The 72,089-nt window shown below is 43.7% G+C and overlaps 1 protein-coding gene across 2 annotated transcripts; it reads right to left on the bottom strand.

The window, feature by feature from the left end:
- Positions 1-36,435: 36,435 nt before the first annotated feature.
- Positions 36,436-56,009, bottom strand: LOC139378722 (transcription factor EC-like). Of its 2 annotated transcripts, XM_071121163.1 has the most exons (9): positions 55,839-56,009; positions 51,863-51,941; positions 48,868-49,119; positions 48,184-48,285; positions 45,895-45,937; positions 44,413-44,469; positions 44,234-44,309; positions 43,170-43,317; positions 36,436-37,628 (listed from the first exon to the last, which is right to left on the bottom strand). In XM_071121163.1, exons 2-9 carry the CDS (start codon positions 51,929-51,931, stop codon positions 37,176-37,178), a joined length of 1,200 nt encoding a protein of 399 aa, XP_070977264.1. In that variant the 5' UTR covers positions 51,932-51,941; positions 55,839-56,009; the 3' UTR covers positions 36,436-37,175. The 2 variants fall into 2 exon arrangements, with proteins under 2 accessions (XP_070977264.1, XP_070977263.1); XM_071121162.1 differs by lacking the exons at positions 51,863-51,941; positions 55,839-56,009 and adding an exon at positions 49,642-49,905 and having other exon boundaries at positions 36,622-37,628; positions 48,868-49,134.
- Positions 56,010-72,089: the final 16,080 nt, after the last annotated feature.

Below are 72,089 nucleotides of genomic sequence, written 5' to 3'. Positions count from 1 at the left end.
TTTGGGATTTTGTTATCGAGTGTGTGGAATTGGTCGATAATTAAACAGATCACGTTATAGGATCCTTCCCTTCTCTCTCCAAAAGTTTTTTTTTTTTTATCTCATTAAGAGACTACTCCACTCTACTTGACCTAGCCTTGTGAGTCTCTGGGATCACCCAGTAGATTACTGCACGGTAAAATAGAGAGCAGCCCGGGTTTATTATGCCAAGAAAACTTCTCCGGCCTCTTCTCTTCCACCCAAATATGTCATAAATAATTATCAGTGTGCATGTTCAGCGCTCTGGGGCATGGATATGCTTGTTTAGTTTCAAACGCACCCAATCAATAGGAGGTTGTCATCAAAAATGGATGAGAACACTAGCTTGTGTTTTTTATTTATTTATTTGTCTATTTATTTATTTCATTTGGACTCGTCTCTTTTCTATTTCTTAGGCCACCTTTACCATATGTGTGGATGGATCATGGATGTGGGCCTGTGTGTGTTGTCCGTCGAGGGAATGTGAGATTATGGATCGAGGACAGCGGTCACGATTGAAAATTATTGACAGTTTTTAGAGGTGATTTGCTGCTCCTGTCCAAAGAAAACAGACAGACACGATGATGGACATTTTCAACATTCCTGCTCCAGCAAATTTCTACTACACATGATAATGATGATACACGATGATTAGCAACACAGTCCACCGTAGTCACCTTCACAGTTTGTTTATTCAACAGGCAAATAGTTATTTCTTACAATTAATCTCTATGGTTAAGAGAATAAAATCATCAGGTTTTCCTATATGTTATGTGAGAATCTACCATTTTCCATGCCCACTTGGTATGAGTGTTAATGTCTCCCTCTGAGTGTGTTTCTCATATTGTGACAATCATTTGTTGAGGTTGTGTGTGACGAGGACGGTTCAAATGGAATCCAATTATGCCTTCAGAGGAAAGTGTGTGAAATAACACTAATATCTAATTATATCTGTTTCCTATGTGATAGAATTACAAGACTTCCTGGAACATGATAGTGTAGTAAACAAACTCACATAAAGCTTCACACAGCCCTTAGATGTATAGGCTACAGTCACTATCATGAGAATCATTCAATGAAATAAACAAACGAATCAAATCAACTTTTAGAAGATAAAACCATTTGATATAACAATCTCTCTCCCTCTTCCTTCTCTCTCTCTCTCGCTCTCTTTCTCTCTGTCTCTCTCTCTCTCTCTCTCTCTCTCTATTTCCATCCCTCCCTAAAAAAAAAGACGCGCAAAGGGAGATTGAAAGTTAAGCTGGCTTCACATGTCACCTGTAAGCTGCCCCGTCCTTTTCCCCTGCCCATCGCAACAGTCGTGGCTCTTCTACTTCTCCTCACCACACTGTGTACTTCTACAGTGCACTACTCCTGCCTCTCTCCCTTCCCTATCTGACAAAAGATGCACGTCCTCTCCCTCCTCTCCATGTCAGGTGCGTTTACCATGGCTTTGAACGCCATGCCTCCATGTTTTATTGATTGCTTTGTTGGTTGATGCTGGATTCTTCCACAATGCCTTACCATGGGCCTCATGCATTAGAAATGTACATTCGATGGAGCGAGAGAGCAGGATGAAAGGAGGACGAGGGACGCTTGTTTCTTTCTATTTTGGTGGGAGAGTGGAGGAGAAGGCTCGTTGCTTAGCATTTCAGTATTAATTCATGTTTCCTCTGTTTTTCTTTTTTTGGGGGGGGGGGATAAAAGAACACGTGGCATTCATAGTGAGTGTAACTTTAGGTTGAAATTGTTTGAAGATAGACGGCTTGACCAGGAATAGGTTGACTTGATTCCCCTTGTGTGGACACAGTTCAGTAGCAAGAGTACTGGTCATATTTAAAGGAGGATAGGACTATGGACAATGGACAACTGTCAAATATATGCCAAACGAAAAAAACATGATTTCAAAGTTGAACAAATCACACAGCTCTATGCACAATGACTACTTTGAACAATTTACACAGTAAAAAAATAAACATTTACTGGAAAAACTGTGCAGATGCAAAGTTTGGTAACAGAATTAAGGTAAAATCTCCCTCAGTTTTAGTCTGTCACTAAACTCTGCATCTCCACAGTTCTTCCTGGAAATGTGTTTTTGTCAAATGTTCAGTGGAATTGTTAAAGTAGTCATTGTGCATAGAGTTAAATGGCTGGTTAAACTTTGAAATCAATGATTTTTGTTTGGTATACATTTTAAAGTGAGTCTCAGCGTAATTCTGTTACCATGGAATTGCCCCCTCTGTGCAGTAGAGGCGACTGAGGGGATTGGTTGAATCTGTCTGCTTCCTACAGCCCTTTAGTGTAAACTGAATGTCCTAGATTTGAAAGTCCGAATGGAATGCTTCTGATTTGTTCGAGTCAATAGATACTGTTAGATACGGCTCTGAATCAATTCGTACTTTCATGGCTAGAAAACATAGCAGTAGGTCTACTGTTGTTTTTGCGAGATAGAGTATAGCCCAGTTGCCTGCGCCCATCATAGGTGAAATACCATTGATTAAAACATACGTCTGTTACCTTCAACCTGTGATATGTTGCAAAGATACGTGAAGTAGCAGAAGAAGGAAAAAAACACGAAGACGTGTCGGGACCGGAATTAACGCTCCATATTTTAGACCCATCGTCAACGGCGTAGTGTCGTACGGCGTCCACAGACGGAAGGATCTCACTTGTTGTCAGACACCCTCGACACTTCCAACCGGTTATTAACACTTCTTTCTCACAAGTGTTGTTCTCTGTCGCTTCGTTTCAAGGAGCAATCATGTCTATTGTTACAACAAGAGATGTTAATCCTACTCCCCCTGGTCCTAGATCATTTTGTGAAGACAATAATCAAATGGATGTCAGATTTTAATCCCGCTCCCTCTGGTCCTAGATCATTTTGTGAAGACACTTATTAAATGAAAGATTGCAGTCCAAAAAAACATATATGAAGAAAAGATACTCAATGGAAGTAAAAAATATATGTATTATTATCTAAAATATGTTTTGGCATTATGTTCCTAATCAGGGGGCTTCCAAAGAATTCCTCCCAAACCTCCATTGGACTTTTAGTTCAATTTTTTTTGTTGCCTTGTTCCCTCCTGTCTATTTGTCTAAGGGGTGTTGGAATTGTTGGGGTCGTTTGTAACCGGGGCGTCAGAGCCAAACAGATGTTAACGGTTATAACTGACAATTACAAACAGAGGAATCTCAGGAAAAACTGCACATTTTGTTTATTTAAACAAAATCATTACATGACTTGCCCTCTCATTGGCTCAGAGCAGATTTATTTTAAACGAACAGTTCTGCTGATACTTGAATTACTTTCTCAACCCAGTCCAGGGAGTGCAACAATCGGGGTTCCCGTAGACTAAACATAAAATTAAAAAGCAATCTGTGCGATACAGTATGTTTTATAGAAATCTCAAAACTGCAAATCAGCGACTTTGCAGAGATAAAAGTGGGCACCGAACGATCCTTCCTCCACCAGGTGAAGAAAGGGGGGATAAGAGGAATACTTTTAATTTTTGGCATAAAACTACTTGATTAACGAGCATGCAGACCAGGAGGTAATTATTTTATTGAGTCAGGAGTGAGACAGAAACCCACCCAGGGGATTTAGATTTAGCTTTTAGAATAAGAAAAGGATCCTGTGATTTCTCCCCTTCTCCCCCTCCTATCCTCCGTCTTGTACAGTACAGGGGGATGAGCCCCAGGTATGGGTGGTCTCATCACATGTGTATCAATAAGGAGCTTACCGGCACTACTGGAAATGGGAGGGGATACAATACCGTCGCAATTTGATTTGAAGCCCCGCGGGTCAATCCTCTGAACCCTTTCTCAGGCATTTTCTTTTATCGTTCTTTCATTTTCCCCCCAATTCTCCATACTGTAACTTTGACTTGACTTGAATATTGACAGGGGTTTTTTTTATGGTGAAGAACTGTCTTTCGGGACAGTTTCTGGTTTAATCGCTGTATATATATGCAGAGGCCACTGGTTAAAGCTTGGGATGCTGAAAGTGTCTTTCTGGACTGTAGCTGTGGCTGCATCTGGAAGTGCACTTTATTCCCCTATATAGTGCACTACATTGGACCAGAGCCCTATGTGGAACGCCTATGTGGCTTTAGTAGTGAAAAGAAGTGCACTGTGGAGGAAATGACTCTGTGTCAGTTGATGCAGCTTGTTAATAGACTATTTCCAGGGTGACCTGCATACCAACCCACAGCGTGTTGTCTCTGTGTTCATGTTGCCTGATTTATCCCATGTCCCTGTCAACAAGATGGCCCCTCAGAGAGGCTTCCTTTGACAAGACACCCCACAGCGTTTATCTGGCTCTTCTGTGTTGAAGGTGAGGTGCAGCGGACAACAAATTGGCTCCTGCAGGTCACCCTCTCCAAATGCTAAGGTTAGCATTTAATTGTGGCGCAAGGTGAGGAAAGGCAGCAGAGTTATAGACAAAATAGTGATGCACATGTCACCGTACGTGTTGTGAATAGTTCACTTAATACCACTGTATACACAGCGGGACAGAGACCGGGCCACCTTTGCTCCACATCCCGGAAATCTCTGAATAAGATTCTGACATAAATTCTGCACATATAAAATTAGTAAATGCCACTGTAGCCGTAGTTAAATATCACATAAACCCCAGGGGGAAACCCTTGGAAGTTACTTTGGCCTATTTTGCAACAAAAAAAATAAGTGAGAGGGAGAGAGCGAGCGAGCGAGGAGAGAAAGAAAGAGGGAGGGGTGGGAAACAGCTGTGTCTAGTCAAAAGGAGGTGGGTACGAGTTGTGCCGGTCGGAGACAGAAGGTTGCTTTTATATATGAAGCCATCAAGAGCTCTAGACCTCGCCTCCCCACCCCGTGGCTCATATTGAAACCATCAAATAAAAGTGCAGTTAAGAAACCTTTTATTCTGTCCCTCATATGGCTCGTTAGGGGTTAAGTGTAGTCTAATCTCTCCCCTGATAAAGTTGCTTTGAAGTGAGGAAAGGGGGCGGGGTGAGGCCAGGGGTTGATCACACAATCCATTTGGTAAATTAGCTGCAGCTAAAAGCCCTCTCTGGCACAGGCAGGGCAACCCTGCTCAATGTGAACTGTCACTTTGAACTCACTGAGAGCGCAGCCAGCTCCAGACTAGGCAGTGGATACTGGATATAATATGGTGGTGGGAGACTGGGAGTTATTTTTAGGGGGAAACCTTGAATCCATCTTGATCCTCTCACATTAAACCCCCATCTCCTCTCCTCCGCTGGATCCCGAGGGCTCCTCTCCCACCCCTCCCGTTCCCTCCACTCCTCTCCTCCACCTTCCTCTCCCCCATCCTTCTCTCCTCCTCTCCCTGCCAGCCTGTTGAAACTTCAGGCCTGGCATTGTGCCAACGGGGGAGCAGGAGGAGTAGAAAAGCCCCTCCTCATTAATTTACCAACAGATTGCTGTTAGCTCTTCTCTCACAGTTCCGCCCACGCTGACGAGGAGTGTTTACAACAGTTTAGCGGTGAACTGTCACCGATTAAAGCCTTAATGTAACACAACGTCACGGAGCGGAGACGAGCCTTGTTTGTCTCTCGGCGTTGGCTGGCGTTCCCCTTAATAGGCTATGCTGGGCCCCTGCCAACACTGTATGTCTGTGAGCCAAGCGGCAACAGGTCCGACAGCCACCAGTACACATCAGCAAGCCGAGCAGCACAGCACAGTGTGTGGATTGGTTTGGCTGGAGCTGCTTACCTGACACAACACAAGCCCAATGTGGTTGTGATTTCCAGTGTAAATGTTATTGTACTTGCATGCCTTCCACGCCATGTGTTTTTGTGTCTTTGTGGAAGAACATTTGCTGGAAAGGGGAGAGCGATTCTTTCTCCAAACGGATCATGTTAAATTACTCAAAACCGTTTAACGTCAAACACACAAATGGCATATGGAACTCTTTATTTAATGTTTTCCTTGTTGATATACAGAATATATAACAAATGGTAATGGCTAGCAGCTGCCGAATGGATGAAGCTCAGCAGTGTTATATGTTTTGGTCGCTTGGCCTGAGTGAGCACGGAGATGTTTAAGAAGTACCTCATGTACCAGTGCCAACGGTTTTCATGTTGAGTCCTTTGATTGGATTTTGTGACCGGCTTGTTCCATTCCTCTTGGAGTCATGAACGCTCCGGCGAAGAAGAAGAAGAAGCATATTAAGTGTGTAGTCTTTAGTGAGTAGGACGCAGGTAGTGTATCATTGGCAAGCATCAGACTTGGCTGACGATTCAGCATTAACTCTCAAGTTGGCTTCTGGTGGAGCTATTCAAAAAAGTTCAACTGTTTTATTGGTTAAACTGTTGTTTTTTCTTCTTCTCCCAGATGGAGATAAGAGTTTTGGGAGGAAATCAAACCTTTGATTGAATAAATAAAAGGAAGAAATTTAAAAAAGTATATAATAAAACCAGCCAGTCTGTCCCTAGAGAGACCTAGACTTTTTAAAATGTATTTATCTGTGTACGCTGCAGTATTTGGCCCCTATTCACTTTTACCATGATCACACTGGCTACGTGAACTATCGAGCTCCCTATAGCTAACTCACCGTAGCATGTTTATGCTTGCCATCAAATTGACTTGATATAGCATAGCCAAGAGAATGGTGATTTTTAAAAGCCCCAGGCCTTAAGTATACATACCCGAGTGTGACGGAAACAAATCCAAACAATAATCGCATACGTATGAATCCCCTACTGGGATATAACATAAATGTACAGACAGAGTCAGTAACCTGATAACTGATTTATACAGTAAAAGTCGGTTTCCAACAACAAATCCATGTTGATTGATACAGATGTTCTTGATCCTCTGACAGCTCCCTTCCATCTCGCTCACATCACCTCTGAAAGGGTGGGAAGTCGGAGAGACTGACGTGAGAGTGAGAAAGATGCGTCCCTCAATCACGTTTTGACAAATCACTTTTGAAAGGAACACAAGCTGTGCTGAGAGGCACTTTGATACAGAAGACAGAACTGAAAACAGGAGACAAGAAGAACTGAGATGGGTGTAAATCTTATACACTTCGGCGGGAGAGAAATATGGCAGTCAGTACACCATACATCACATTCAACCTCAAAGTGGTATACTGCTGGTATTACTGCCAAAATCTAGGCAAACAATGACAAAGTGCATTATAAGGCCAAATAACTTGCTTTCTAAGAGTCATTCAATTTGTCAGGCCCAATAAAGCCATTGGTGCTCACAGTCTGGGCTCGCCGCCCAATCCCTGCCTAGAGGAAAGATGATTGGACTTTGGATTTCTGACAGATGTTGGAGTTCCACACGAATCAGAGTTCACTTCAGCCAGTCATGCTACGTTTTAGCAACATCTATATGTATAGGACCTGGCTTTGAAGGCATATGTCATTTTTTAATGTAGAAAATGTGGTTCTATGCTTAAAACGGCATGTGACTGGTGTCGGCGTGGGGTAATGAGAACCCATCTGGGGGTGTTTTGGGGTCCCAGGGCCCCACATGTATCAAGGGGAAGGGGCGGCAGGGGGTGTAGGGGGAAGGTGGGTGGTTGTTTGGTAAGGGAAGGGACACCCAACACCTCTGGTGAGTGTGTGGGGGGGGTGAGAGAGTGTCTGGGGGTTGGGGTGAGTTGGGGCAGCAGGGTGTGCGATGGGGGGGGTATGGTAATAGGGTTTTATAATCTCTGAAGGGGGGCTAGGGGATGGGGGTGTTGGAAACAAAACGCTCCTCCTCTAGCCACCACTAAGCCTACCATCCAGCCCAGAGTGGTTACGAGGAGCCCTGTCCTTGTCAGTGATTATCAAACCATTAGTGCTCTCTGTTTGTTTGATTTCCTCCATCGATAAAGATCATCTCTGACCAAACAAGGTTATTGATGAAACACTACAACTGACTGAAGCTTGGATAAACAGACTAGCACACAGGACAGGCTTGTTGTGTTGAGATAGGCCCATGTCCTAGCAATCCATTACAGCAATGTCTTAGAGTCTCTCAGCTGGTTCCTCACACAGCCTGACATGCAGTACTTTTTCATATGACAGACTTCTAGAGGAATTAACATTGACGGACGCATGCAAAGTCTGTGATGGCGTTCGCTATTGTGAGTTGCCATTGTCTTTCGAGATGAAATATTTATCCTATTGATTTCTTTTGATTAAAACCTCCAACCACACAACAGTCCCGTTGCGGGGGAGACAGTCACGCTCTTTCTCTTTGAGAGAAGTATATGTCAGATTCGTGTTATTAATATTTAAAAGCTGGATAATACATTTATAACAGGGGTTGGTTATGCAAAAGGAAGTGTTTTCACAGGGCTGTGTTCTGTGACAGAACAACAACGGCGTGCCGAGGCCTCTCTTGATGTTCTCGTTGTTTGTGTTTGTTTGTCGTTGAGCAGCGGGGGAAGCGACGGCGAGGGGAACGTGTTAAATAATACAGGAAATTACACAACTTTCTTCTTTTCTCCATCTGGCGAGAGAGAAAGACAGAGAGCAGATTTGAATATCTATTATTTACAGCAACATCTTGTTAGCTAAAGAGTAAGCTGTTTGTTTACGTACAAACACTTGTATGTGTTGGATGAAAGCGTCCCGATTTGCATAATGCATGAACCCAGTGATTGTTCACGTAAGTCAAGCATTGTAAAATGTTGTGGTGTTAGGTTTATCCCTACACATTAAAAATACACCAGTGTAACACAGCAAAGCTCCCTGCATTGTTATCATTTATTCAGCCCAACCCACATTAATATTGCAGATTGCACATCGGCATGCCAACCAAACTCTGTGTGTCTGTTCCTCATGCCAGACAGTTTGCAAACACCAATCCCTCCTTTCTCTCTCTCTATCCCCCCCTAAAAATATATCCTAATTTTAATCACTCGGTTTGCAGTCTCTCTGCACCCCGATCAGCTCAGGTGAGAGATTCTCTCTCTGACACCCTTCAGGGCATCTTAGGCACCATTTAATCCAAATGCCAATTTGGAAAGGCACGCAAATACTGACGGGCGGGTTAGTGCTTGTTTGGGCTGGAAACTGGCAGCTGTGTGTAGATGTACTGTAGATGTGTGTGTGTGTGTGTGTGTGTGGAGCTTGTGTAGTAGTGGTATGGTCATAGATGTGTGTGTGGAGTGTGTGGTAGCACAGCGTGACGCGTCTCTAATTGGAGAGCGGGGAGCGGCCGGAGTGTGCCGTGTGTCAGTCAGTGTTTAGGATGCCCCGGGGCTCGCCAGGCACTCCTGTGGGTATCAAAGTGTTCTAATTAAATGTGGGGTTCACCACGTGGCCCTCCACATCACAGGCCCAGAGAGGGGAGAGGAGGGAGAGGGTCCGGTGTCCTCTGGTGTCTTTGAGAATCCATGCTAGTCCACACTAACTACCTATTGTCCAATTGACTTCCCTTATTCACATACTGCAATGAATGCCTCCCCACCGCCTCCCGCCCACCCCCTCTATCCAACCTCCTCCCATCGCATTAAAAAAAATATAAAAAATATTGTCCCTTCCGCCCGGCTCTGTCTTTGGCTGGCGAGCCTAATTCATCTTATGGAAATCTCCTCCAGCCAGAATCCCAGCAAGGTTGGTCTGCGATGTTTATAATTTGATTTGTGATGATAAAAGTGAAAGAGCCCTGGTGAAGGAACAGTGTCATTTTCCCAACACTCGGGAGACACAGTGGCCGGGGCTATCAATCTTTCCCACGTGCCCGGCAAACTGATATCCCAGAAAATTAACTTCAATTAATAACAGAAATTCCCCCGACACGGCCATGGTGTCGAGCCGGGCTTTGAAGGAGGACCTTCAAACACATCTGTCTGCTTTCTTTTATAAGCCGGCTGGGGAGTTATTTTATTCTTTTCATTATCATCAGCAGCATTTTAAGACTTTTTTGCTCTAGCCATTTAAATAAACCGGCGTCAACACAAAAATCTATTATATTCCCTCTGGCAAAAATGCAAAAAACAAAATGGCAGTTCATAACGATGCTTAAAATTCTGTATGCATTCTTAAACTACCCTCGCCACCGAGACCTTGTTGATTTCCAGAACTTGCATCATAGATTCTTCTTTACATTGTACACAATATGTGTCTGTATATACTAGGCCTTTGTCATAACCCTTCAGCCCTTGGAACTGACAATAACCCCCTCAATGTGTCCTTAGAAACCCTTGAGACACTGTTCATATCACCCGTTCGCCAGCGTCTGTGTGGCACAGACACACAGCGCTTTGCCTGTCACACAGACAGCACCATCCCACAATAAAAACAATCCTTTTTCTCTCCAGCCCTTCCAGCCCTGAGATGGCAGCAGCAGTCACGTCTGGCCAAGATGATGATTTATTTGTGGATGTTCCGCCGCTCGCTGTCAGAATAAAGAGGACAACATGGAGTCTGTTTGAGAACATCATTTCAGTGTGAGTGTCTTTGCCTCAAGCACTACTGGCTGTCTGCTGTGTCTGAGGATACGTCCTAAATGGCACCCTATTCCCTGTATAGTGCACTACTTTTGACCAGGGCCCGCAGGGTACCCTATAGGGCTCTGGCCAACAGTAGTGCACCATATAGGGAATAGGGATCCATTTGGGATTCAGCCTTATTCCTGACCTGCTCAATAATAACGCTCTCTGTCTGTTGCCCTGGCAGAGCAGTGCAGTGCACTATGGGTAGTGTGGTAGCAGGTGGCGGGCGTCTGGTTAGCAGCAGAAGATCCCCCCCTGCTGCCTCCTGTTGAGGGCTAAAGGGATCCATGTCAACAACAAGCAATAAAGAAGCCAAGGCTGGCAAAGGAAGGAGGAGGAGGGAAGAAAACATACACACACACTACACACACTACACACACTACACACACACACTGCACAGACGCAAATAAAATATAGATAGAGGTGAGCTTTGAAGGGTCTATTACACGGGGGTGTGTGTGTGTGCTGTGAGGGAGCGATAGGGCTGGGATCAGTGTCACAACTCCACGGCACTGGAGGGGGGTCTGGAGGACTGCCAGCTGCTGTTTACAAGGCTACAAGCCCCACAGCACAGTGTTCACATGCGTTTGATACTGGTCTGCTGACGCTTGATAGGGACGAAATCCCCTCTAAATGAAAACTAAACCACCAGGATTTCTCTGAGAGAGAATGGATGAACACGGTTCGACAGAGTTCAGTAGAGAGAGAGAGACAGAGATGCTGAGTCAGGTTGTTTATTAGAGAGGTACAGTAGAGAGGTTGATGTCAGTACACATGTACTGTGCTCTGTGTAGCACACCAGGGCCCGTATCCACAAAGCCTCTCAGAGTAGGTGCCGTTCTTGTATCCACAAAGTGTCTGAGTAGGAGTGCTTATTTAGGATCTGTCCATATCATATTATTCATTATGATCTAAAAGGCAAAACTGATCCTAGATCAGCACTCCTGCTCTGAAACGCTTCGTGGATACAGGCCTTGCTGCGTATCGTCAACAGCCGTTCTGCGCTCTTAGATTGACCATGGCTCTTCAATGTGTCGTTTTTCACTGTAAATATGACTTCAATGAGTAGTTGAATTGATCAGCTTTCCACTTCCTGGTTTTAGAAAAGCCTATTGGTTGGATTTATACCTTCAGAGAATCTGTTATGGGGAATGTGGTTGTACAGTAGGTAGAGAATCCACCACGGCCTGTCTACTGTAGCAGCCACTTCACTTTAGTCTGTCTCTCCTCCTACTGAGTAAAATCTGTTCAATAAAACAACACAATCACGTCTTAATTAAAGTTAGCGGTGTGTGTGTGGGTGTAAATGTCAAAACCAATTGCTCACCTGCTGCTCAGAGAGGATGTGGTAGGCTATTTCTTTCTTCATTTCCCTCTCTCTCCCCTTTCTCTCTCCCTCTTCCCCTCTTCTCCCTCCTTTTCAACCCCTTCCCTCTTTCTCTCCCCGTCCCTCCCCACTCTGTCCTTGCCTTTCTCTGAGGCGTTTCCTTCCTCCCTTCCTCTCGCTGCCCTGCCTGAGGCTGTTGTCCTCCGTTGGGATGGTTTATATGCAATAGTGGGGCCTCCTATTATTGATCAGTGCTAATGTTTCAATGATCTCTCACTCATGTTATTGGTAGACGGGGGCTCGCCGGGCGGGCTGCATACTGAGTAGTGGGCTGGTGCTGGCCTCAACAAAGCGTGCAATTACTGTGGTGGTGGCGGCCCACCATGTGTGCGTGTGTGTGTGTGTGTGTGTCCCGATTTACAACTGCTTGTTAATTAGCAGCCCTGTTAATTAAGGCCCCACATCCTGGCCTTTACGTTCATCGAGACAACGAACGAAACGGGGTTCATTCACTCAAAATCGATGTGGGTTGCAATCTTTCAATGTCTCTCTCTATCATAGACAGAAGTCTCTCTATCATAGAAGTCTCTCTATCATAGACAGAAGTCTATGGTTGAAATCGCATTCTTAATCACTGTAATTCTATCATAGACAGAAGTCTCTCTATCATAGAAGTCTCTCTGTCATAGACAGAAGTCTCTCTATCATAGACAGAAGTCTCTCTATCATAGACAGAAGTCTCTCTATCATAGACAGAAGTCTCTCTATCATAGACAGAAGACTCTCTATCATAGAAGTCTCTCTATCATAGACAGAAGTCTCACTATCATAGACAGAAGTCTCTCTATCATAGACAGAAGTCTCTCTATCATAGAAGTCTCTATCATAGACAGAAGTCTCTCTATCATAGACAGAAGTCTATCTATCATAGACAGAAGTCTCTCTATCATAGACAGAAGTCTCTCTATCATAGACAGAAGTCTCTCTATCATAGACAGAAGACTCTCTCTCATGTTTTAGGCTTTTGATATGAAAATTGAACTGTGCCGTTGAAATCCCATTCTTAATCACTGTAATTCTAATCAGTTCTGATGAATAAAGAAAATGATTGTTTAACATGCCATTAAGATTAAGAAAGAGGCATATGTGCAGGTAATTGTCAAAATAAAGGAAACGCTTGAGTAAATGAGCGATACAAAGTCAATTGAAAACAGGTGTTTCCACATAGGTGTGGTTCCTGAGTTAATTAAACAATTAACATCCCATCATGCTTAGGGTCATGTATAGAAATGTCCAGTTGCCCATTATTTTGTCCACCATGGCTCGAAGAAGAGGTCTCACTGACTTTGAAAGAGGGGTCTTGGTCACCAGATCTCAACTCAATAGAACACTTATGGGAAAATTCTTGAGCGGGTCTTGAGACAGTGTTTTCCACCAAAATCAACAAAACACCAAATGATGTAATTTCACATCCCTCCAATAGAGTTCCAGACAGTTGTAGAATGGATGCAGTAAAGCTGTTCTGGCAGCTCGTGGTGGCCTAATCCCCTATTAAGACACTTTATTTGGCAGTTAAAGGTCCAATGCAGCCATTTTTTATCTCAATATTAAATCATTTCTGGGTAACAATTTTGTACCTTACTGCGATTTGTTTTCAATTAAAATGGTTCAAAAAAATGAACAAAAATGGTTTCTTAGCAAAGAGCAATTTCTCAAGCAACACTTTTGCTAGGACTGTCTGGGAGTGGTCTGAGTGAGGAGGAGAGGTTTGAAACGCTCTTCCTTATTGGTATATTAACTAATTTACCACCTGGTGATGTCACCAGGCAGGACAAAAATCCCACACTAAAAGTGCATTGTCATAATTTTCACGATTTCACAGTATTATTCCAACCTCATAGTGTGGAAATACTGCATATATAAAACACAGGAAAATAATGTTTTTGACTGCACTTTTTGACTGTCAAAGATACCGGCATTTTAGTTTGTACGATTCGATGCGATTTGGTTTGATTAGAGGGAACGAATCGACGCAATTCGGTTAGATACCATTTGATGCACTAACATTTGTTGCATAAACATACATTTTCCGTTGTAGATTAAAATCTGCTAATGATGGACCTCTCTGAGCTGACTGTGTGTGTGTGTGTGCGTGCGTGTGTGTGTGTGAGAGAGAGAGAGCGAAGGATGTATGGCGTATTTGTAGTCACCTGAGCTGAGCCATAAGGGAGACTAGTGGGCATCTAACACCCCACTATCAGATGGGGGGGGTCGTGCAATGTATGCTTCCCCCCCCCCCCCACCACTTTTGATCTGAAATCACCATCACCCACTTAAGTGTTTGAGCTAGTAATGTATCAATCAATATCTATCTTTAAATGTTCCATAATATACCCAATTAATATAGAGCACAACTTTGTATTTCACCCCATCTCAAAATGGAATTGTTTTCACCGTTTGTACGTCTTTATGGAGTAAGCTTCTCCTCCCGTTTGCTCACGACAGCCTAGCTAACCAGCTCTGTTAGGGCGAGTAAAAAGGTCAGAGTGAGGTTCTCATTTGTGTCTGTAAGTAGCTAGCTAGCAAGCTAGGCAACTTTAGCCAGCTGCTGAAGGAAGTAGGCTACATTTCCCCATCATTAATCAGTGCAATTTTGACCGCTAGCTGAAGGAAAAAGGAAACCACACTCTGCTCTTGATAGTATCACTGATCTTTAATAAGCTTACGTATATGGCCTCACGGCCTTCGTCAGAGCGGTTTACTTTTTCCTTCATCTTGTTCAACTGTTACCATGCACCTGCAAAAAAGATTGCTCAAATGTGCGAGTGCCTTTTGAAATGTTGATGGCCAACTAGCTGGAAAGGTGTGACAGGGTTTATCTAATGTTCCTTCGTTATATTTTAGCTCATCATCATCTGCTCTGGCTAGCATTAGTTATTTGTCTTGTTGTTGATGTGCATAACTGAGAGAGAGCCTACCTTTTCATGGTTTTTTGATCAATAGGACTGTAAAGTTCACAAATGTAAGAGGTATTGACATATTTGTAGAAATCCATTCAGGTGTATTTTGTGGCATTTGGTGAATGTGTTCTAATGATCTAATGTCGCGCTGTTGCAACTGCCTGTAAACACACAGTCCAATTCAAAGTAAATGATGGCAGGCCTGTGTGGCAATGGCTTGTTTGCATAAAGGCCTACTGTAGCTCTGATTGGCTATGGTGCACCGGTCTGTGTCGACTCCGGTCCTGGACGAGACAGATGTTTTTATTTGGTTTTATTGGCTGCAGTGTCTGTTAATTCTCCAAATGCAGGCCACTTTCCCACTCTATATTGCTATAGAAGTTTCACAAGTGCCTTCGTATACGCAATTCCCAAACATTCTAAGAATTTATGAAAGCGTGTAAATGACCATATCTAAGTGATCACTTGTTAGAAAATGTTTAAAACGTGTCATATTCTTCCTGGGGTTATACTGTATATGAACAGATGTTAATAAGGTTTCATGTTGCGAAAAAAAACATTTTTTTTTTACTACAAAACATAGAAACAGGACGCCGACCAGAGGGATGATCCCGGGGACCAGGAGCGGGCTAGTTGCTTCTGCTGAGGCATGGGAACGTGACGACCCGACTGAGGCGCGGGAGCCTGACGACCCGACTGAGGCGCGGGAGCCTGACAACCCGGCAGAGGCATGGGGAGATTGACGACCCGGCAGAGGCATGGGGAGCCTGACGACCCGACTGAGGCGCGGGAGCCTGACAACCCGGCAGAGGCATGGGGAGATTGACGACTCGGCAGAGGCATGGGGAGCCTGACGACCCGACTGAGGCGCGGGAGCCTGACGACCCGACTGAGGCGCGGGAGCCTGACAACCCGGCAGAGGCATGGGGGAGCCTGACGAGCCGGCCGAGGCATGTGGAGCCTGACGAGCCAGCTGAGGCATCCCCGGTTGCTCCGGTAGAGGCACCCGGACCCGACGTCACCTACACTCACCCTTTGGTGAGGCATTATTCTGCAGTGTGTACGCTGGGAGTCGGAAAGCAAGTTTAGAGAGTGATTTTAATAATAAATAACACAGGGAAACAAACCAAGAAACATGAGTAACGTACAGACATGAAACAATGGAACAGAAACAATAACACCTAGGGAAAGAACCAAAGGGAGTGACATATATAGGGAAGCTAATCAGGCAGGTAATTGAGTCCAGGTGAGTCTGATGAGGGGCTAATGCGAGTAACCATGTTGACAGGTGTACGTAATAATGAGAAGCCTGACGACCTCGAGCGCCGGAGAGGGAGTATACAGGACAGTGGGTGTATCTGTAATGAGTTTAATGGATTTATTTTGGTGAGGAGATTTTCCTCTCTGGGCAGTACTGTAGAGATTTCCTGATTTCCTGTTTTTAGAGACACGCTGTTCCATGACTGGAAAGTTCCCCAGGTGTCTGCGAAAAGGGATCTATTCACTCTTTTATGGCCAGTTCGAGAGCAACTGATTTCCCTCACACAATTCTAAAAAATTCTACTCAACACCATGTGTAACACCATAGAAACACACAAGTTTCACATTATGTTGATGTTGGGGTGGTGCTGGAGAAATTTTGAAATTTCCCTTTAAACATTTGAAACGTTACATCCCTATTTTATATGTCTCCACACTATGAGATTGGAATAATACTGTGAAATTGTGAAAATGATTATAATGCGGACTCCTGAAATTTAGGCCTCCTGAAATTTAGGCCTGAAATTTCAGCCTGTTGTGGTGCGAATACGTTTTGGCCTGCCTGGTGACATCACTAAATGGTAGATAATAGACCAATAGCTAAATTCTTTCTCGATAAATTGCTCTTTGCTAATTTTTGTTTCTTTTTGACCATTTGAATTTATAACTATCACAGTAACGTACTTAATTGTTCCCAACAAAAATGATTTGATATTGAGATAAAAACAGCTGCATCGCACCTTTAAGACTCAGTGTAAGACTGTTCAGTGTATAGGTATTGTATGTAAATATGTAAGTGAGCATGTAAATATTTCCATGCTATATGATGATACATACCGCACTGTGCCATTAATCATTTTCTTTAGGCTGAATGTCACAGTCGGGTGCAGTGCCTCCTGCTTCTAGCTCGCCTTGTATATACATCCCTCCAGGATCAACCTTCTCGTATTTCTTTGTCTTTTCATGTGGTAAGTGTCATTAGTGGCTGGTGAGGCCTCAAAAGGCTAGATGAGCATGTACAGTAAATAAAATAACAATGCGGTGTGTGTGAGACTGAGTGTGTGCCACAGGGCCGTGTGCGCGTGTGTGAATATACTGAGGCATAGCAGAGCCCCTCTCTTTCCCTCGTTTGTTTTCATTAGGGTGATTGCCTCAATGTCTCAGTGACCTTCAGACACCATCCTCTGCTCTAGTCCACACACACACACACACACACACACACACACACACACACACACAGATGATTACTTCTGTTTTTACAGCTCATGAATTCTCTATCTCTTGCTTTCTCTCTTTCTCTCTCTCTCTCTCTCTCTTTCTCTATCTATCTGTCTGTCTGTCTGTCTGTCTGTCTGTCTGTCTGTCTGTCTGTCTGTCTGTCTGTCTGTGTCTGTGTAATTGCAGAAATGTGGATATTTTTATAGCAACGTACAGTTGAAGTCAGAAGTTTTCATACACTTAGGTTGGAGTCATTAAAACACGTTTTTCAACCACTCCACAAATGTCTTGTTCACAAACTATAGTTTTGGCAAGTCGGTTAGGACATCTACATCTAGTCATTTTTCCAACAATTGTTTACAGATTATTTCACTTATAATTCACTCTATCACATTTCCAGTGGGTCAGAAGTTTACATACACTGTGGTTTAAACAACTTGGAAAATTAGTCTATCAGGCTCTATCTATCTAAAATTTGTCTAAATGGCTTTAGAAGCCTCTGATAGACTAATTGACATAATTTGAGTGTGTACCTGTGGTTGTATTTCAAGGCCTAACTTCAAACTCAGAAATCGCCCAAGACCTCAGAAAAAACATTGTAGACCTCCACAAGTATAGTTCATCCTTGGGAGCAATTTCCAAATGCCTGAAGGTACCACGTTCATCTGTAAAAACAATCATTCTCAAGTATAAACACCATGGGACCACGGAGCCGTCATACCGCCCAGGAAGGAGACGCGTTCTGTCTCCTAGAGATGAACGTACTTTGGTGCGAAAAGTGCAAATCAATCCCAGTACAACAGCAAAGGAACTTGTGAAGATGCTGGAGGAAACCGGAACAAAAGTATCTATATGCACAGTAAAACGAGTCCTATATCGACATAACCTGAAAGGCCGCTCAGCAAGGAAGAAGCCACTGCTCCAAAACCGCCATACAAATGCCAGACTACGGTTACTACAGCCAGGAAGTTAAAGCTTGGTCGCAAATGGGTCGTCCAAATGGACAATGACCCCAAACATACTTCTAAAGTTGTGACAAAATGCGAGTAAGGAGGCCTACAAACCTGACTCAGTTACACCAGCTCTGTCAGGAGGAATGGGCCCAAATTCACCCTACTTATTGTGGAAGGCTACCCGACACGTTTGACCCAAGTTAAACAATTTAAAGGCAATGCTAACACATTCTAATTGATTGTATGTAAGCCTCTGACCCACTGGGAATGTGATGAAAGAAATAAAAGCTTAAATAAATCATTCTCTCTACTATTATTCTGACATTTCACATTCTTAAAATAAATTGGTGATCCTAACTGACCTAAGACAGGGAATTTTTACTAGGATTAAATGTCAGGAATTGTGAAAAACTGAGTTGAAATGTAGTTGGCTAAGGTGTATGTAAACTTCCGACTTCAACTTTATGTTTTCACTGTTAATTTTCAGCTTCCTCTCTGATGAATTCCTATGAGACTACTTGGACCTTAAAGGGCCCTAATTACAGTTTAACTCTGTTTCTGTATATCCAAAATAACCTATTCATAAAGGACTGTAGTACAGTACAGTGCTGTGTAGCTAGCCTAGGTGGTTGCTGGGGCAACGCATGGCTGCCCAATCGCTGATTCCCAGTTGGCAGTGACAGTTGGAAGTTTCCTGTGTGTGTGTGAGTGTGCATGTGTGTGCTGAGACTGAGGCACTGTTTCACTGAGTGGCTTTGACCTTCAACAGTGATTAGGGACAATTAAATTGTGAAAGGCGGTTTAAAAAGGCGGTTTAAACAGGCCCTCAGGAGAGAGAAACAGTCCACACGGGGGGCGGGGGGGGCGGGGGGGGGGGGGGGGGGGGGGGGTAGAGGGCAGTTGGGTGACAATGTGTCACTTCCTTTTGAACCAGGAGCCAGCCATGACTGGCCCGGGCCTACTGTGGGTGTGGTCATCACAGGGTCGTGACCTCACCGTCAGTGTACAGGCCAACCGTATCATCTGAAAATGATAGTGTGTGGTGGGGGGGGTCATGTGTGTGTAGGTGCATGTGCTTGCTCGTATTCAATTTCTCACATTTTCACGACCTCGCCTAATGTTAGCAGTACATCATTTTTTGTTGTTGTTTATCGTCACCGCAGCACCATATCAATATTTATCAGCAGCAGCAGGACTGCGATGGAGGAACGATGATTAATATTAATTACAGGCGACAATGTGATTGAAGGCAGCAAGGTTTCTCATGGTGGAGTGGCTGAGGATGTCTCCAGAGTCACTCCCTCCCACGCAGAGTGAGCAGCCCCAGCCAACCAGGGGAGGGTTGCCTGAGTAGCAGCCCAGCCGGGACTGACATAGTGGGGAGGGAGGATTCTCTCAGTGCTCCATGCTGTCTGTTTCTCCTCCACAATGTTTTCTCAGACTGCAACGTGGTTGAGCACATTTCCCCTTCCTTCAGATACGCCTTATTGGAACAAATTACGCCGTCGCCATTCCTCCACAAAATACCCCTCAGCACCAAGTGATTAATTACGTCTACTCAACCATTTAACATACATACAGCTATGTCAGTCTCTCCTCCCAAACAGTGAGACAATCATGGGTGGTGAAGGGTGGTGTGCTATGGAATTGATTTCTATGGTAACAAGTCAGCCGACATGCATGAGCCACTCATCTGAGATGAATAGTGTCAATGTTAGCATTCTGAACTCTCTCTCTCTCCTACCAATAAAGTTTGTTTGAGTCTTCCAGACCTTTAGACCCCACAGTCCAGCCATTGTCTGTTATTGTAGATTGATTGAAACTACTTCAGTATCTATCTCTATATCTGACCAGGCCTGACCCGGGTGGTGCTATAGTAGGTTATGCATGGTGTGGTCCACTCTGTGTTGAGTGTTAATGTGTGTGGAGGCTGGAGGACCAGGCTCTGGTGAGGGGGTTGTGTTGGGGCCCCGGTAGGGGATAGCTGGGGTAGTGGGGGCACTGAGGGGCCTCTGAAATTAAGAATGATTAGCACCAGGAGCGGTGCTGTGGAGCGGGGCAGGGGAACAAGATTCAGCTAATGAACAGAGCCAGGGGAAGAAAGGAAAGCCCAGTGGAGATAAATGCGCGCACACACACACGCACACACGCGCACACATACATACATACATACATACATACACACATGCATACATACACACAGTAGGCTCTGATCAAATACAGTAGTTCAGGAGGGGTAACTAGGTTAGCACAAAGACTGGAAGTCTTTGGGTACAGCTAGTATGCTAATGATAGTTAGCATTGGCTCGCAAAACTACCTTTAACTTCCTTCATACTGGATGCAGAGACATAAAAATAGTATCCACAAGTTCATCTGACTCAAGGAAAATCCTGAACTATCCCTTTAACTTCACCATAACTAGGAAGTCAAATGTTCATTATATTTCATTTTGTGTATTTAGAAGAGAAATGGGTGTGACAGTGTAAATGTTGAAAAAGCACAGGCAGCCAGTGTGGCATTATTGCAGCATTCACTGCTCAATAATTTGATAAGTTTATAAGTGTCAGCATAATTCAAATCGCTGTCAAATTACATCAATGAGAAACATTTTTGTTGGCTTCGCCGGTGATGTAATTTACTTTTAGACCTTCCTGTTACCGGGAGTTTTTCAACGGCAGGTGTGCCAATGAAAACAGCTCCACCGCTACCCCACTCTCCATTTCCCTCCTCTGACCTTTTCTGTCATTCTCTCTCTCTATCTGACATTTTCTCTCATTTCCCTCTCTCTCTCTCGCTATCTCTCTCTCTCTCTCTCTCTCTTGCTCTCTCTCTCTCTCTCCCCCTCTCTCTCTCTCTCTCTCTCCTTTCTCTTAGTAACACTACCCCTGGCACTGGAGATGTTTTCAAGCATAAAAGCTATCCATACACACCGAAACCAATGTGAGTGGTTTTCACTTCTCTGCCATCAACACAAAAGCTTTTCCTTGCTTTGTAACAATTTACTATTCCCAAGAGAAGTGCGTGTTTACGAGTACGCTTCAATCGTTCTGACACTCTGGAATTGCTTAGCGGAGCAAATGTTTCATCAGTTTCATGCATTGTGTTGGAATGACTGAAAATATAATCCGATACATGTTTGCAGGAAATGTGTTCTTGGCGCACCCCAGGAATTCTACATGAAAACAATGCTGGATTTCACTTCACCTACTTACTCATATTGCGCTGTTGAATTGTACTTTTAGAATGATGAAGAATGAATAAATGGTATAAATTCACTTTGAATAACCCCCATCGTAGCACTTCACATTGCATGGAGGTAACTCACCACTCCTGTAAGAATTAGGTGGTATCTCCCATGGGGGTTGAAGTATGCAGACGTCTGGCCAGCCCACTCCTCTCAGAGGACCAGTGCATGGGCGAGTCAGTCAGTGAGTGGGCATGCAGCCCTCCCACACAGAGCAGGTGTGCTTTTAAAACCTCCCTGGCCATATCATCTCTAATGAATAATGATGCTGGGGCTGTTGTTTATTTGCTGGCTCTGAAACAGGATCAGGCTTATTTAGCAGAACCTATCACTCTTCCTCCATCTCTCTCTCTCTTTCACTCTCTCTCTTTCTCTCGCCATCCCTCTCTCTTTCGCTCTCTCTCTTTCGCTCTCTCTCTTTCACTCTCTCTCTCTCTCTCTCTCTCTCTCTCTCTCTCTCTTTCGTTCTCTCTCTCTCTTTCGTTCTCTCTCTCTCTTTCGCTCTCTCTCTCTCTCCTCTTTCTCTCTCCCTCGCTCTCTCTCCCTCCCGCACTCCCATTCTCTGTCTCTCTCTCTCGCTCTAAATCCCTCTCGCCCACACACAATCTCTCTCTCTCCCGCTCTCCTTTTCTCTCTCTCTCACACACCATCCCTCTCTCTGTTTCTCTGTTTCTCTCCCTCCCTCCCTGCCGATACATAGCTAATGGTTGGCAGATGCAGCGGGGATCCGTGTGTTTGTTTGCACAGGCTGATTCCTCAGACTAAACTGGTATCGGCCTCTACCAGCTGGTTTGTATCAAAACAGTGCGACTGTGGCGGCTCCACCTGGCAAAACAAGATGGGAACCAACGTGACCGGAGTATAACATCTCTCTTTAACAAACGGGCAGTTTACTGAGCGAACGCATCTGAGCCCCCACTGTTGTTTTAGCTGTAAATCCTATCGCGTCGCGCAGACGAAGAAGTGAGATATTAAATGTGTTGAGAAAAGGAGAGGAAGGGGGAAAAAAAGAAAACATTGAGTGCTTTCTTTGTTTGTTGAAACGGGGTCAGACTGAAATATGTGATCCAACGGTACAAAAGCCAGACTCTATATTTAGCCTTTTTACGGGTTGTGAAGAGATGGAAAAGTATTTCCTCTCCTGTCTGACTTGTATGATACAGTACACACTCTCAGTGATACTGATGATAACAACCTAAGTTCCTCTCAAGTGCCTTGCCGGCAGATGCTCCTCTGTAGCATGTGTTGGCATTTGGTTTACATTTAACCATGTTAGTCATGCTGTTAAAAGTCTATCTGAGAGTGTGTAGTTATAACTTGGGCATAGGCCAGCCCCATCCAGTATCGTGTCAGAGCTCAAGAACTTCCACTGTCCTAGCTACGTTTGTTAACTTTGTTGTAAAAGGAATTCACCCTAGTTACTCAGTAAACACCACTGGGACTGCATGTGGCCCTCGGTAAAAGGGGGATTGCAGCTAGGTGGTCACAGAATGAAGTGAAGAAACAATGGGGTACAGTGCCTTGCGAAAGTATTCGGCCCCCTTGAACTTTGCGACCTTTTGCCACATTTCAGGCTTCAAACATAAAGATATAAAACTGTATTTTTTTGTGAAAAATCAACAACAAGTGGGACACAATCATGAAGTGGAACGACATTTACTGGATATTTCAAACTTTTTTAACAAATCAAAAAATGAAAAATTGGGCGTGCAAAATTATTCAGCCCCTTTACTTTCAGTGCAGCAAACTCTCTCCAGAAGTTCAGTGAGGATTTCTGAATGATCCAATGTTGACCTAAATGACTAATGATGATAAATACAATCCACCTGTGTGTAATCAAGTCTCCGTATAAATGCACCTGCACTGTGATAGTCTCAGAGGTCCGTCAAAAGCGCAGAGAGCATCATGAAGAACAAGGAACACACCAGGCAGGTCCGAGATACTGTTGTGAAGAAGTTTAAAGCCGGATTTGGATACAAAAAGATTTCCCAAGCTTTAAACATCCCAAGGAGCACTGTGCAAGCGATAATATTGAAATGGAAGGAGTATCAGACCACTGCAAATCTACCAAGACCTGGCCGTCCCTCTAAACTTTCAGCTCATACAAGGAGAAGACTGATCAGAGATGCAGCCAAGAGGCCCATGATCACTCTGGATGAACCGCAGAGATCTACAGCTGAGGTGGGAGACTCTGTCCATAGGACAACAATCAGTCGTATATTGCACAAATCTGGCCTTTATGGAAGAGTGGCAAGAAGAAAGCCATTTCTTAAAGATATCCATAAAAAGTGTTGTTTAAAGTTTGCCTCAAGCCACCTGGGAGACACACCAAACATGTGGAAGAAGGTGCTCTGGTCAGATGAAACCAAAATTGAACTTTTTGGCAACAATGCAAAACGTTATGTTTGGCGTAAAAGCAACACAGCTGAACACACCATCCCCACTGTCAAACATGGTGGTGGCAGCATCATGGTTTGGGCCTGCTTTTCTTCAGCAGGGACAGGGAAGATGGTTAAAATTGATGGGAAGATGGATGGAGCCAAATACAGGACCATTCGGGAAGTAAACCTGATGGAGTCTGCAAAAGACCTGAGACTGGGACGGAGATTTGTCTTCCAACAAGACAATGATCCAAAACATAAAGCAAAATCTACAATGGAATGGTTCAAAAATAAACATATCCAGGTGTTAGAATGGCCAAGTCAAAGTCCAGACCTGAATCCAATCGAGAATCTGTGGAAAGAACTGAAAACTGCTGTTCACAAATGCTCTCCATCCAACCTCACTGAGCTCGAGCTGTTTTGCAAGGAGGAATGGGAAAACATTTCAGTCTCTCAATGTGCAAAACTGATAGAGACATACCCCAAGCGACTTACAGCTGTAATCGCAGCAAAAGGTGGCGCTACAAAGTATTAACTTAAGGGGGCTGAATAATTTTGCACGCCCAATTTTTCAGTTTTTGATTTGTTAAAAAAGTTTGAAATATCCACTAAATGTCGTTCCACTTCATGATTGTGTCCCACTTGTTGTTGATTCTTCACAAAAAAATACAGTTTTATATCTTTATGTTTGAAGCCTGAAATGTGGCAAAAGGTCGCAAAGTTCAAGGGGGCCGAATACTTTCGCAAGGCACTGTATGTGTTCCTGATGCTTCACTACTCCACAGGTGTGTCAGGTTTAAGCCGAGTTAAAATAGCCCCCCCCCCCCCCCCTCCCCCGCGTACACCCCTTACGCGGGAACCTGACGAGCTGGCTGAGGCGCGGGAGCCTGACGAGTCAGCCAAGGCACGGGGAGCCTGACGACCCGGCAGAGGCATGGGGAGCCTGACAGGCCGGCCGAGGCATCCTCGGTAGACTCGGCATCGGACGCTTGACGGGGCAACCGGGTCTATAAACCTAACGAACCGACTGAGGCATGGAAGCCTGACGAGCCAGCTGAGGCATCCCCGGTTGCCCCGGTAGCGACACCCGGACCAGACGTCACCTACACTAACAAAAAACAAAAAAATGCTCCCCTTTGGTGAGGCATTATTCTGTAACGTGTACGCTGGGAGTCGGAAAGCAAGTTCAGAGAGTGATTTTAATAATAAATAACACGAGGCAACAAACCAAGAAACATGAGTAACATATAGACATGAAACAATGGAACAGAAACAATAACGCCTAGGGAAAGAACCAAAGGGAGTGACATATATAGGGAAGCTAATCAGGCAGGTAATTGAGTCCAGGTGAGTCCAGGTGAGTCTGATGAGGCGCTGATGCGAGTAACAATGGTGACAGATGTACGCAATAATGAGCAGCCTGACGAATTCGAGCGCCGGAGAGGGAGTATACGGGAGTGGGTGTATCTGTAATGAGTTTAATGGATTTATTTTGGTGAGGAGTTGTTCCTCTCTGGGCAGTACTGTAGAGATTTCCTGATTTTAGAGACACACTTTTCCATGACTAGAAAGTTCCTCAGGTGTCTGCGAAAAGGGATCTATTCACTCTTTTATGGCCAGTTAGGGAGCAACTGGTTTTACCTCACACAATTCAAACAATTATACTCAACACCATGCTTCGAAAAGAGTCAGTGAATACTGCACTGGAGCTACTGATGCTGCTGATTAGAATGTAATGACCGTGTCACGTGGGTGTAATTTTAATTGCCCGTCAGTCCGACTTGATGATCAAGCAAACCGATAGAGGGAGAAGATCATCTCAAGGGCATTTTTCATTTCTCCGGCCTATTCAAATCCTCTGGTGCGTAACTCACATGTGACTGCCTCCAGTTAACGACATTCAAATCAGATAAATGTAACAACATAAAGTCATATCTTTGAAATATTTTCAACACCAACAATTTCTTGGAGAAGAAATATCTGTCTTCTTTTTTTATTTATTCCAGCACCATTTAATGTAGGTGCTGGTCCTCAGTCCCCTGACTGCCGTTCACATGAGGGACCATTCTTCACACAAAACAGCATCAATCTTTAAAATGTGTGAAGATTGCATGGCTACTGGCCGTAGCGTGTGGCTGACTGCATCATCTCGCTGCCTGCCTGCCTGCTTGCCTGCCTGCCTGCCTGCCTACCTGCCTGCCTGCCTGCCTGCCTGCCTGCCTGCCTGCCTGCCTGCCTGCCAGCCTGCCAGCCTGCCTGTACTACTTCATAAATAAAGCCATTCCACACCACTGAATGCACTGAGGATCAGTGGCTCGGTACTCATTCTTCTGTCACGGGACGATTCAAGCCCCCTCTCTCTCTCTCACTCAACCCTGATGGATTGACTTCTAGGGGTAGAACTAAGGGATGTAGTGAAGTAAATTGAATATATTGACCATAAACAAACAGTGAAAGTATCTGATATGATCTTTTCCTTCATTGCCACGTCATTGTCAATGTCAATTGACTCTTTTCCTCTTGCTTTTTTAACTGTCGATTCTGAGGGGATAAGTAGGTGGCGGCCATTTTCTTTCCTCCACCTTCACTCTCCCCCAAATTTTCCCATTGATTGACAATATAAGGCTTGAATTTGTTTAGGTACTTCTAGTAACTTCAATACAGCCGTCTACGGTGCTTTGCGCTACAGGGTCTGTGAGTGATTTCCAGGCGGATCAGTCAGGGTTTGTGCTGATGCTGGGGGAATCGAGTGAAGGCCTGACTGAAGTGTTGGGTCTGACAGAAACCTCCATCTGATCCATGTAGCTCCCAATGGGCCTCAGGGGCTAAAGCCCTCCAGAGCCCGTTGGTGTGTTTGTAATCAGCCCCCCCCCCACCATCACCAGCCTCTCAAGGCCCTTTCTCCGTCTCCACACCAAATACGAGCGTGAAAAATGGAGGGGGATACGACGAGGATCTGAGCCAAGCAAAACGGGAGGGCCTTGTTTTAAACATGTTTATTTTTGAAGACGCCCTCACGGTGATGTGGCTGTGCGCTGACGTTCCAGCAGTCTCAGGTGTGGAAGTTTGAACAAACAGGCCTTTGTTGAAGGAGAGAGAGGGAACAGGGAGACGGGCCGGGTGTTTTAAGCCCTGCTGTTATCTTACGCCCGCTGCAGGGTTGAGCAGCGAATTAGGACTGTGGCTCTGCTCCTCTTTCCCTGAGGCCCCAGCCCCAGAGAGTGAGAGGATAGAGAGGGAGTGGGGGAGAAGTGGGGAGAGGGAGAGAAAGAGAGTGGGATGGAGAGAGGAAGCGGGAGAGAAGGTGGAAAGCTGGCAAAGCTTCTCACTTTTTTTCTTTCAACCTGCTTCCTACTTAAGGGGGAAGCCACAGCTGGCATACATGCACTCTGTGGCATGCTTGGGTGAGACAGTGAAAGATTGGGTGGGAGAATTTGTAAAATATGTATTTGTTTTCCAGATTGCGGTTTTGATTGAATTCTTGCCTAAAGCATTTTTGTATGCACTCGGCTTGATCCTTGCTCCTTGGCAAACACACACACACACACACACAAACACACTCTCTCACCAGCCAGCATCATAATAGAACAGCAGCCAGCCTCCGCCAAAGTGGATCATTATTTACTAAACAGGTTGCTTGCCTAACAAGAGAAGACTGATTACCGTAAAGGCTGCTATCAAAACCCTGGCGCTGGAGGAATATCCATCATAATTGATGTGTTGCAAAGCAGATTACACACATTAACGCACACACTCCTAGATATGACAGCTCCAACTGAACATGACAAATTCCATAATGCGAAAAAAGGTATTTTACTCTCTGGGTATTAGGATGCATAACGGCAAGTAACAAAGGAGCATGTTGTATGTTGTGTGTATGTGTGTGTGTGTGTGTACGCCCCTTCCCCCCACCTCTCTCTGCTCTTCTCTCCCCACTCCTTAATTACAATTTATGTGTTGCAGAAGATTCCTTCTGTACTGTAAACTGTTGTTGGCCTGGCAGGACTCCTCAGTTCATGATATATTCACTCATCTGTGTTAGCTAATCCTAACATGGCATTAGCTACGTAGCTGCTCCGTACGATGTGTTTGAGCTGGGGGGTGACAGCTGCCGATTATTTACAGAACTCCACGTGTGTTACGCGCAGCACAACAGAGAAGCTCATTTAAATTGCCTTGCTCATTCATTTGGACGGCATTAGCCTGCTCTACCCCTGTATAATCACCGGCAGGCGTTGCTGGTCTAAATAGGCTTTTGGGATAGATGGGCGTTTCACTCCTCACTCCTCTCTCTCTCTAGTTCAGTTAATCAACTCGATAGTGTTGAGAGGGTCTGCCACTGGAACTTCTGTTTCCTTACTGTTCAGTAGTGTACATCGAGGTGGAGGGGGGGAGGAGATTTGTATCCGTGGCCGACGTGAGTAAGACATTTAAGCGCGTTAACCCTCGCAAGGCTGCCGGCCCAGACAGCATCCCTTGCCGCGTCCTCAGAGCATAGCAGACCAGCTGGCTGGAGTGTTTACGGACATATTCAGTCTCTCCCTATCACAGTCTGTTGTCCCCACATGCTTCAAGATGTCCACCATTGTTCCCGTACCCAAGAAAGCAAAGGTAACTGAACTAAATTACTATTGTTCCGTTGCACTCACTTCTGTCATCATGAATTGCTTTGAGACATAAGTCAAGGATCATATCACCTCTATCTTACCTGACACCGTAGACCCACTTCAATTTGCATACCGTCCCAATAGATCCACAGACGATGCAATTGCCATCACACTGCACACTGCCCTATCCCATCTGGAGAAGAAGAATGCCTATATGAGAATGCTGTTCATTTACTATAGCTTAGCATTCAACACCATAGTACCCTCCAAGCTTGAGGCCCTGGGTCTGAACCCCACCGTGTGCAACTGGGTCTTGGACTTCCTGATGAGCCACCCCCAGGTGGTGAAGGTAGGAAACAACACCTCCACTTCGCTGATCCTCAACACTTATGGCCCCACAAGGATGCGTGCTCAGCCCCCTCCTGTACTCCCTGTTCACCCATGACTGGGTGGCCACACACGCCTCCAACTCAATCATCAAGTTTTCAGACAACACAACAATAGTAGGCCTGATTACCAACAATGACGAGACAGCCTAAAGGGAGGAGGAAAGGGCCCTGGGAGTGTGAAGTGAGCTTCCAGTTCCTCGGCGTACACATCACTGACAAACTGAAATGGTCAACCCACACAACAGAGCCTCATCAACCTCAGGAGGCTGAAGAAATTTGACTTAAAACCCTCAACTTTTACAAATACACAATTGAGAGCATCCTGTTGGGCTGTATCCCCGCCTGGTACAGCAACTGCACCGCCCGCAACCGCAGGGCTCTCCAGAGGGTGGTGCATCCCTGCCCAACACATCACCGGGTGCAAACTACCTGCTCTCCAGGACACCTACAGCACCCGATATCACAGGAAGGCCAAAAAGATCATCAAGGACAACAACCACCCGAGCCACTGCCTGTTCACACCGCTATCATCCAGAAGGTGACGTCAGTACAGATACATCAAAGCTGAGACTGAGAGACTGAAAAACAGCTTCTATCTCAATGTCATCAGACTGTTAAATAGTCATCACTAGCACATTAGAGGCTGCTGCCCTATTTACATAGACTTGAAATCACTGGCCAATGGATCATAATGGATCACTAGTCACTATGATTATGTTGACTTATTTTGCATCACTCATCTCATATGTATATACTGTATTCTATCCTATTCTACTGTATCTTAGTCTATGCTGCTCTGACATTGCTCATCCTAATATTTATATATTCTTAATTCCATTCCTTTACTTTAGATTGTGTGTATTGTTAGATATTACTTGTTAGATACTACTGCACTGATGGAGCTAGAAACACAAGCATTTTGCTACACCCGCAATAACATCTGCTAAACACGTGTATGTGACCAATAACATTTGATTTGATGATCTTTAGATCGGTTAATGGCTATTTGATGTAGGCCTACACCTGATGTTCTTAAAGAGAGAGATTTAAATGTTTTAATGGTTTCTAATCATTGTTAATTTGAACCATTTTCATAGTTATTAGTTTTGTAATGTATTTAATTTCCAAAATATTTTGCTTCAGAATAGTATGTTCCGTTGTTCACGTGTATCTGTAGTTGATTTCACTAGTAGCCATTTTTATTTAAATCCAGGCTGCGTTCATTGATTATGAGTTGAGACTGAGTGCACTTTCCCACAAAGGTTTCTGTAACACTAGGTGAGCCTGAAGTGCAGTGTCTATGGTTAAAATGCACTGTATTACACAACATTGTATGTGTAATATAAAATGTTTCAGTTACATTTTGTCTTATGTACAAACACAAGTATTATTAGTAAGTATTTACCATGTTGTAAATGGTGCTATTTTATCACAGCATACAGTGACTTTGATTAACTCAATATGCTACATTTTTCATTCCGAGTCTATTTTCGACTGTTATTGTGAACCGTGTTATTGTTTTAATCCATTTTGTTTAAAAGAAGCCAGCAGTTGCTGATCTCTACTGTGTGTTTATGTGTAGAGAGGAGCGAACTCTTCAGAACTGTGTCGTTAGATTAGCAACGCACCCACTCCTCAGGCTCCAAGCTCTTAATTAACACTCCGTGTTAATCACTTTGAACCCAGCCAAGGTAATGACATTCCATCATACAGATCGCTACACTCACTATACCTCACACAATATGTCCTCCTTTCATTTCATCTCTCTGCCTGTGTGTGTGTGTGTGTGTGGAAATATACTATGGTATTCCAATGAGCGCTTTCATTAAATAAATGTCTGTCAAAATTATTTTTTTTCTATTTTCGGGAGGGAATTGTATTGAACAAAACTGTCAATCACTTTGTGGCATCACATTGACTACACAAACACTTAGTATGAAATGACACCAAGTACGATAGGAAAAAAACACCCCAACTTCTCCTTCTACACTCAGCCATCTGTGGATATGAATTTTTTTTGTGTGTTTTACTGTTTTCCCCAAGACTTAATATAACTTAATGGCACATTAATATGTGTTAGGATACATGGGGCACACAGTATGCTATCTAATCCATTAACCGAGTTCCTACTTTATATACACTGATATAGGCTGTTTTAAGTACATGTTGGCTAAATATCTTCCCGGAATCTGCCTGCCTGACTACGCTTTAGCTGAAGTAATGATTTTCGATATAAGTTAAGCTGATTTGCCTAAGCTACCGAGTAATTAACTGAACTTAATCGTTTCATTTCAATTCATTTCCATCACCTGAATTATATTTTGTCCTCCCTTTTGTGATGTTTGCATCTGCTTGAGTCCAAGCCTTAGCCTCAGCCCTGTCAGGCATGTAGAGATATACCTTTTAATTCTGTAGCCACACTGACCTCTAGTGGTGCCTGGTCCCAATCAGGTCCTCTCTGCGTCTCTGTCCCTCCCTGGCAGAGATGACATTTAACTGGACTCAGTGGTGGCCAGACAGACACTCGCGCTGTGTTCCCAAATTACAACCTTTTTCACTACATAGTGCACTATTTTGGACCGTAGCCCAACGGGGTGCCATTTGGCACGCAGCCGCAGTCCCATCTCAGGTAATGAATCCGCTTTTGACGGACGGTCTCGTCGGAAGGCTTTACCCTCCAAACGCCCAGAGCTGGGATTGCCCACGACGGGCCGTGGAGAGATTAAGAGTCAATGTAATGAGAGCAAAAGAGGTTATTTTAGCTCCTTTGTCTCTCGTCCTTTCCTCTCACTCTGTACGGAGTCTGACTTAACTCCGCGCGGGCCAATCGCATGGGCATTGACTTCTTTCTTTTTATCATTCCTCTCGCTCCTCTCCTCCCTCGGCCGGCTTCCTCTCTCTCTTTTTTTCCCCCTTTCCCTACACCTCTGTTTTCCCTTCGTCCATCCATCCATCCATACCCACTTATCCATACGATCCCATCTCCTAAAGGGGATGGTAAGATCTTTAGAATATGGGAAAATGCACACACTACTACTCTGCAGACATGGTAATAGACATAATAGGGTCAGGTCTTGCATTTAATAAACAATTACCCATCAATTATGAATGAAGGCCCAGCGATGGCCTGGATTCCTGGGTGAGAGAGGAGAGGAGAGAGAGATAAAGAGGTGGATGAATAGATGAATAATGTAGACGAGTAGAAAGATGCCCATTGGAGAGAAGAGGCCCTCACCAAACACCTCGGCCCACACAGCTAGAGCCAATTATCTCACTGTGGTAATGATCATCATATCCCCCCAAACCTGGCTGACATTTACCCACACGTCCCGCCCTGCATCTCACTTCACCTCGTCTCTCTCTTGACTAACACACACTCACTTACGCTGGAGACGCGCAGGAGAACAGAGAGACACACTACAGCGCATTGTCCAATTTCACTCTCCACTATTAGATTCAACTTTTGTTTTTCTCTTGTTTTACAGAATATTTTCCCTGCTTGCTTTCTTGGTTTCCCCCTAAGGTGTTTGGGGGGGGTTCGGGACGGTAAGGGTGGCAGTTAAAGCAGCGACCATCATAGCTTTAGACCTGACGCTCCCGTTTTGAATGACAAATGAATCAGGGCCTTCCATGGCCACGGCCCCGCCGTCCCCACCATCCCCACTGCCCCACCAAGGTCACCCAGATTACAGAAGGTTACCAGAGGGAGAACGAGGAAGAGTGGGAGAGGGAGAGGGGGCCAATGATGGGAGGATTAGCATAGCAGTTCCCAATAGTGGAGGAATTAAACGGGGAAAGTAAGACGCTAACCCAACAAAACGGACCTGCTTTTCTGCTCCATTAGAATACGTTAGCCGGAGATATTATGGATGGAGAGGGGGAGAGAGGCAGAGAAGGGATATTTTGGCCCCCTCAGATCAGAGGCTGGGCCGGAGGTGCTAAAAGCAGCCCGTTAGTGAGGAGACTGAGGCTGAATCAGGGAGCCCCAATGGAGTCCCAGTGGATGGCTCCTCTATGGGCCCAGGCTGAATAACACGGACATCTTCGATCCCTGGTGGATACCCAATGGCTCCCTCGGGCCCCAAGGCTCTGGTTATAATGGGATCAGAGCCAGTCGGGATCATTCCCTGGACACAGTGCAGTTAGACACACTATTAGCCGAGTCTGTGGCGTAAAGGAGGCTGCCGGGCCTCATTCTTATATTGTAGTTCTTGGTATGTTCATAGACGTGCGTAAAGACAACATCTGGCCATGTAATTGAATGTACGTCCATACGCATGACCATATGCCTAGGCTCTTCATGTGAACACGCATTGAAAATAGTGAGTTCAGTAATTGTTCCTTTTTTCATTTAATTTGAACACTGAAAGAGAAATATGCAGAGGGATCACATTAGCATTTCAGAGAAACCTTGATACGGTTGGTCCTGGCTTGCAGCACAGAGATATTAACTGACTATATGAATGCTACAGTGTTCTGTTCTCTCTGTCGCTGGTTGGATTGACATTTTCCTAATGATGTGCTTTCTTTCTCTCGTCCATGTCCCTCCACTCACCTCTCAGCCCCGCCCACTGATTTAAAACACATACAACTGTAATCGCCTGCCTTTATTGTCAGAATAAAACATAACTGCGGTTCGAGACACCTTTGGCCCCCCCCCTCCGCGCCCCCATCTGTTGAACATCTGGAATTGTGTGGCGCAAATAATTGGAAGTCAATTTGTTTGAAGAAATGTTTTGACATCTGTTTTGATTCATAAAAACCTCTGGAAATCGCATTCATTTTATAGGGTTTCGAAGCCCAGCTGGTTATTTTTCATCCCTTTGTGTTCCGTCGTTAATGCGATGGTTTGCTAGCGTGTGACGTGGGAGTTTGTGAGAGACTGGTCATGGTGTGGTCTCGCCTCGTAAAGGCTCAATGGACTGGAGGCCCAGCCCCGAAGGATCATGGAATATGTTGGGGTGGTACTGTACAGTATGGCAGAGGGGCGCTACAGTATCTGCAAATATCAAATGACTGGTCAAAAGTAGCGCATTATATTACAGGGAATACAGTGTCATTTGGCCATGGTCAAAAGTACTGTACTAGATTGGCAATGGAGTGCAATGTGCCATATGTATCCAGTGCCCAGGATCTCTGGATCAGAATCAGCATGTTGTTTACCACACGGCAACTCTGAGTCGAGGCATGAAAATACATATGACACTTGATGTTTGGGCCCTGCTGTCACTTTGTTACTCACAGTCAAATTTCATTTAACTTTGTGCACAAGCCTTGTCACAGGCCAGATGCTGATGACTGTTTGTAAATTGTATTTTTTCCCCCTCCTGCTCGGGTTGGTGTGGCAGGTGAGGAGGTGAGAATATGGTGTGTGTGCCTATGCGCACGCACATATACATATGCGAGTGTGTGTGTGTGTGTGTGTGTGTGTCAGAGTGCTCGTTGTGTTCCAAAGTTGCCATTGGCAGCTTCAGCAGGTGAAAGCATTGTAGCACGCTAGGCTGGCAGCTGTGGCATGCTGTTACAGGTGACAGCTCGGCAGCATCCGTGTCAACTTTAGTGGGAAAAGGGGTGAGAAATTGTTGTGGTGACAGAACACTGCACTAGCACCTCGGAGGTTCATTACATCTATTGGGTTTATAAGACTGGTGAGTCTGTATTGGAGTCCATATACTGTACATCTAGAAGAAACCCAAATGTACTCGGAATTTTACTGGGGTAATGTTAAAATTATATGTTCATTTTTTTAATTTTTTATATATATATTAGAAAGTAAGGAGTTAATTTCACATTAACATGAAAGCCTTTTGGCGTTTGTTCGTTTGCCTTGCTCGTTAAATCAACCACAATAGTACTATAAATCTCTGGTTTTGCATTGGGATTGGTAAAACGAGAGCTTTTGGGTTTTTGACATGACTACACAGCATACTGCTTCCACCTACTGGTGAATTATGGCAGTGAACTAGTGGTGAGGTAATGCTCAGCTACGCACAGAAGTTGTACAATAAAGCAATGGAAAGCTTATTTTACAAACCACACAGTTTTGGCAGTTATTCTAGTAGAAGAATAATTACAATCTCTGTCGTATGCAGAAGGTTAGACAGAGGGCATGGTAGCACCATATCAAGGAAGGTTTTAAATATGATAAACTAGTCTGTTTTACATCTTTACATTAATATTTAGTTATTGAATGTATCGGTTAATGTCTCCTATATTAAACTATTCTTAACAATGTCCGACTGTTTTGTCAATCTAAATAAGACACGTTGTGTCCCTGTCTTGCCCCTGAGTTTCCAAAGCGGTGGTTTAATAAACTGTGATATTCCGAATAAAAGTTCCTAGTTCTGATGTCACCGTTGCCTCAGGCCACATCACTGTTTGAAGCCCTTGAGTAGAAGCCCTTGAACTTTGTTCAATATTGTCTTTGATGTAGCAAGGAAACTGGACATGGTTGAAATGCATTCAATTGATGAAATGTGTTTATTCTTTTAGTCACATAATGATAAGCTTGTGTATCCAAATTATTTATTTTATATTTTTTGCAATAGGAGAGTATCTGTAGAGAATCGTATTGACATCAAAATGTAAATTATGCCTTTGGAAAATGTATTTTAGTCACGCAACGCAAAGTTCTCCGAGACCCTCCATGTTTTCTCTTTAATGAAAATCCATATTTACCTTCCATAATTGCGTTGGCCAATTACCCGTAAACATCACTCATCGCTTTGTAGTTGGCCTGCCTATATTTCATAATGATTCGTGGTTCAATTTTATTTTGTAGCTAGAGAGGAGATGCAAGCAGGAATCTTTCGATTTCATTATGGGAGAAACATACAGCTAATAACATTCTAAAACATTAATTTAGAAGAGCTTTGATGAGGAACACAGGGTATCCACTGAAACGCATTGAAATGTTGTTTTTTTCACTCTGGACTGTTTGTTGTTTTATTAATGCATAACTTTAACATGATTAGAAAATATCCACTGATTAAAGATTTCTTCTAAAGATTTCAGCATTATATGTATCCAAAACAAGTCTGACTAACCTTTTCTGAGTAAAGTTTTTAATCAACTATTTTGATTCTCAATGATTAATTTGACATATTCTTTTAAATCAGTCACCTAGCTTCTTCGTGGAACTTTTAACGACCACGTTTTTAAAGCCTACTTTATACTCACTCTCCTTTCATTCTGCCTTTTCCCTGTCCTTAAGAGCCGTTATCTGGCTCGTCATCATCACTCCTCATTTTCCCATTCTCTCTGTCTTCTCTCTGTCGCTCATTTACTGTCTGTCACCCTGGGCGAAACCTTCATTTTACCCACACTCTCACCTTTGTTCAGACAGTTCACCTGTATGGACCTTCATTCATCAGTTTAGCCTCATAGGTCTTGCCTCTGACTATGTGATAATCAACCTCTCTGTCACTCTTCCTGGTTCATAACTGAACGGCTCCTGTTAGATAGGAGAATAATGAAAGTTAACAGGAGGTCTCTCCGTCATTTTTAAAAATTGTATCGTAATTATTTGTGATAGAGTAGGCAATATTACAAATTAAACACGATAGCTTTTGTGTTGGGTATGTGGTAAGCATGTGTGATTATAATGAAAAAAAAAACGCCAGGTCTGATTTATAAAAAAAAAGGGGTTTATTATTTTTTCCCCACCCCCACTAAGAATACAAAAGAGAGCATGTTAGATAATGTAATGTTTAGGAATACATGGATTAAAACACATACATACATAAAACATTTTGTAAAAATACATTTAAAGACAAACAAAGGAAGTGTTTTTTCGCCAAGTATCACTGTTCCATTTTAATTTCTGTCTGAAAGAGGAACCACCAGTAACTAGATCTAGATAGGGCCCATCAGTGAACCTCAGTGGTTTAAAGTCATTTTATACAATAACTGTAATAGTAGACATCTGAAAAAGGACACTGTCCTCTTTTGGCATATTGCAAAGCCACCGTATAGTTTACAGTGGTGTGCAACAACCCCAGTGTCCAATGCATTTTGGAACCGTATCATGTGATCAGTATGGACCGATTGTCTTTCTCCCTTTTTCTCATGAGTCTGGTTCTGCCCGCGAGGTACACACTCTCCACCAAAGTTTGTAAAAAGTGGGAGTGCCAGTGGTAACTAACCCTGATCCTGGAGAGCCACAGGGTGTGCAGGCGTCTGCTCTGGCCCAGCACTTAAACACCTGAGCCCACTAATCAAGCTCTCATTGATTCGAGCTGGTCAGTAGAATCGGATGTGCTGTTGGTGCTGGGCTGGAACAAATCCCTGCACCAATTTGTGAGGGTGACCAACTGCTCTATGTCTTTTGACCTTTGACACAGGGTCACCGTGGGGTCGCGTAGGGGTCAGGGATCATAGGTCATCATCGTCCGAGCTGAAGCTGCTCCTGTGACTGGAGTCCTTGGAGGCGTCGGGTGAGCCGGCGGAGAGAAGTGGGTCGGTGCCAAACGGCGAGAGTGGGTTGTCCATGAGGATCTCGTCCAGCCGTTGCTCCTCTTTGAGCGTGGCACTGAAGAAGTCTGTGAAGTGAGAAAGCGGGTCGGAGAAAGTGGTGGAGCCGTCAACCACCCCCTGACCCTGGTCTGTAATGCCAGCGACGCCCCCAGTGGTCATGGCTGGCATGGAGGTCCTCTGGAGGTACTCCCCGTTCAGCTCTTCCTGGTACAGGGGTGGCTGAGGACCCTGCTGTGACTGGGGAGCCAAGGGCTGCTGCTGTTGTTTGAGGAGGTGGGAGGAGAGCTCTACAGTACCCAGGGCAGTGGCCATGCTGGGGAGGCCGTGAGCACGGGCCTGGATCTCCAACTCCTGAAACGCACAGAAAAGGACCAAGGATCAGGACAGTGTTCTTCGCAAATGCATAGGAATGGGAACAGTGTTCGAATAAGAAGATTTTTAATGAAGGAGATTACTTTTCTTAGAATGAGCTCTGTACGAGTTGGCAACCCTTACACCCTTACACACACAAACACACATGGATGCATACACATTACACACACACAAACCCCCCCACCCCCCTTCCCTGCCTCCCCTACACACACATACCTCATAGTCTGGTAGATGATTATGAATTGACTTTAAATAGCACTCTAATGTAGTGGAGGCCGATCCATTTAATCTACCCGTCCTCTCCAGACCCCCCTCCCAGGGCCCTCGGGATATGTGTTATAAACATGACGGGGAGGAACCAATGACAAAACCTCATCAATCAGCTACCAGCAGGTCAGCAATGTGGTTCACGCCTCCCCATCGACGCTCTACGAGCAGTAACACTATGGGTAATAGTCTGTTGTCAATCTACCTTGATAACGGTTAGGCTAGCATGTCGTTTAGCTAAACAAACTCGGGGGATAAAAAGAGTGTAGAGGAAAGCGATGCAAGGGAGAAGCATTGCTGTTCCCACGTTACGTGATGCAAAGTTATAACCGTCTGTTTCTCTCAGTTACAACATCTTTCTGTAGGATTCCAACAGTACATTTAAGTAAGACTAGCGTGATGTTTATGTGGGTGATACGTGGTGTTGATGCCGTCTTTCTCCCTACAGTGTGTCACTAAACTGTCATCGGCGCTTCTTTAGGCTAACGCTGTGAGGCTAACGTTCCGTTAAATGCCTGTGTTAGCTCTCTCTCCACGTGAAATGTCTCTTTTCGTCTCGTTTGTGTTCTATGTGTTTTGTTGGTCTCGGCGTCCTTTAGGATGACACTGTTACATTGAGAAGTTTAGCTTGACTGTGAGTTCAGCGTAAGAGCCAGAGCCGTGAATGCGCTGATTCATTTGGTTGGTTAATTGCGATGGCTCAGTGACTGAGGACATGTGGTAACGTCTCCACTGTCTGCTTGGCTCTGCTCTGCTGCCATGTCAATACCCAGTCGCCCCTGTTTTAATGCTTCGTTTTAGGGCGAGGGGAAGTGGGGGGAGAGAGGCATGGCTCTGGGTATTATTAGGACTCACAACCTAATTCTGACCTGATTCCTCCTTCCGGACGGATGGAGCCGAAGTCTTTCACTCTATTTATTAATCAGGTAATCTATGCAGCCTACTCAATCACTTTTTATAGCTACTGTTTACAGGAATCCTGGGCCATATACAGCGTGCCTCATTGAGTTCCCTGAATTCCTATCGGACCTTGTAGTCATAGCAGATAATATTAAAATTTTTGTTGACTTTAATATTCACATGGAAAAGTCCACAGACTCACTCCAAAAGGCTTTCGAAGCCATCAGCGACTCAGTGGGTTTTGTCCAACATGTCTCTGGACCTACTCACTGTCACAGTCATACTCTGGACCTAGTTTTGTCCCATGGAATAAATGTTGTGGATCTTAATGTTTTTCCTCATACTACTGGACTATCGGACCACCATTTTATTACGTTTGCAATTGCAACAAATAATCTGCTCAGACCCCAACCAAGGAGCATCAAAAGTCGTGCTATAAATTCACAGACAACACAAAGATTCCTTGATGCCTTTCCAGACTCCCTCTGCCTACCCAAGGACGTCAGAGGACAAAAATCAGTTACCCACCTAACTGAGTTTAACCTAACTCAATTTAACCTTGCGCAATACCCTAGATGCAGTTGCACCCCTAAAAACTAAAAACATTTATCATAAGAAACTAGCTCCCTGGTATACAGAAAATACCCAAGCTCTGAAGCAGACTTCCAGAAAATTGGAAGGGAAATGGCGCCACACCAAACTGGAAGTCCTCCGACTCGCTTGGAAAGACAGTACCATTCAGTATCGAAGAGCCTTCACTGCTGCTCGATCATCCTATTTTTCCAACTTAATTGAGGAAAATAAGAACAATCCAAAATGTATTTTTGATACTGTCGCAAAGCTAACTAAAAAGCAGCATTCCCCAAGTGAGGATGGCTTTCACTTCAGCAGTAATAAATTCATGAACTTCTTTGAGGAAAAGATCATGATTATTAGAAAGCAAATTACGGACTCCTCTTTAAATCTGCGTATTCCTTCAAAGCTCAGTTGTCCTGAGTCTGCACAACTCTGCCAGGACCTAGGATCAAGAGAGACACTCAAGTGTTTTAGTACTATATCTCTTGACACAATGATGAAAATAATCATGGCCTTTAAACCTTCAAGCTGCATACTGGACCCTATTCCAACTAAACTACTGAAAGAGCTGCTTCCTGTGCTTGGCCCTCCTATGTTGAACATAATAAACGGCTCTCTATCCACCGGATGTGTAAGAAACTCACTAAAAGTGGCAGTAATAAAGCCTCTCTTGAAAAAGCCAAACCTTGACCCAGAAAATATAAAAAAACTATCGGCCTATATCGAATCTTCCATTCCTCTCAAAAAATTTAGAAAAAGCTGTTGCACAGCAACTCACTGCCTTCCTGAAGACAAACAATGTATACGAAATGCTTCAGTCTGGTTTTAGACCCCATCATAGCACTGAGACTGCACTTGTGAAGGTGGTAAATTACCTTTTAATGGCATCAGACCGAGGCTCTGCATCTGTCCTCGTGCTCCTAGAGCTTAGGGCTGCTTTTGATACCATCGTTCACCACATTCTTTTGGAGAGATTGGAAACCCAAATTGGTCTACACGGACAAGTTCTGGCCTGGTTTAGATCTTATCTGTCGGAAAGATATCAGTTTGTCTCTGTGAATGGTTTGTCCTCTGACAAATCAACTGTACATTTCGGTGTTCCTCAAGGTTCCGTTTTAGGACCACTATTGTTTTCACTATATATTTTACCTCTTGGGGATGTCATTCGAAAACATAATGTTAACTTTCACTGCTATGCGGATGACACACAGCTGTACATTTCAATGAAACATGGTGAAGCCCCAAAATTGCTCTCGCTAGAAGCCTGTGTTTCAGACATAAGGAAGTGGATGGCTGCAAACTTCTACTTTTAAACTCGAACAAAACAGAGATGCTTGTTCTAGGTCCCAAAAAACAAAGATATCTTCTATTGAATCTGACAATTAATCTTAATGGTTGTACAGCCGTCTCAAATAATACTGTGAAGGACCTCGGCATTACTCTGGACCCTGATCTCTCTTTTGACGAACATTTCAAGACTGTTTCAAGGACAGCTTTTTTTCCATCAATTGTAACATTGCAACAATCAGACATTTTCTGTCCAAAAATGATGCAGGAAAATGAATCGATGATTTTGTTACTTCTAGGTTAGACTACTGCAATGCTCTACTTTCCGGCTACCCAGATAAAGCACTAAATAAACTTCAGTTAGTGCTAAATACGGCTGCTAGAATCCTGACTAGAACCAACAAATTTGATCATATTACTCCAGTGCTAGCCTCCCTACACTGGCTTCCTGTTAAGGCAAGGGCTGATTTCAAGGTTTTACTGCTAACCTACAAAGCATTACATGGGCTTGCTCCTACCTATCTCTCTGATTTGGTCCTGCCGTACATACCTACACGTACGCTACGGTCACAAGACGCAAGACTCCTAATTGTCCCTAGAATTTCTACGCAAACAGCTGGAGTCAGAGCTTTCTCCTATACAGCTCCATTTTTATGGAATGGTCTGCCTACCCATGTGAGAGACGCACTCGGTCTCAACCTTTAAGTCTTTAATCAAATCAAATCAAATGTATTTATATAGCCCTTCGTACATCAGCTGATATTTCAAAGTGCTGTACAGAAACCCAGCCTAAAACCCCAAACAGCAAGCAATGCAGGTGTAGAAGCACGGTGGCTAGGAAAAACTCCCTAGAAAGGCCAAAACCTAGGAAGAAACCTAGAGAGGAACCAGGCTATGTGGGGTGGCCAGTCCTCTTCTGGCTGTGCCGGGTGGAGATTATAACAGAACATGGCCAAGATGTTCAAATGTTCATAAATGACCAGCATGGTCGAATAATAATAAGGCAGAACAGTTGAAACTGGAGCAGCAGCACGGTCAGGTGGACTGGGGACAGCAAGGAGTCATCATGTCAGGTAGTCTTTACTGAAGACTCATCTCTTCAGTGGGTCATATGATTGAGTGTAGTCTGGCCCAGGAGTGTGAAGGTGAACGGAAAGGCTCTGGAGCAACGAACCGCCCTTACTGTCTCTGCCTGGCCGGTTCCCCTCTTTCCACTGGGATTCTCTGCCTCTAACCCTACTACAGGGGCTGAGTCACTGGCTTACTGGTGCTCTTTCATGCCGTCCCAAGGAGGGGTGCGTCACTTGAGTGGGTTGAGTCACTGATGTGATCTTCCTGTCTGGGTTGGCGCCCCCCCTTGGGTTGTGCCGTGGCAGAGATCTTTGTGGGCTATACTCGGCCTTGTCTCAGGATGGTAAGTTGGTGGTTGAAGATATCCCTCTAGTGGTTTGGGGGCTGTGCTTTGGCAAAGTGGGTGGGGTTATATCCTTCCTGTTTGGCCCTGTCCGGGGGTATGATCGGATGGGGCCACAGTGTCTCCTGACCCCTCCTGTCTCAGCCTCCAGTATTTATGCTGCAGTAGTTTATGTGTCGGGGGCTAGGGTCAGTTTGATATATCTGGAGTACTTCTCCTGTCTTATCCGGTGTCCTTTGTGAATTTAAGTATGCTCTCTCTAATTCTCTCTTTCTCTCTTTCTTTCTCTCGCTCAGAGGACCTGAGCCCTAGGACCATGCTTCAGGCCTACCTTGCATGATGACTCATTGCTGTCCCCAGTCCACCTGGCCGTGCTGCTGCTCCAGTTTCAACTGTTCTGCCTGCGGCTATGGAATAGCCGCAGGCTATGTCCCAGACCTGCTGTTTTCAACTCTATAGAGACAGCAGGAGTGGTAGAGATACTCTTAATGATCGGCTATGAAAAGCCAACTGACATTTACTCCTGGGGTGCTGACTTGCTGCACCCTCGACAACTACTGTGATTATTATTATTTGACTATGCTGGTCATGTATGAACATTTGAACATCTTGGCCATGTTCTGTTATAATCTCCACCCGGCACAGCGAGAAGCCTGGTTCCTCTCTAGGTTTCTTCCTAGGTTTTGGCCTTTCTAGGGAGTTTTTCCTAGCCACCGTGCTTCTACACCTGCATTGCTTGCTGTTTGGGGTTTTAGGCTTGGTTTCTGTACAGCACTTTGAGATATCAGCTATATAAATACATTTGATTTGATTTAGGTAATTATTGTGGCTTGGAGAGGAGACGTGGAAGAGAACAGTGGTGATGAGGAACTGCTTGACAAACATGAACAGAAGCAAGTCCGGTCTCTGTCAGGGAAGGGGGTGAGGTGGGGGGGGGGTCTCTATTGAACATCAGGGCCGTGATGGTGCACATTGACATGGTGTTAAGGATGGGGAAGTCGCTGGGTTGGGGATCTGTAGTGGTAGGGGGCTCGGGTTTTGAGGGTGTCTGTCTTTCTCTCTCCCGTAGTCCATACCTGGATCCTGAGCAGTAGCCTCCTGTTGGCCTGCTCCATCTTCTTCTGCCTGTTCTCCAGCTCTCTGGCGTGCTGCTGCTCCTTCTGCAGCCACTTGATGTACTCCACCGACGCCTTGAGAATGGTGCCTTTGTTCCAGCGCATATCACTACGGCAGAGGGACGTAAAAGATAACCTTTTATTCACCACCTCAGCGGAATGTTCTGTACAAAAACTTACACAGGGACCCATTTTTTATATATGAATAAGAAATAGTGATTTACATGGCCAATTATTCATTCTCGGACATTACATCCAGCCTTTGAATGGGAATTTTAATAGAATAGTTAAGTATAAGTGCGTCGGCAGAAAGTCCATTCTGGAACCGCTTGTATGGTAAAATTAATCCTCAAGTAAAAATAGGTGTCGGAAGAGGGGGGGGAATGTGACTTTAGAAGAATCCAAGAGTGCAGGCCCCGTTCCCTGATACCATTACTTTTTAAAAAGGAGGACGCAGTTGTAAAATGCACCTTTCTTTGGAACAAGACGTTGGTCTGCTCCACAGCTAATAATCTTCTTTATCTTGTCTTAATGGCACGGCGACAGCTGTAACCTTCCATTTAAATTCTATCGTAAGTTAAATTGCTGTTGGGCCAGTCAGATTCCAATTCCGGCTTCCGTATTCCATCTTAGTGGGCCAATTGTGCTCAAACTTTGATTCAAATGGGTGGTGGCCTTCTTTGCGTTTGACCCCAATCTTCATCATTGAGCTCTAAGCTGTAGTCTACTGTTGAGTGCCCATGGAGGACACAGACTCACTACTTTGCAGAGCGTGAAGACTACAATAGCTACTCAAGTACACCCTTGAAATAGAAGCAAAATGTGCTCTTGACTATTAATTTGAATTCAATTAACAACATTTAGCAGCCTGTGCTTAGTATTTGATATGCTTAACACCAGCCAGACATTTGCGCTTCTTTTCATGGCAATAGACTTGATCATGGGGAGTTTCTATAAGTCAGGTAAGCTAATGTTTGGAACATAATAAAGACTGAGAAAAATCTAACAAGCGCTAGATCACTTACGGGTCATTCGACTTTGGTATCATTGTTCCAAGTTCTTTGATTCTGTAGTTGATATTGTATCTTCGTCTTCTTTCAACTGGTCAGAGAGAGAGAGAGAGTGAGAGGACATTGAGTTACTTTAGTGGCCCCACGCAACATTTCCGAACGGTACTCTGTATTGAGTAGGGATCGACTCTTACTCAAGTTGTGATTGTCTTTCTTCTGTCGTTCTTTGGCCATCACTCTCGTTTCATGTTCTGTGAAACACAAAGAAGAACACAGCCTGATAAGAAACGCACACAGAGTATGAAAGAAGCTCCAGTCAGTCGATACACAGTTCTGGCCTGGATATTTCTGGGGTGGCAGACAGAGTGGAGATCATCTTTGCCACCGCAGACAGAAAGCCTGAACCTTCCACAGAGTCTGAACCTTCCACACACTCACGCACACAGTGAAAGGGCTCGATTTATCCCACTCGCTCCCAGCCCGCCTGGCACACTGCGTCTCTTCTCTTTGGTTCATTGTGAAAAATCTGTGTCCTCTTTTTAAGCCACTCAGGCTGGCAATTAGGTCTGCTTAACAAATTTGCTGATCTACCCATGAGGGGAAAGACATGCTATATCATTCATATTCACATTCACATTTCTCCCAAATGATATAATTAGAACCTGTGATTGGATTTCTCAATTCGTCTCTGTTGATTCAATAAGGTCATTTAGACCTCTGTGTAACTGCCCGTTGTTCCCGACCGCACACTTATATGAAAAATATACTAATTCACTTATTTTCTCGTCGGAGTGAAGCGTTCTTGAGGCATCCTTTCTATTTCCTAAATCAATTAGCTTTACTCGATGCATGGCATTTATAAAACGTTTCTCAGAGGTCCTTTGTGTCAAGGACTATGGACAGAGGCCATTGATAATTAGGGATGTGAGTGATACAACTGTAGTCCAAACACTACACATTTAAGGGGAAAATCTATGTGTTACATGTAAACATATGTGTCTTGTTTTCCTTCAGCTTCCTTCTTCATTGGACTTGATACGGCTAGACAGTGAACTCGTGCTACTACACATGCACCCTATAGAAGCAATCCGTAATTTATCCAAAACAAATCCATGTCGAACCTGCACTGTCTACCATTATAATAAACTGACTGACAAGTTGTAGATGCTGTATAGAATGCACAATGGCAATCAAGCTGAGAGCAGACAAACTTAATCTAAGGATATTCATGAGTTTACTTAGTAATAAGTTGAATAGTTTGTGTAGGATTAACGCTGTACACATCAGGGTTGAAGAAGAGGGCCTACACAGCATTTTGTCATAATTCTACTCAGCTAAAGAAGAAAAATGACTAAATGGATTACTCTTTCTTGTTTCCTGTTGTCGGGCACCTTAAAAAAATGCTAAACTTATTCATATCCTAAAAAAAAATGGATGCCAGTAACTGACATGATTTAGACTTGTCAGGAATGTGTCACCTAGTGTTGTGCTTTTATGCTACAGTATGTGGTTGAGTTTCACACTTCTATCCTCTTTCGATGTGATCATGCATTGATTATTTTGATCATCTTTAGTGCTATGATGTGTGTTCGTACCTGTGACTTCCCTTTTTACAGTAGTGAGCTTAGTGGGGCGTGAGGTGGGTGTCATTCGGCCATGAGGGGCTGTGGTCATACCTGGTTCACACCCATAGATGTCCAGCATGCTGCTGCTCAGCACCTGGAGAGAAGAAAAGGAGAGGAGGAAGATGTCAGGGAATGGTTGAACACAGACGCACAGACACAGAGAGATAACGTTTCATTCAGACTCGGGGACCTCAGGTTCACTAAGTCATTGAAACTTTTGGAAGCAGATTGACTTTGGCTCAGTTGAAAGCATTGAAATGGTGGCAGGAATTTGTAAGGCTTTCAGATGAGGGCAATCATAGCACTGTTGGCAGTCCTGTCACTTCTCAGCCCTCAGGGCATTGCTTTGTGTGATCCATCAAGAGAGGCTAGGGGCCTCCATGTCTCCCCACCAGGGGCCCTGCCTGACCACAGCCCTGTTTGCGTCCCCTAAGGCCCTCTCAGGTCCTTCTCTGGGGGTACAACCTCGCTCCGTGCCCCTGTTTACTAGCCTAATAGTACCACTATCAGTGGCCACTATGGCTACTCAGCATGAAAGGGCCCCAGAACACAGAGGCGTCTGTGTGTTCAAAATAGCACCCCACTGGATGAAAGCCGGGTCATAACCCGCCCAAACAGACACCAAACTGTTTTTCTACGCTGCTTGTCCACTGTGAGAAAATAGGCATATATTTTCTGAACAAGCGGGATAACTACGGTCTCTTTTAGGAACTCTGTTGGAATGCAGAGGGATACATGTCTCATCTTAGGGAGCTGTGCATTTTTGTGAGTCCTACAAAAGCCGGCATAGATGCCACAAGCTGTGTAAAGACAATTTGTCACTGTGTATGTGTGAAATTCAGTTCCTAGAATAGTGTAGAGAGGGATAAGAATAGAGGTCAAGTTATGGGAGGGCAGGAAGAAGGGAGTGGGAGAAAAATAAGGAACTGTAGACATTTCAATATTTGCAGTTGGTTTGCTTTGCCTGTAGATGGCTTTCTCTCTGTCATTATCTCTAACAGAGGGGGGGGGGGGGGATACTTATCAAAATGAAAGATTGCAACAGTCCCCCGACTGCTCACATCGTAATCACTTCAATCCGCTCCCATCTGTGTTCCTGGGATATGTTGACATGACAAAACGACGTGATGCATCGTACTGTATGACTAATTAGAATGAATTGATCCATTTAAGCGCGCTATCATTTCAGAACAAGCCCATCGGGAGTGTAGGCATTAACCCAATCCAATGCCTCACTGCCTCGCTCTAAATCTCTCCTCCTCTCCCTTTTTTTCCATGTCGCTCTGATCTTCACTCTCTACACCCCCCCCCGTCTTGTCTTTCACACACACACACCCCTCTGCTTTTCTATCACCAGGTTTTTTCCCTCCTTTTCTATGTGTGTGTTTGTGTGCCTGGCTGCCTGCTTGCCTCTGTCTTTCTCTATCTCTCTTCATCTCTATCTCTCTGTCTGGTTGGCCTCTCCTCAATGCCTCTCTCTTGAAATGCAGGTGGGAACCCCATTTTCCTTTAGTACCACATACCTCTGTGGTGAGTTCAGGTGTGTCTATAATCGCTACTCAAATGAGTCTTCGTTTTTTTGGAATTCAACTCCAGATATAATTCGCACTGGGAGCACTTGTCTCTGCTGCCATCCATGCATTTTTCTAATGGAATGCCTAGTCTGAACAAGATCTTTTTGTTGTTGTAGTAGATATCTAGCATAGTCTCGCCGTTCTCCCTATGTCTTCTTGACTACCATTCCCAAACTCCCTGGTAGTGACCAGTGTCCATGTAGGGCTTTCAGCAAAAAAAACAAGAATCACAGACTTAGTGTTTATACTAATTAACACATTATTCTCACACTGTCATCAGTTACCGTGTAATGACACCACTTGCGGATTAGTCCGTATTGTTCGGCATCTTGAGAAATGTGAGAAATGCTTTAAGCCTCAACCCAGGTGAAATGAACTTTGACTCATCGGTGGACTTAATCTGACCTCACTCAAAGCCAGCTCCTTTTTTCCCAAGCAAGGCAAGCCTGTAAGTTAATGTTTGGCCGTGGAAGTAGATCCTCATATTCCCCTTTCAAGTCCTTTAAAGAAGTTAGTTAAGCAACTTAACTTTAAAGCTGAACTTAACTACCCAATATATGCTTCTTCATGAGTGTCAAGGAGATCAAGGATCTTCTGGGAATCACGTCTGGATCAAGGAATAAGGTCAGCAAGAATCAATAGACAGAAACACCTGCATGTCGATAGCATTTCTTCTATTTTTACCCTTAGTTTTGCAATTCAAATAAGTGTTTTTCCCTTGACATTTGCGACTGATATAATAGTTAATATGATTAGTCATACTTACATTGTTTTGCATTATGATGCTGGGATCCATACAATCCAAGCCCCCGTCATTGAAGCCGGACTCCAGGCTAATCAAGTCATCAATAACTTCATCCATTGGAAACTAAAAGAAAACAGTCATATTGTACCAGGCTCAGTTCAATTCAGATACATTATGTATCCAACAACAGGTCATTATAACGTTAGGTGAGCAAATGCTCTCATTGTAATTCAATGTAACATTTATTTTTGCATCATCTCTAAACCTATCATTCAGAGGGTGGGACAGTTAGGATCCTAATCCAATAACAGACATTTCTTCACCACCATGCTGGAAGAGATCAGCCATGGCGGGAACAAAATGTTTGTTTTCAAACTAGTTTCCTCCTTAACAGAGATTCTCTTTAGGAACTGAATCTCTGAAGTTATTGCTGAGCATTTCAAAGAGAATGGGCAGGTCACTAGAGAACAACTGAGTTGTTTACACAGCTGGTATCTCAGGTAAAAGAGATTTAGGACTGGAATCAAACCTGCATAGTGTGATTAAATCACCTAACTATTTTTGGCACTGTAAGGACCTACTAAACAAAGACATTGAGATAAAACAAACAAATAGCGGGATTGATTGAATCCCAACACTATAATATATAGGTACCTAGATGAACACTTGCTGTTGTTGAAAAGATCAATCAAAACGCTCACTCACCTCGCTGTCGTGGTTGGATGCCAGGGTCAGCAGTGTAACGGGGCTGCTGGGGGTGCTGCCATCGCTGAGGGGGGCCATGTGAGCATTCCTCATCACTGGAACGGTGCCCAGGAGCTGCCCTCCCTGCGAAGTGGGGTGAGGGTGGCCCCCTTGTCCCCCGGCCAGCTTGGAACCCAGGGTCAGGTACTGCTTGACCTGCTGACTCTGGGCCTGGTGCAGGTGGAACTTAGAGCCCTCCAGGTGGCTCTGGACCTGTTCCATACAGACCTAAGATCAGTTATTGGGTAACACAACAGGCAACGGTTACTATGTAGTCTCAGATAACAGAGTTTAGTGTTAGTATGCAATCTAAGATAGACATCAAAAATAAAAGTCACCGCTCAGTGCAGTCTCAGAGAGAGCATTGATAGTGTAACAAGTTGTGAGTCATGTTGAAGCTGTTTCGTCAAATTGTTCTTAATCATCTCAATCATGTTTTACCCCTGAACACAAGACATGTCCTCTTGACTTCTCAAGCAAATCATGGACAAATCAAACCTTAGACAGTCAGTAAGAAGATGATTTACCATAAGTGTAAAAAGTTGTAACACTAAGTAGAGCACTAGCAGATGTCCCAATGTAGTATCCTTCAAATGTCTATGCCCTAAATGTATACACACACACCATACAACTACAACCAACTTACTAAACCAATTATGAATATCTCAACAAAGTGTCCAAGTCGACTTCATTGGTGTATGTATACTGTTGCTATTGCTAAACATGAATCCTTACATTGGAAACTCGGGCTCCGTCTCGCATCTTGTAGTAACTACAGTCACTTAAGTGTGGCATTCTCATCGGTCAGAGAGAGACTGTCTTCAGGTCTGGTCTGCTAGTTGTAGAACAGCTCAAAGTAGCAGTAGGATTGCGGTTAAGCTGCTGCTATCCGGTGGCTATCCTGGTGAGTTGATATGAGTTGATATGTTGAGGACTGTCCCCTCCTGTCCTCAGCCAGTGTCTTTATAAACTTCTTAAGGCTCTGCACTAAATTAGCTAATTAGGCGAGAAGCCGGGCTATCCCTTAGTTTCCCTCCATGATAATCACTTCAAACAGAGACTCATCAGATTACCCCCGGGTTTGATCCCAACAGGATATCTGCCTATGGCTTTTGCCTATATCTCGACTAATTCAACGGGACCGCCCTGTTTCTGTTTGGGAGTTATCGGCCAATCACGATCGACCCCTAGTCCGGACTCTCTACGATCTCCTTCGGGGGTCTAGTAGTTGACTCTATCACAATTGGTTTCTTGTTCTTCTTTTTTAAATAACTTTGGAGGGCCATTTGCACCATGACCCCTCCTTTGGCCGCTCATTGTCTAATGTCAATTACTCCAAGAATAACCCTAGATGGACTATATCTGGGGGCTAATTTTAGTACTGTAGCTATCGTGACCCTATTTTTATCCTCTTGTCTAAAAATGTTTTACTCTTGTCTAGGGCTATAAAAGAGATCATTGTAGTCGTTTTTTAAAATTGGTTTACCATTGCCTAAGCATTTTGGGAAGAATTGGTTGATTGATTATTAGGTGCACTGGATGAATTGGGTTTTAATTTCTACTATGAGTGAATTCCCGTGAGAATTGAACGTCTTTACTGGAAACTATTTGCCTTGCTAATTGAACTCCTGGCAGTAAACGTTTGTCTCCTTTTAGGAGTAGCTTCTGGCTTTCTTAATCATTCCTCGTTCATTCAATACAGAGAAGAAGCAACTCAGGTCAACGTAGGTCTGTACTAGAGTTGTGAAGTGGTAATCCTGGTCATCGTACAGGAACATTCAGAATTACCTTTTTTTTTGTTTAGCTCCAGACCACAGCAGACAACCGTGACCACTTGCTACCCTTTACTCGAATACTAGCAACATCTTGAGGTTGTACATTTTTTTTTTTTTTTACAACTAATCTAAACAAAAGTACTATAGAAGCACCTGATTTGACCACAGATGCACATTTTGCACAGCATTTCTGGTCAACACCAGTGCTGTCGTCTGTCGTCCACATAGCTCACATAGATGACTGGCCCTGCTCAGAATGGACTCCCGCACGACAGTACTGAACTTGTCACCAATGAAGAGAGAGACCAAGTCTCATCGCTGGCAACTAAGGGCTAAACAAGGTGCCATTTGTTACTCAATCAACATTTTTCCACAGCGGATGGAAAAGCCTGCCAGCGTACTACACTCAGCTTGTTGTCTGAAGAGATAGAGGTTGTCCTTGGATTAATAGCCTTCTCTCTACTGTACATGCAGCAGGAGACACGCCTATTAGGTCGTTAGGGGACATCTAATTAGATTCCTACCAAGTAATGTATCTTCTGTCACTAATGCGCGGCACGACAATGACAGGGCTGTGCATGAAGACAAGACACACTGCAGTTCACCAGGCACAGAATAAGATATCTGCCTGGAGAATCGGCGATGTAAAGGTTTGTAAATTACTTTGACACTCTTGAAAATGGAAGAGTTTATTCTATTCCACTTGTTGGAACTGATTGTGACGTCCCTTCTGTCATTCAGTGGATTGTCGTGAGTCATATATTTAAAGAGTTAGGCCGACTTTTAGAATTGTGAATATTGTTCTAATTCTAGACAAATCAGTTACGTAGCATTGTTTGAATATTACCCATGTAATGTTAATGAGGAGCTAACATGGCTGCCATAGAATGTTGAAGTGTCATGTAAATGCATCATCATTTATACAACGGGTGGGTCTAATCCTAGATGCTTTGTGGTTAAAGTTGCATTCCAGACGGTTTCTATTCCACAAGTTACCAGTGGCCAAAGCAATGACGTTGAAATGCCTATTTACTCTGTTCCATCTCACTGCGCAATCCACTGTCTCATCAGCCCAGCCAGGCAATTTAGAAACTTGATCTCCTCTATAAAAACATCTAGACATTATCTTCCATTTCTTTTAGACTAGCATTTGGCTTTCAACACCGGAGATTTGTACAAACTTTGCTGTCGGTCTCTCCAACATCTGCGACATTGTTTGAATATTGAAATTCGATCTCCAGCTGTCCCATAGTAATGCACCTGTCAGGACGAGACAGACAAGCAGACAGTTTATCTCAGCCAGTCGAAATCATGAATCAGTTAGCATAATTTTTATGGATATATACAATGAAATTTCAATAGAAAACGAAATGCAGCTAGTTTGCAGTCTTTGCAGCTTCAGTTTGAAGTGATTGTGCTAGCTGTGTTGTTGGCTAGCTTCTCTGAACAACAGTGCCCTAATTAGTATGCACATTTTCTATGCCAGGTGAAATCGCACATCATTAGCTCATTGTTATGAATGTACACCAATAAATGTCACTAAAAAACATCTTAAACAAATGCAAATGCAGCTACTTTGCTGTTTGACGTGACGGTCAGTTAGCCGTAGTTGGCTAGCTAGCAAGCAAGGGATAAGAACTTTTCCAGCCAGTATGGCAATGGAATATTTAGAACGAACGACTAGGTCGCGTCCATATACACAGAACAGAAAGACTTAACGACTGGGTCGCGTCTCTGGAACCCGAACCGATAGAACAAACAACCAGCCAGCCTAGGTAGCAACCTTAGATTCGTGTCGGGACTATATTGTCACGTCTGCTCCCACACCCACACACCCTATTGGTTTGGATATGGCTTATAATTATTTTCTTCTATGTCAAAATGACCCAAAGTCAGGTTTGTTTGTGCACTTGACCCATGCCATTATTCTGTACCACTGTACAAGATACATAGTTGAATGCTCTCCATATCATTCCACTAGCATATACATCATCAAGCAGTATGCCTAACAGACATTGGCACTGTAGATGTACTGTAGGCCTGAGGCAGACATATTTTGTACTCCCAATGCAGTTGGCTTATGATTGAATCAGAGCATAAATTTGTTGTTGTTTTGTTTGTTTTTCTAATGGCTGGTGGGGAGAATATCCATGAGAGCTTTGACTCCTATTAGGACGGCAGCTGTGCCCACTTCATAACTTTGTTTTCACTGCTTAAGCCACTAAAACGAGGAATGTCTCACAGGCAGAGAAGAGAGAGACAGCTTACTGATCTGATCCATGGATCACTCTGGGACTGACTCTTACTGTCTGTCTCCTGTATAACATATCACATTATTTCACCCGACATAGCTGTGATGGCACTGAAAAAGAAAGTGCATCATGTTTATGAAATGTTCTGTCGGTTATGATAAATGAGAGTTAAATGGGATGTGCAGTATGTCAAAGTCAACAAGAAAACACAAATAATGTATGGACTGATTCAGGCTTCCCATTAAATGAGCTTGATGAAGAGGGTCATAAAAAATTGGTCTAAAAACATTTTCAAGACGAAACTTGGTAAAAAAAAAACATTCACATTCTAAAGACTGTGCAAAAGTTACTAAGAACGCTTTAATATATCAAATTAAGTTAATTGATGTTTTTAACGTTTAAAAGTACTCTACGAACTGTACATAATATCCATACTCAAATCTACTTTAAATTGTGACAAAGTTGCACTGATTTACCTCGGTATGTGCGTTCTCCTTGAAGTCAGACAGTGGAAGCCCTGCAGTAGCACAGTGATCTATGGCTTTTGATGACGCCTCTGTATGTCACAGAGCTCACTAGTGTTCACTATTCTAGATAGCCAGCTGTTGTTTAACTCAGTTTCACCCTTACATAAGTTCTTGTTTCACTTCAGACTAATCTGGATTATGAAACACTGGGTTATTATTTCGGCTTGGACAGGATTTTTCAATTCTGGACGTAACTGTTGGGATTCATTTCTACTATGAATCCCAACCTTTAGTGTTATAAAGCATTAAGTATTGTGAAGTAATACTACTACATTAATGCTATGCAGTAATGCTCTTTCTGTGGTGTAAATACAGAAATGGATACAGACCTACAGTGGGGAGAACAAGTATTTGATACACTGCCGATTTTGCAGGTTTTCCTACTTATAAAGCATGTAGAGGTCTGTCATTTTTTATCATAGGTACACTTCAACTGTGAGAGACGGAATCTAAAACAAAAATCCAGAAAATCACATTGTATGATTTTTAAGTAATTAATTAGCATTTTATTGCATGACACAAGAATTTGATACATTAGAAAAGCAGAACTTAATATTTGGTACAGAAACCTTTGTTTGCAATTACAGAGATCATATGTTTCCTGTAGTTCTTGACCAGGTCTGCACACACTGCAGCAGGGATTTTGGCCCACTCCTCCATGCAGACCTTCTCCAGATCCTTCAGGTTTCGGGGGTTGGCGCTGGGCAATACGGACTTTCAGCTCCCTCCAAAGATTTTCTATTGGGTTGAGGTCTGGAGACTAGCTAGGACACTCCAGGACCTTGAGATGCTTCTTACGGAGCCACTCCTTAGTTGCCCTGGCTGTGTGTTTCGGGTCGTTGTCATGCTGGAAGACCCAGCCATGACCCATCTTCAATGCTCTTACTAGGGGAAGAAGGTTGTTGGCCAAGATCTCGCGATACATGGCCCCATCCATCCTCCCCTCAATACAGTGCAGTCGTCCTGTCACCTTTTCAGGAAAGCATCCCCAAAGAATGATGTTTCCACCTCCATACTTCACGGTTGGGATGGTGTTCTTGGGGTTGTACTCATCCTTCTTCTTCCTCCAAACCCCGCGAGTGGAGTTTAGACCAAAAAGCTCTAATTTTTTCTCATCAGACCACATGACCTTCTCCCATTCCTCCTCTGGATCATCCAGATGGTCATTGGCAAACTTCAGACGGGCCTGGACATGCGCTGGCTTGAGCAGAGGGACCTTGCGTGCGCTGCAGGATTTTAATCCATGACGGCGTTGTGTGTTACTAATGGTTTTCTTTGAGACTGTGGTCCCAGCTCTCTTCAGGTCATTGACCAGGTCCTGCCGGGTAGTTCTGGGCTGATCCTTCACCTTCCTCATGATCATTGATGCCCCACGAGGTGAGATCTTGCAGGAGCCCCAGACCGAGGGTGATTGACCGTCATCTTGAACTTCTTCCATTTTCTAATAATTGCGCCAACAGTTGTTGCCTTCTCACCAAGCTGCTTGCCTATTGTCCTGTAGCCCATCCAGCCTTGTGCAGGTCTACAATTTTATCCCTGATGACCTTACATAGCTCTCTAGTCTTGGCCATTTTGGAGAGGTTGGAGTCTGTTTGATTGAGTGTGTGGACAGGTGTCTTTTACACAGGTAACTAGTTCAAACAGGTGCAGTTAATACAGGTAATGAGTGGAGAACAGGAGGAATTCTTAAAGAACAACTAACAGGTCTGTAAGAGCCGGAATTCTTACTGGTTGGTAGGTGATCAAATACTTATTACTTAAAAATTAATTACTTAAAAATCCTACAATGCGATTTTCTGGATTTTTGTTTTAGATTCCGTCTCTCACAGTTGAAGTGTACCTATGATAAAAATGACAGACCTCTACATGCTTTGTAAGTAGGAAAACCTGCAAAATCAGCAGTGTATCAAATACTTGTTCTCCCCACTGTATATGGAACACGACAGATATGTTCTCAGACATGGTTTCTGTGGATATTGCTGAGCCAGCTAACCAGTTAATAGCTGTGACCACACATCTGAGATTGTATAGAAGGAGGAGAGATAATTCCACACTGAGTATAATTGCCCTTTTTTGGAATGTCAGTCTTGAAGATCATGCTCTATGGAACTGTGTGTATATGTGCATGTGTAAGTAGTAAGTGAGTATTATATAGGTCACACAGAAAATGCCATTACAATAACCCACCATACATAGACACCCCATCAACCAAAAAAGCACTTTCACTTGCATCCAAGCACAAGATCTGCGAGTACCTCCATATACATGCAGTATCCTGGGTGAGACTGCAGAGACCCCCCCTCCCCTTTTTTCTCCCTCTCTCTTTCCCTATTTATCCCCATCTTTCCCTCTCTCCTTTGCCTGCTGTTGTCACCTACCGGCAGTATCTGGATCTCAGTCAGAGTGATCACTTTGACCACACAGGATCGACTCATGGCTCCGAGAGTGACGGCCTCCGCCTACAGAGACGACTCAGGCAACAGAAGAAGAAGCACTACCGTACTGCCTGTCTGTCTGGATCCCAGAAACAGAAAAAGGAGAAGAAGAGTGGAGCTGCCATGTGTGCTTCCTGAGCTTTGCTGAAACTAACGTATGTCGTTCCAGGAAAGGAAGGTATGACACATCAGCTTTTTGGAGAGCAGGTCCACTTCCTTTAAGTGTGTGTGGGCGTGCGTGCGTGAGCCAAGCACTCATTGCAAACCCTAACATTGGTTAGGAAAAGGCCTGACTGTGGCAGAAATACAGATGGCAGTTGGTCGGAAGCAGGCAGGGGGGGATAGTTCTGTGTTCCTGCCTCTGACTTGCCACACTTTCCTGCCTGAAACCCTTTCAGCTCTGATTAGCACATTCCTCCCAGGTTATCTCACTGACACTCACTTCCCCAGGAATCCCTTTACTACACACACACACAAACACACACAGGTCTCCCTGGGCATTCAGAAGGCATTGTGCTTACCAGAACCTCTCTGTACCAGAAGTACTGAGGACAGCAAAGTGGAAGCTTGTGTGACTCAACCTCTTGATCCTGTAGCATCAGATAATGCCAAAACGTTCAGCGAAATGTCCCAGCCAACAAACACCTGGTCTGGGAAATGGATTCTTACATTAGGGAACCATATTTCAGGAATGAGACTGATAGTATTTTTTTTTAAATGCTTTCTCACCCAAATATTCTGCAAAAACATTGTGTTGTGTCTGTTTGTCACTATAGCTTAATTCTCACTACTTCAGTCGATGTCAGCTGTATCAATATTTGTGATGATTGAACGCCCTAATAACTTTAGACACAGTTAAGTAAACGTATCAGAGCTGAATTTAAGTACAGCAATAAGGGTTCAGATGCCATTACAATGAAGCAGAAAGCAAGCACATGGTCTTTGGAGTGCATGCTTAACTTGACACTTAAATGCTCAAATAAGGCCATGTCTCGCAGTGTCGTAAAGAAGCATGTTGTTGTGAATTAGTTTTCTGATGGGAGGCTTGTTTGTGACGTAGTAAACACACATGTTTCTGGGCCTGAATGGTTCATGATTTTATTATTGTGGGAAATCCTTAAACTGATACCGTTAGGCTACTGGCCTTAGTGGAGTCATTGTGTTAACTGACAGTTTTAATTATCTGAGTAAATGAGCAGTCGAATTGAAGTGACACTTTAGCAAATGTTTTAGTATCATTTTGTTCTGCATTTAGTGGACAGGAAGTTCTCAACTGGGAAGGAAGTTGGAGTTCTCAGACAAGTGCTTGTTCAGCTCTCTCTCTCTCTCTCTGTGTGTGTGTGTGTGTGTGTGTGTGTGTGTGTGTGTGTGTGTGTGTGTGTGTGTGTGTGCGTGCGCGTGTGCGTGCGTGTATCTTTGTATGACCCCTTATGCCTACGTCTATTTTCGCCACTGCCCAAATTTCTAGCTGGCCATTTTCCATTCATCTTGGGGCCCATCCAGAATGCTCACCTGTGTTAGTCCCACACACCACAGCAGATATATTTAAAACATGAGCAAGGTACTTCCTGTAAGAGTTGGCCTGCTTCTGAGACAAGACTTCAAAGTCCTGCTCCCACATCTAAGGGCTGTTTTATCCTGCTAGAAAAGGAATGCATAATAGCCGCTGCACCTCCCTTTAATGATTCATATAGAAATTAAATATTACAGCCACTTTAACGTCAGTGTTATATGTGTGTGCCTAACTGTTACCTTGAGCTTGATGTTGGTATAGGAGTGATATGTGCCTGTATTGGAAATGTTGACCTAGTATTCGTACGTTTCTTTACAATGCGCATGTACCGTAGCCTACGGTATATTGGGAATAGAGAGATGTCTACTGTGTAGATGGATATAGTGTTGATTGGTTTTTAATAAAGACTTGCTTGTCCGTACCAATCACAATATCTATTGTACAACGTACAAAATCCGACAGCATGCAATAGATGTTGTAAACTTTGATATGAGTGAATTAGGAATGTCATTGCATTTCTCGAATGCAACATAACATTTTAAGGGAGTAGATTTTTAATTCTAGATAAACCTATAATTAGCTAATTGGTGGCAATATCTTTTGTCCAACGCATATCTTTCAGTTTCTGTTTTAATCATCCATAGCCTAAAGAGGTCATCAAACACTGAATGACCCTTTGGCTAACTAACAGTACCATCCACACAGACACACATGCACACATACATATGCACACACACACACACACATGCTCATACACAAGCACACTCACACGAATCAAGACTTTTGAAAAATAGGAGCAGCAATGTTACAAACAATGTCATACACTCCTAATAGGTTCTTAGGGTGAAGAGGGGAGATGAACGAGACCGTTCTTCTTTAGTCATTTCGCAGGAGATGTAATTACAGTGAAATGGAGTAATGTGATTTTCGCCCTTAAATCAATTAGGCCGGTCCGTCCCTGTCATGGATGACAAGAGGCTGTTCACAGGGACACCTGAGAGCTAAGGCATCTAAGGTCATCCTCCTCCCTCCCTTCTTCCTTCTCTTTGCTTCAGTTTAAATGACTGAGATTAGAAGGTAGATTGGAAATTTGGAAGGTATGCCAATTTTCCTGTGAACCTAGAAGCGCCAATGAGAGCCGTGCCTGTATGGATCTCCATGTGATACGCTTGTCTTGAACTAGGGTAATGAGCTGCTATAGTAGGGGAGAACCGGGCCGAAAAATAACACTTTCATCATTACTCAGAGATCGATAGCGCTAGAGACACCTTATTTTATGACAACTTATATATGTTTTCTACCATTAGCAGCTGTAATTTCATTTCTAGGGTAAATGAGTTTAAATGAAATTGACTGTCACGCCCTGGTATGTTTTACCTGTCTCCACCCCCTCCAGGTGTCGCTTATTCTCCATGGTATATTTATCCCTGTGTTTCCTGTCTCTCTGTGCCAGTTCGTCTTGTATGTTCAAGTCAACCAGCGTGTTTTTTCCCGTGCTCCTGCTTTTCTTTTCTCTTTACTAGTCCTCCTGCTTTTCTTTTCTCTTTACTAGTCCTCCTGCTTTTCTTTTCTCTTTACTAGTCCTCCTGCTTTTCTTTTCTCTTTACTAGTCCTCCTGCTTTTCTTTTCTCTTTACTAGTCCTCCTGCTTTTCTTTTCTCTTTACTAGTCCTCCTGCTTTTATTTTCTCTTTATTAGTCCTCCTGCTTTTCTTTTCTCTTTACTAGTCCTCCTGCTTTTCTTTTCTCTTTACTAGTCCTCCTGCTTTTCTTTTCTCTTTACTAGTCCTCCTGCTTTTCTTTTCTCTTTACTAGTCCTCCTGCTTTTATTTTCTCTTTATTAGTCCTCCTGCTTTTCTTTTCTCTTTACTAGTCCTCCTGCTTTTCTTTTCTCTTTACTAGTCCCCCTGCTTTTCTTTTCTCTTTACTAGTCCTCCTGCTTTTCTTTTCTCTTTACTAGTCCTCCTGCTTTTCTTTTCTCTTTACTAGTCCTCCTGCTTTTCTTTTCTCTTTACTAGTCCTCCTGCTTTTCTTTTCTCTTTACTAGTCCTCCTGCTTTTCTTTTCTCTTTACTAGTCCTCCTGCTTTTCTTTTCTCTTTACTAGTCCTCCTGCTTTTCTTTTCTCTTTACTAGTCCTCCTGGTTTTGACCGTTGCCCGTTTTTTCTGGACTACTTTCCCGCCTGCCTGATCATCCTGCCTGCCCTGACCTCGAATCTGCCTGATCATCCTGCCTGCCCTGACCTCGAATCTGCCTGATCATCCTGCCTGCCCTGACCTCGAATCTGCCTGATCATCCTGCCTGCCCTGACCTCGAATCTGCCTGCCACTCTGTACCTCTGGAACTCTGAACTGGTTTTGACCTTTTGCCTGTCCACGACCATTCTCTTGCCTACCCCTTTTGAATTGTTAATAAACATCTTGGACTTTAACCATCTGCCTCCTGTGTCTGCATCTGGGTCTCGCCTTGTGCCTTTATATAGACAGAGAACAGAACAACTGCACCGTTACTTTTGTAGCTGTCGATGGGGCGGGAGTAACACAGCCTTGGGACAGAAGTAACAGTGGGCAAGAAGTGCAAAATATTCTCTATTCTTTTCTTCGTGTTTCTGGTTTGTAATGCACGTTACTTCCAACAAATGTTCCTCAGCCATAATTTCATGTTTCATGTCCATTTTGAATAGTTAATGCTAAAGTTTCGTAATTTATTAAAATGAAGCATGCGTCCATATCGCAACGTTGCACAACCACAATATTTTGCCTTCCAATATTAATCAGATTAAAATTGATCACCTAATAGCTATGTTAACCATGATTTCCACATCTCACATTAATGGGAATGTAGTAGATGTTTTTCAGCATTTTCAATGACTTCATGCTTAGCCCTACCAATCAGGTGTGCTCCACCTTGTCATGCACACTCCTCGTGTCTTGATAAAAATAAAACATCTTTGTTCTCCTCACAGACAGACATAAAGGCCCTGTACATGGGTTGAATGGGGTTTTCAGGTGTTTTTATATTCACTATCGTTTTTGAAAATGATGAGATATACTGTTGAGATGCTACTGAAAGGCCAAAGACCTGCTGTTAAAATGCTGCTGATAGTCGACAAATGGTTTGTTGAACACCTGTAGATGAACTACAGACAGACTTTGACATGTTACTGATAGTCCATCTGTAGATACTTTACAAACTATCCAAATAAAATGTTACTGATTAGAGAAGCGTGATCAACATCAACTACAGAATGCATCAACACAATTTGAGGGCTCAGAATGTCCCCTCAGTGTCCCTCTTGTCACGGAACATTTTACCTTTACAATTCAGTCATTTAGCAGACACTCTTATTCAGAGCGACTTACAGGAGCAATTCGGGTTAAGTACCTTGCTCAGGGGCACATCGGCAGATGTTTCACCTAGTCGGCTCGGGGATTCGAACCAGCGCCCTTTTGGTTACTGGCCCAACACTCTTACCCACTAGGCTACCATCAAATGGCTATAGTTGTTCTTGTCATTACTCAAGCACGAGCAGCTTTAACTTCAGGAGGTAATAGTGTAACAAATCTGAATCATAAACCTCCCTGGTGGTACTCACGAAACCCTCACCTCCCCCTGAATCACCAAATGGCCATCTCCTGCCACATGACTCCTCCATCCTCCCTGACCCTCAGACACAAAGCTGCCCAGCGCCACAGAGCAGTGGCTTATGGGTAAACTGCTGTGTCTGTGTCTGCAGTTTTGGGGGGCATCTTTGTCCCTAACCTTGGCTGAGCACTGAGTTGACCACTCGTCTGGGACTAAATGGATCCTCTTTATTGTCATCCTCTGGGTGAGGTTAGGAGAAGTGGCGTTGCAGGCTACTTTAATCTGTGTTTTGGCAGAGAGGGAAGGGGAGTACCAAGAGGTCACTTCTATAACATTGAGGTTCTAAGATATGCACTCAGGATACCGTAACACGAGCAGAGAACAATTTCATGGAACAAATGTACTCAAGTTTTTTTCCACTTCCAAGAAATATACCTGTAACAGAGTGGGCCGGTGTGATGAGCTATAGGAAGATGGGTTCATTGTAATGGCTGGAATGGATCAATGGAAAGGTATCAAACTGATCAAACATATGCAAACCCCATTGATGCCGTTCCATTCATTCCAATCCAGGTATTACACTGAGCCCAATCCTCCTATAGCTCCTCCTACCAGCCTCCACTGCTGTATGATATATTGGATATTTTCTTAAGTAGATGTTCCGACAGCAAAGCAGTAGTCTGAAAAGAATGCATGTCAAAAGCAGACTGAATACTATCATTGTAGTACTGTATACCTAACGCAATGATATTTTCACTGATGGCCTCTCCATTGACAAAGTCTATTTTCATAAATTGATTGAATTTGAAGGGGGAAAAAAGTTCAATACTATGTCTCATTGTAACCACCACCATTTTATTGTTCTACTTGATTTAATATTTTACCACGCTAAGAGTCATAAGCATTTTATGCTCTTTTTTCATGTTTTATTTAATTAGGCAAGTCAGTTAAGCACAATGTCTTATTTACGATGACGGCCTACCAAGAGGCAAAAGGCGTACTGTGGGATGAAAAGAAAATGTATGACATAACACACATCACGACAAGAGAGACACCAGAACACTACACAAAGAGAGACCTAAGACAACAACACAGCATGGCAGCAACACATGACAACACAGCATGGTAGCAACACAACATTGTTTACATTGTTACCCTGATTGTCAGGCTGAACACAACCAGTGCACATTTAATGCAATAGGTTTTAACCAACCCTTGTTGGTCTGTCTTATTTCAGGAACAATTGGGAAAACAGCAAGCTTCCGCTCAGAGCAGAAAGCCATCCGATAGAGGTAAGAGAATGGAAAGCAATTGGTCCATTTTACACCAAATGTCAGGGTAGATGAAATGAGAGTGAACTATTAGCTGGCCTGTCATGACTGTCTGATTCTGGGGAGCTCACGCTGCGTTCCTATTGTTTTGATTTATCATCTACTCTGTGACTGAGGGAGAAAAGCTGACAGCTCACAAAAAATGGTTTCATTTCAACCAGGGTGATATTTACTGCGCGTTGTGAATAATATTTCATTCAGAGTTACTAAAAGCAGCCCTGCCTGGCTTATAACGTGGAGACTGGAGATGGGAAAAAAAAGCACTGGTCGCATCCCTGCCTTACCTCCTCCCCCAACTGACCTTTTGGATCTCCCTGGAGTAAAATCCTCCTCCAAACTTTTGAAAGTGCACATTAAATATATATCTGGGCTAAATCTGCAAGCCACCGTTCAAAACCTTTCACTCGATATATTCATTACGCCCCCCCACCCCCCCCCCCTCCCCTAATCTGATTGTGGGAAATTAAATAATGCAATAGCTGTTTAATGAGAACTAAGCAGAACATTTGATCAACTTTGACCTTACAGGAACAAATAATATGTGGTTTGTGTGTGGCGGACAAAGGCGCTTTTGTCCTGAGCGTCTTTGGTCCCCTGTCATGGCACAGTTGGATGTTTAGAGGGGGAGAGGGAGACAGAGCGCACGCGCACACAGGAGGGGATCTGTGCTACCCAGAGGCACCCAGGCTGAGGTTAGAAGCGACCATGAGCCAGTGAAAGCGGTGAAGGATAGGGGAGAGGAAGTAGAGTAGATGGGCACCCTGTCCCCTGTCTTGTTGCGAGGTGGTTACTGTGTTGTAGAAGCAAGGGGGAAACCCACATACAGTGTAAAGACATGAGGATTTGAGAAAAGTTGCCGGATCGTAAATTAAAATCGTTATTGTGGTTAGGCTCACAAGACACTGTTTGGATGTTTACTCAGATACTGTGAAAAAATTGAACGTACAAAAGGCCAATAAGTCCTCTTATCAACTCCACATTCCCGACACACACAGCAGCACATAAATCTCAACACTCGCATTGCATAGCCCAGCTAAATGTTGTTTACATATAATCATGCGCCACAGTCACTTTTATACACTTCTATAAGCCTTGTTAATTCTGATTACATGCCGTGTGTCATTTTTTTAGCCTGTCTTACCCAAGGGAATAATGTCTGGATATGCATTTTACAAGATCATCACAATCCTATTGCCCCGGGGATTTTTTGTTATGTGTCACACTCTTAGTAACCCATATGCCTTCAGAAAGTATTCACACCCCTTGACTTTTTCCACATTTTGTTGTGTTACAGACAGAATTGATTCAATTTAGATTTTGTTTGTCACTGGCCTTCACACAATACCCCATAATGTCAAATTGGAATTAGGTTTTTACACATTTTTACCCATTAATAAAATATTAAAAGCTGAAATGTCTTGAGTCGATTGAGTTGTTATGGAAAGCCTAAATAAATTCAGGACTGTAAATTTGCTTCAAAAGTCACATAATAAGTTGCATGGACTCTGTGTGCAATAATAGTGTTTAACATGATTTTTGAATGACTACCTCATCTCTGTACCCCACACTGTCACGCCCTGACCTTAGAGAGCCTTGTTTATTCTCTATTTGGTTAGGTCAGGGTGTGACTTGGGTGGGCAAATCTATGTTTCTATTTCTTTGTTGGCCTAGTATGGTTCCCAATCAGAGGCAGCTGTTTATTGTTGTCTCTGATTGGGGATCATACTTAGGCAGCCCTTTTTCCCACCTTAGATTGTGGGATCTTGATTTAGTTAGTTGCTGTATAGCCTGCAAAACTTTACATTCGTTTTGTATTTTTTTTGGGTGTTCATTTTAAATACAGAAAAAATGTACGCCTACCACGCTGCACCTTGGTCCAATCAATCTTTCAACGAACGTAACACACACATACAATTATCTGTAAGGTCCCTCAGAAGAGCAGTGAATGTCAAACACAGATTCAGCCACAAAGACCAGGGAGGTTTTCCAATGCCTCACAAAGACGGGCACCTATTGGTAGATGGGCGAAAATAAATAAAAAATAAAATAAAATAAAAAGTAGACATTGAACATTCCTTTGAACATGGTGAAATTATTAATTACACTTTGGATGGTGTATCAATACACCCAGCCAATACAAAGATACTTCCCAACTCAGTTGCCGGAGAGGAAGGAAACAGCTCAGGGATTTCACCATGAGTCCAATGGTGACTTTGAAACAGTTACAGAGTTTAATGGCTGTGGTGGGAGAGAACTGAGGATGGATCAACAACATTGTAGTTACTCTACAATATTAACTTAATTGACAGAGTGCAGAATATAAATATTCCAAAACATGCATCCTGTTTGCAACAAGGCACTAAAGTAATACTGCAAAAATGTGGCAAACCAATTAACCTTTTGACCTAAATACAAAGTCTTATGTTTGGGGCAAATCCAACAGGACACATTACTGCATCATGTTATGGGTATGCTTGTAATTGTTAAGGACTGTGGAGTTTTTCAGGATAAAAAATAAATGGAATGCATCTAAGCACAGGCAAAATCCTACAATGTATTGACTCATGTCTAAAACATGTTTTTACTTTGTCATTATGGGGTATTGTGTGTAGATGGGTCAGAAAATAAATATTTTAAATCCAGTTTGAATTAAGGCTGGAACACAACAAAATGTGAAATAAGTCAAGGGGTATGAATACTTTCGGAAGGCGCTGTAATTGACCTCTGTATTCTGTTTGTTTTACTGGCTTTAATTGTACTCTACTATCTATTAAAGTTCTACAAATACTTACAACTCGGCATGCAAATGTATTTTTTCCACTGACAACAGACAGGGGGATGTAATGAACCATGAACTATCCGCAAAGTACTCTACTATAGTTCATAACAGTACTGTTATAACTTAATAAAATAGATTTTAATATTCAATAATTTCTTTATAGAACAATAATTAATTGTCCAGGCCAGTCTGCTTTAAATTGGATCAATGGCCCTCCTTTTTTCTTAATTGATTAATCATCTCAGCCTGAGTTTAATTTGATATTGACGAAGACGAGGCCCCCAGAGCGAGGAGTACAAAGTACACCACTGTGCCAGCCTCCCTTGGCCAGCCTGTCAAAGAGGGGCCTTGTCTCCCCATGTCCTGTCGTGGGTCTCCGTCCCCCGTCCCAGTCCTATCTCTTTAGGACCTGATCCAAGATCGAGCGCCAAGATAGTCACGGAGGAAATATACAATGATTTGTTGGACATCAGATAAGGTCCGTTTCTCATCTCGGCGAATCAGCTGTATTCTTAGCCTGTCTGCGTGTAGAGGAGAAGCCTTTTCTCTTTTTAAGTTTTCCTCGCTTCTAAAACCCTCTCATGACCAACTGATCTACTTTGATTTGTATGCGTACAGTAGCAGGTGTAGGCTAGCACAATCTATACCAGCACAATCTACTGGCGTCCCGCGGATCAATTTCCTAAAAACAAATGTAAAAACTGTTGGGGGTCTCAACTTACGGTTGAGAGTTAGAATACTAATACAGGGTGTAATTTCTAAATGTGGTTGTGCATCAGAAGTTTTTCTGTGTCACTGACAGTCACTCATTTAGCCCATGTCAGATAAATTAGTTTAGATTGTGTAACGGCTGTTGGTGGAAGAAGGTGAGGACCAAGGTGCAGCGTTGTACGTGTTCATCATTATTTTTATTTTATTTTATTTGTTTTTTTTACCCCTTTTTCTCCCCAATTTCGTGGTATCCAATTGTTTTTAGTAGCTACTATCTTGTCTCATCACTACAACTCCCGTACGGGCTCGAGAGAGACGAAGGTTGAAAGTCATATTTCCTCCGATACACAACCCAACCAAGCCGCCCTGCTTCTTAACACAGAGCACATCCAACCCGGAAGCCAGCCGCACCAATGCGCCGGAGGAAACACTGTGCACCTGGCAACCTTGGTTAGCGTGCACTGCGCCCGGCCCGCCACAGGAGTCGCTGGTGCGCGATGAGACAAGGATTTCCCACCGGCCAAACCCTCCCTAACCCAGACAACGCTAGGCCAATTGTGCGTCACCCCACAGACCTCCCGGTTGCAGCCGGTTACAACAGAGCCTGGGCGCGAACCCAGAGTCTCTGGTGGCGCAGCTGGCGCCCTTAACCACTGCGCCACCCGGGAGGCTTGTTCATCATTATTTAATAGAACAGAACACTGAATGACAAAACAACAAAGAGAACAACCAAAACAGTTCTGTCTCGTGCAGACACAGAAACAGAAAGCAACTACCCACAAAACCTATGTGGGCAAGAGCTACCTAAGTATGGTTCTCAATCAGAGACAACGACAGACAGCTGTCCCTGATTGAGAACCATACCCGGCCAAAAACAAAGAAATACAAAAACATAGAAAAAAGAACATAGAATGCCCACCCTAGTCACACCCTGGCCTAACCAAAATAGAGAATAAAAAGCCTCTCTATGGCCAGGGCGTGACAGATTGGTAAATTAGTCTAGCGTCCAGCTGTCTAAATTTGGTCGAATTAGCAAACATTTCTCTCCACCCAATTGCTGCAAAACTGCAAAATGTTCTCTCTGCCCCATGGCAAAATGTGTAGAATTGCAAGAATTTAACTCTTAAACGTGGTATTATTCCTCCATGGATGGGGGTATGCAGAGTTCCGATTTTTTTGGTGGCCCCCACCCCCATCAACCCTGGCCATCCCTGATCTATACGATAGCTATTGATCGATAACAAAAACAATTACAGGGCAAAAACAATCGATTATCGGACGTTATCTTTAACAGCTGAGACCTTTTGACTTCACTCAAGCCCACTGAACCCTGAGTACCAACTGCCCTGATAGTTCAGATGGTGTTCCATGTGATGTCAGTGTGGGTCAGCTCAGCAGTAAGCCTCTAAACCCTTTAAAGGTGTAACATAGCAATCCTTAAAGAGGTCCAACAGTTGTTTCAGCCTGGTCTTTTTAATGTTACAAGGGACGGCTAATAATCCCAGCGTTAATTTCCAGCACTACCAGAGCACAGAACATTCCTGAGATGTTTCTCACCACCTCTTCTCTCCCCCTTTTCCTCTCACTTCTCCCCATCACCCCCCCCCCCCCCCCCCCCCCCCACCCCACCTCTCTCCCTCCATCTCTCTCCCCTTTCTTTCGGGCTCAGCATCACTATGATCTGACGTGCAGCGGAGAGAGACGAAAAGAGAGAGAGAGAGAAAGAGAGCGAGCACCTGTGTGAGGCTAATGTGACACGGCACCAGTCTTTTCATCACAGCGGGGTGCCCTCCAGACCAAAAGACTGACTTTAGACTTATTAGGATATTAATTGCTTGACATGGCACACCCAGGTAATGGAACTATGGAAACCTTTTAACAGCAAATAAAGCACAGATTCAAAGAAAGAAGCGTGAGTTGTAAGAGGTTAGATTCGAACCACAACAAGTGCTGAGGTGTTATATTTTATTTACGACAACAATCACGTGTCTTCTGTCTAAAAACTCGGGTTAAGGCAATTGAGTTAAACTCTCCTACACTCTTCTCTCCGCCACGGTATGTAGCGTGAGATGGGCTAATTACACGTCATCTGATGTTTCAGTTCCTTCTGAATTGTGCCCTTTGACGCGGAATGCCATCTGCAAACACAGTCAGAGACACCTGATAGTACGGATGGGTGAATGGGGCTCGGTGTTTTCCCCGTGTGGAATGTACGACCGTACACACGCTCTTTCAGCGCCACGGTTAGCACCAGAATAGTAACACCAGTATAGGTTGTGTATTGTGACTAACCCTCACTGGTGGTACTGCAAGATACACACCACTGTCTGTCATCAGGCAACACAGAGTATGTGAACCTGATGTTGTCCTCAAGGGCACATTGACAGATTTTTTCACCTAGTCGGCTCTGGGATTGGAACCAGCGACCTCTCCGGTTACTGGCCCAACGCTATCTGCCACCCCTATCAATGATTCTCTTTGCATGACATGTCTCTCAAAATATTTTCTTTGTTGTTTTTGTTGTTTTCTGTAAAAGGTGACCTCGGTGTAAGGAAGAAAGCTCAGGAAAAAATTTTAAACACTCAGGTTGTAGCCTGTACTATAGCTTTCACCTTTAAAGAAAATACAGTTCTCGAAATGCCACAACTCTCTTCCTTGTTCTACTTGTTCTATGACCATGTGCGTATTACATGGTCATTAGACTATTAGTGTAATAATAATATTACAGTAACCATGTAGCAATAACATTGCTGACGTCACCAAACTTTCCCGTGCACATGCTGTTATCCTAACTCAACGATGCATCTCACCCTACAGGATAACTACACAGCAGGAGAAGACGAGTGGTCATGATAAGAGCATGCCAGAGATGATTATCTGTAGACCAAGTGGTTGGGCCTTGACCAAGGGATGTTTATCTTGTCGTCAGAGTTCCTTAAACTTTGATGGTCCTTTCCTGGCTTTGTGTACAACACAGTGGCTTTATCTAAAAGTTAATTCAATTGTCAATTGTCAATGGTCCAATCATGTACTCGATTGAAACTGTTATTTGTGATTTGGTCAAATTCCCGTAATTCTCAAAGAGTGATGCCATATTATATTATTATATTAGTACCATTTGATAACTATTGTTATTTATTCTACATTATTTCTAATCTCACTTTGAAACGAGTGACTAAAACAAAACACAGCTATAAACAGCATTTCCGTTTGACTTACCTGTCCATACCAATTGTATTCCAGCATAATGGCTATCGCTTGATGGTGGCGGTGTTTGTTTCCGGTTTAAACTGTTCTTAAAATATGATGGCCACTCTGACTCTTCGGTTCTGTATCTGTACAACTCCTTGCTTTTCCCTGGGCGTTGTTGCCTAATAATGTCGTCAGGTCTCGGGGGGGGGGGGGGGGGGATAGCTAGCTTAGCACTCACCCATCAACATGGCACAGCCCAGCTCAGCACAGCTTAACCACTACACTGTTGAAAGTTTTGCACTCCCAGAGCTTACGACCTGTTGATAATGAACCTGAACCCATTATTTTGAGTCAATGAATTGAAAGAAATAGGGCAAAGAATGAAAGCCACCGGGCCAATTACCGGCCTGCTTTGATGTATTACGCCGCCCGTGCTCCTCACCCAAACCGCTCCATGTCTTTTGTCTTTATCCCCTCTGTTATTCATTAATTATTCTGACCGGGGTCAAGGGTCGCACGGCTAATTGTGCAGACCATCTTACTTTGAGGATGGTGGGGATTCTGCCTACTGACACTGGCACTCTTCCTCCCTGTGCCTAGCCACCTTGCATTATGCCAATTAATCCAATTCTTACATTTTTTTGTATCTTTTACTTTTTCTCCTGGCCCCCCTTTGTTTCATTTGGGTTCTCGTTCTTAATCTTTAGGGTTCGTAGGTTCCACAACACCAATAACCCTCTCCCCCCTCACTTATCTGGGGGTGGTTGTGGTTGGTGATGTTACCGGGGGAATTGACCAGGGGTGGGTAAAAGTTTCAGCACGGGCCTGATTTTTGTTTTGTCCAAGTCAATTTGCAGACCAGAAAAAGGGCAGTATATACTGTAGTATATTTATCATTTCTACATACTTTCTATCTAGTGTGGCTCGCTTGTCGTAGTTTGCCCACCCCTGGTTTAAACCCTCTCTAATTCAGAGGACAGACCAGGGGGCAGACATACCATTTGAACTTTAAATGTCTCTGACAGGAGGGATAAACTCTCTGTGTGTAACCATTCATGACCATTTTAGCACTTAAAGACTTTTATCCAAAGTGATTTAGTTTGTTATGTAACATATTCAAACCCACAACTCATGCTTCAACCAGCCATTGAAGACACTCTCTGTCCCTAACCTTGATTCCCACAAGTCAAACCCAGCTAAAACGACATGGCTCTCCACAGTAGACTTTGCTTGCTCTTTCCTTTTAATTTCCCACAGCTGCATGATGGGTTAACCGCCCTGAGCTCTGTCACAGTTTGAGCCAGTTAACAGCCTGTTGGAAAGGCCACACTTGATTCATGGTATAGATAGGTAGTATAGATAAAGTATAGTCAATGACATTGTTGTCCGTCCGTCTGTCTGTCCTACCAAGTAGGATAGTAGATACTAAACCCCACAATACGTGGGTTGTGCACTTCAGAAATATGTGGCCCAAAAAAAGAAGACTCCTCTAACTACTCTGTTGCAAGATATAAATCAGACTGGAGCCAAGCTAGAATGGAATAGGCATATCCCCAGTGGACTGCGAACACTGAGAGACAGTCTTCTGACTCCCTTTCATTTTAATTGAATTAAACCCTTATTTATACAGGATAGTCTCATTGAGATAACATCTCGTTTGCTAGAGAAACCACCTCCAACAAGAAGCACCGATTCGACATTGTACTGTAACTGATCGTGTTTGGATCCAATGCTATGGACTCCCCTCTTCCTGCTGCAGGTCAAGGCAGACACCCTCAACACCACAGGGGACTCCATGTAAATACAAGAAACAAAAGGACATATTATCAGAGCGGTGAAGGCCATGGCGGAGGAGAGGGGCCCGTCATCTGTTAAGCAACCCGTGTCAATGTGATTAGGCGGAAAAGACGGCAAGTCAGTATTTTATTGTCTGCCGGGCCACTCTATCTCTCCCTCCTTCTGAAAGCGTGAATACGGAGATGTCATGTCCTTGTCTGGAGATGATGGGTGAGGGAAGTAAAGTTTCCATAGGGTGAATCTATAGATAGATAATATACTTTTATTAATATGTATAAAATATACAGGAGTCCACAGTACAGCACCCGCCAATGGCATTAGTGTGAGGATTTGAATTAGCTCTGTAATTGCTGTTGTTTTTTTTAATTGTAAGCTCTTTAAACACTTAGAGGATTTAAGGGATTGTTCTAAGTAGACTGTAGAAAATGAGAGTTGTGAAGTTTATAGTTCTATGTTGGGCCAGTCTTCCGTGCTTAGTGAAAGGTCACATTCCTTTTAACCTGTTATATTATTTCAGGATGTCGTTAAACCAGTTTGCCTTTTTATTGAGGGATTGTAAAATTGAATTTAGTTGCGTGCCAGTTAAGTATGAGATCTTGCATATGTCATACTTCGTCATGAATTTTATTTTAGGTTTTTATTTTCAAGTTTATTGCATCTCCAAAACCAGACTAAGATTTGTATTTATTTTTGACTCACTCCATTGGACTTTAAGAAGTTGTGTTCTTTCGATGTCAGCTAGTCCAAATGCTCCCTTAGTTGTCTCGTGACGGAAATCCCAGACCCAGGGAAAGGGGATACCTAGTCAGTTGCGCAACTGAATGCATTAAACTGAAATGTGTCTTCTGTATTTAACACAACCCCTCTGAATCAGAGAGGTGCAGGGGGCTGCCTTAATCGGCATCCACGTCATCGGCGCCTGGGAAGCAGTTATTGGGGGGGTTAACTGCCTTGCCCAAGGGCCGAACGGCAGATTTTCCACCTTGCTGGTGCGAGGATTCGAACCAGCAACCTTTCTGTTACTGGCCAAGCTACCTGCCACCCTGGCAACAGCCTGTCCGCCTAGGGAGACTAATAGTTGTCTGTCATGAACAGACAGACGTGTCTCTAATTTCACCCCATGGAACTACTGTGTATCACTGCTAGCCTAGTCTTCATGGCCGTCCTCTTCAAAGGGAGTCCGTGTAGCCCAGCACCACTGGCTAACACCAGTCTCAGACTGGTCCCTGTCCCCTCTCCAAAGGTTAGTTCCTGGGGCAGTGTCTGTCCTGACGCCACTGGTAATAGG

The sequence above is a fragment of the Oncorhynchus clarkii genome, chromosome 21 (genome assembly GCF_045791955.1).
Source record: "Oncorhynchus clarkii lewisi isolate Uvic-CL-2024 chromosome 21, UVic_Ocla_1.0, whole genome shotgun sequence".
NCBI classification, from domain to species: domain Eukaryota; kingdom Metazoa; phylum Chordata; class Actinopteri; order Salmoniformes; family Salmonidae; genus Oncorhynchus; species Oncorhynchus clarkii.
The sequence above is the reverse complement of the archived record's forward strand: the minus strand, read 5'-3'. Positions and strand labels throughout refer to the sequence as shown.

Coding starts and splice junctions, on each gene's coding strand:
- LOC139378722 (XM_071121162.1), bottom strand. CDS start 49,707: ATGAGAATGCCACACTTAAGTGACTGTAGTTACTACAAGATGCGAGAC. Junction 44,310..44,412: donor GAAAGACAATCACAACTTGA/GTAAGAGTCGAT, acceptor CTCTCTGACCAG/TTGAAAGAAGACGAAGATAC. Junction 43,318..44,233: donor ATACCAAAGTCGAATGACCC/GTAAGTGATCTA, acceptor CCTCTGCCGTAG/TGATATGCGCTGGAACAAAG.